The 72,089-nt window shown below is 37.8% G+C and overlaps 1 protein-coding gene across 2 annotated transcripts; it reads right to left on the bottom strand.

The window, feature by feature from the left end:
- Positions 1-22,761: 22,761 nt before the first annotated feature.
- Positions 22,762-28,528, bottom strand: LOC109056842 (protocadherin-18-like). Of its 2 annotated transcripts, none has more exons than XM_042738236.1 (4): positions 25,718-28,528; positions 25,314-25,369; positions 24,833-24,993; positions 22,762-24,106 (listed from the first exon to the last, which is right to left on the bottom strand). In XM_042738236.1, exons 1-4 carry the CDS (start codon positions 28,208-28,210, stop codon positions 23,364-23,366), a joined length of 3,453 nt encoding a protein of 1,150 aa, XP_042594170.1. In that variant the 5' UTR covers positions 28,211-28,528; the 3' UTR covers positions 22,762-23,363. The 2 variants fall into 2 exon arrangements, with proteins under 2 accessions (XP_042594170.1, XP_042594169.1); XM_042738235.1 differs by having other exon boundaries at positions 25,314-25,402.
- Between the last annotated feature and the right edge of the window lie 43,561 nt (positions 28,529-72,089).

Raw genomic sequence — 72,089 nt, forward strand, 5'->3', positions numbered from 1 at the left:
CTTGTCACTGTCACCCCATCATCATCATCCTCATCACTGTCACAAATAATCTAGTGCATTTTTCCTTTCCCTCTCTCACTTTCTCTGTCATTAGACTTCCAAAACACAAACTACAATAGAGCTCAGATGGGATAGAGGCCAGAAGGGGACGGGGTCTGGCTCTTTCATGCTGTCTGACAAAGCAAACAATCACACCTCGTCTGCGGCTGTCCGCTGTGTGTTTGAGTGAGATACGGTTCATTTTCGTGAGATGGGAAGCGAGAGAGAGAGCCGGGGAAAGAAGAAAACAGGAGCGTAGGGAGCGAGTGAGTGAGTATACTGCTTCAGGCTTCTGTTCAAATAAAAGCATAAAAGCTGCTTTGGTCAGAGTGTACACTGTCTGTCTAACGCATCATTCACTCATGTGCTTAGACCACACGCTTGTTACATTTAAAACAATGGTACACATGCACAAGACTCCTCTTTCTCTTTTTCTCTGCTTTATGCTGTTTCCTGTTTAGAGAATCAATGTAATTCACTTTCCTTTCTACTGCCATTTTAGTGCATCAAAAACAGCTCTAAAGCTAAAAGACATTTTGCCGCTGTATGCTTTTGGAAATGGGAGATCAATGTGAACAGCAGCCATTAGAGACAGTGTTTCACTGTAAACATGTATTTATACAACTCGTTGCTGGGGCTGTAATCGAATGGAGATCGGTTCGGGTATCAGGAGTATTTTTTATTTTTTTTCTTGACTCTGTCTTCAGTTAATAGGTACTATATCTGTTCTGCATTTACTATTCTAAGAGAAAAAGAAAGAAAAGGATAAACAGGTTGTAACAATTGTGCTTTGCTCCTGGATATCTTTGGTTTTTAAAGCTGAAAGTGGAGAGAGCAAAATTAAATTAACAATGTAAAGTTATAACTTTAAAATATTGTAGACTCAAATGTTTATTCAATATGTTTGTTCTGGTGTGAGTAGCCAAGCCCCTCTTTACACCTGGTATTAGATGTACTTTTATTTAAATAAACAAATATATTGCATTGTTGTATTAGATATGACATATATATATATATATATATATATATATATATATATATATATATATATATATATATATATATATACAATATTTTCATATGTATACATTATGTACAAATTACGTATTAAGAAGTATTTCAAAAATATGTATACATTATGTACAAATTACTTAATAATAAATAATTCAAAAATTTTGCATTTTAATTTTAGTTAAAGGATGTTCCACAGGTAACCGGCAAAGTTTAGAACAGCAGAGAGGGTGTCCAAATTTTTTATTTTATTTTATTTATTTGAGTTTATTTTAATTTTATATTTATTTTATTTTGTTTTATTTTATTTTAATTTATTTTATTTTATTTTATATCAGTTTTCAGTTTTGCATTTTAATTTTAGTTAAAGGTTTGGTTATTTTGTTGTTAGTTTTTGTTATTTTTGTAGATTTTCTTTATATGAATTTGTTTGTTTCTATGTGTCTATAATGTCTTTTTAAAATATTTTCCATATCAGTTTACATCAAGTTAAACTGAATTAAAATGGAAAAATGTTGCGTTGGGTTTTATATTTTAGTTCTTGCAATAAGCTTTAACTTTATTCCATGGTTTTAGTTTCGCGTTCAGTTTTAGTTAACTATAAAAACCCTGGTGGTCCTTCACTGTTGTCCTGTAAGCATCAGAACACAGCAGCGTTTACATTACAAATGCAATGTGGTCATCTTTTAAAATACCTCTGATTGTGGTTTGAGTGATTGAATCAGAAAACATTTTGGACCCTCTGTATTTAGCACTGACCACTTGCTACCAGATCACTCATAATGGATTTTAATACCAACTGAAAATACCAACTGTCTAATGCTGTTACAAATAAAGCACTGAAATCCCCTACAGGCACCTGAAGCATTGCGAGTCCTGAGACAGGAAGACAGGATGGAGAGAGTGAAAGAATGAGGAGCACTGTATGCGGCAATGGTGTTTTCCAATATTATGATGACTTGCAGATATGGAATCCATTTTCCGATGAACTGGAAAGCAATTCTTTACCGTCGCCTGATTTTTATCAGAAGTAAACGCTGCTTGAGGGTTTTCTTAAGGTTGTGTGGACATTGTGAGAGATGAGACTGCAGGGTCGATACGGCGCCACCGTCCTGTCGCCAGCATCCCACGTCCCCATGTGTGTGTTATCAGAGATGCATCAATTCTTAGTTGAAACCGAATCCGTGCAGATGGAACGTCACACATGCGCGTCCACGTGCACACACACGGCACACGCATAATAACAGATCACTCTTTCATAATGCACTCTGACTGTCAGGCTTTGCCTATAATTCCATTTTGAATCAGTAATGATGGTGCTTTCTTGTTTGCAGACTGGCTTTGGTGCTAAGATATTAAATTGCCTGCAGTCTATAAGCTCTCGCATGTAGCTTCATAATCTCTTAGAAATCTTTATTTTGAGAAGTTTATTTTTATCACCCCTGAGGTTAGACCTGAGTTAGCTTGTCCCAAACTTCAACTATGTTTCTTTGGATTTGGCTGATGAGATTCATGTGTTGGCGTAATATCCAGTATTAATTAAGACAAGCACTACTATCCCTGTTGCTCAAATTGCTTGAGATTTCAGAATGTAATGAATGGCACATAGTTTGCTGTATGTGGGCAGACTGAGCGGTAAATTAGAATATTAAACTAGTGTATAATTTAGCATATGTAATTTTGGAAATTAGTTGCTATATCACATTTTTCATATTTCATCAGTTCATTGCAATCCCTGGCAATTGAACCCATGACTAAAGTCTAACTGCATTTTTTTATATATAAAAATTGCACTTAAAAAAAACAACTAAAAAAAAAAATCAGGTTTGCTATGCTTGCTCGTAAAGCTGCACTATTTTGCCCCAAAAAAGCCCTAAAATAATTATTATTATGGTTACAAAATAAAAATATTAATAAAGATTACTGAATATTACTTATTACAAATAAAAAGAAATATGAATGTAATAATATTTTTGTTTTACTGTATAGCTGTAAAATTACAATACTAACATTTCTGGCTCTCTTAAATTCTTCATTCAAACATTAAACCAATGCATTTCACTCTGAAATATACAGTCCATATATTTATTTAACTAAATCATAGCCATATTGTATTTTTGTTTTATTTTGGTTAATTTCTTCTAACTGAAAAGAATCATATTCTACTAACAAAATAATCAGATTCTGTACAGCTTGGATTGGGTTTATAAACATCAGATTTCACATGTTTTTTTTTTTTTTTACTCTTTAGTCTTAGACTCAAGTCACTATGTAACATTTCACTTTTGTTCTTCCAAGTATGTCATTTATGTGCTGTTTTTTAACATGATTAAAGCTCTAACCATGTAGACAGAAGGTAACCTGTAAGTATTCTCTCTTCTTCTCTGTCTTGTTCTTATTGTCTCTCTTTCTCAAACCATGGTATCTCTTTCATCCCTCTGCAATCAGAAGAGAGTAAAATAGTTGTGGAATCATCCATATGTGTGTCATTACTTTGCTGTTTTGCTATCCTCAATGAAAGAGCAGCTGTAATCACACACTGGCCACATGATTGATACTTAAGCTGTGGAGAAACACTCGCCTAATGGTTGCAGCGTCACAAACAATAGAGAAAACCAAACAGAGGGAATAAGAGAAGAGTAGAGATAAGACATTCAGAGCAGGAATTGCCTGGGAGCCACACTATTCTTATTAGAATCCTGGGCTCATTACAACTGCCCGCACTTTTGTAGTCTGTGATTTGAGGAACTAGTGTCTGCATGCTGATAGAAGTGGGTTGGAATAAAGTAGAAAATAGAAGAACCCACTCTGATGTTGGAGCTCTGGGTTTGTGAAGCCCAGTGAGAGGTGAGGGTCAGTGTCTGTGAATCATTAGACTTCCTGTCAGCCGGGGGCGTGATTGATTGACAGGCTAGTTGTCCAGTCGCGCGCTGAGTGATGTGGAGGAGGAGGGGTTAGGTCAAAGAGAGGAGGGATGCAGGTAATAAGATCAAGGCCAGATCAAGACTCCACTGTGTGTCTGTGTGGAGGTGAGCTTGTCAGTCATCAGCTTCTATAGAGTGATAGGAGACTTAATATACTCACGCAGTGTTAGATAACCAGATTGCTTAACCAAATAATTAGATTCTAATTATTATTATTAAAGTTAGTTATATAGCCTGGTCAGTCTCAAGTGGTGGTTCATAAACAGTGTAGGCTATTTTTTTGTATTATTTATATTTATATTATAATATATATTATATTATATATGTATATGCTATAATATAATTTATTTATTTAAATTAGCATTTACTTTTATACCTTCAGTTTTCATATATATGTGTGTGTGTGTGTGTGTGTGTGTGTGTGTGTGTGTGTGTGTGTGTGTGTGTGTGTGTGTGTGTAAAATAATAAAATATTTATATTTTATTTTATATCAGCTGTATTTAAATAATGAAAATTATTTGTAATAGTTTTAATTCTATTCAAAATGAACCACATATATGCTATGATACGATCAGCGAGGGAAAAATAATGATAAATAATAGCTAATAAAAAATAATAAATAAAATGAAATAAAAATATTGCAACTATATGACCTGTAACAATATGGACCGGACATTAAATACAAGTTACACTGTGCTGGTCACTTGAAGTCTGATGTAATTTATTTATTAATAGCACTGGCACTGGCACTGTTTTGACAATTTTTGCTAAATCCCCTGGTTAGAGCATGAATTTCAGCTCCTTTCAAATTTGGTTTGTGCTGGTTAGTCCATATTTGACCATGCTGTTCACAAACAAGACCCAGCTGGAGAAGTTTCTTGACCAGCATGGTCTAGCTTATCAATCAAGGTATTCAAGCTTTTTAGTAAGTTTTGTAGCTTATTCTTTTCAAGCATCCTGATAGGGACACCAGCATACCAGCATCTAAATCACAACATATGCTAATGACCAGCTAGGCTTTCAGAATGTATAATTTAATATCAAACTAATTTGGTTTCATTGTTCTACTGCATCTTTAAATTGCACTGATCCCATAGCTCTCAGATGGACCACCATAATGATATCTATTATGGTATTTTCTAAGCATTCAGTTTTAGTTACTGTTTAAATAACAGCTTAATTAGCTCTGTGGTTCCTACTCAGCTCTTTGACAGTGTGTGACTTTTGCCATCTGCACCAGCTTTCAGCAGTTGTACCCGGCGCTTTGGTCCAAAGCTGCTTACTTTTGCCTGAAGCGAAAAACAACTGAACAAATGTAAGTGTATCTTACAATCGTTCTCTTTATCCCCTGTGTTCTATTTTCAGTCTCAAAATAAAATGGCTTCCATCAATGAAAGTGAGGAACCTATTATATTAGTGCCCAGACATGTTAGAACATTAAACTCTCATAATGCTTAACTATATCAGGGATTTATTTTCGTCCCCTTCAAATGACTCCCTAGGTGAGCGCTCAAATAATGTGCACGAGCGACAGAGAACTGAAAGAGAGTGAATATAGAAAAGCAATAACACTGCGTTCCTTCAGAAGCGAATTAGATTTGCTGCCTTGCTCTTTCTCATAAGTATAATGAAGTCTTCCCCTTCCTTTAAGGTGTGTGTGTGTGTGTGTGTGTGTGTGTGTGTGTGTGTGTGTGTGTGTGTGTGTGTGTGTGTGCGCACCTTGAAGTCTGATAGAGTTATAGATAAATAGGAGATGGTAGGGCAATGTGTTTTGTACAGTATGATCAGAGGCTGAGGTTATAGTCTACTTCCTGTCTCTGGGCTCCAGCTGGAAGCAGCCTTTCTGTGGGCCCTGCTCCAAGATGTTCTGTGGCGTTAGTCCAAAAGAACACAGAGTCAAACAATGCGCTTCAATACAGGAGAATCTAGAAGATATTGTTTCAGAGAACAGAACAATAGAATGCATAAACCCAGCCTTTTTTTTTTTTTTTTTTTTGTGGTTGCCAAAATCTGAAACTTATGCTAGAAACATTTTAGAGGCGTTACCAAAATAAGAACTTTATTTGAGCAAGTAAATTATGTTTGGTATTTACATTTACAATAAAACATAATTCATTTTGATATATTTAATGTTTGTTTGTTTGTTTGTTGTTAAACTTTTAATGTTACAGTAATGTATATTTAGGAAAATATTTGTATTGTGAAAAATGTCATTTATATATATATATATATATATATATATATATATCTAATCTAATCTTTTTCAAAATCACAAAATAAATGTTACTAGTATGTTATGGCCATATATCAGCAGCACAGATGTGATTCCTGAATAATTCCATGTTTCTAATCTAATCTTTTGAATTAATAATTCAATTACTTGTCATTTGAATGAATCAGTGTTGGTATGTATATTATATGAGCAGTAAACAAAAAGAGCATGACGAATCACAGTTTGGCAGCTGTATTTTTTATGTGTGCTAACATAAAGAGGAAGGAAAAGGAATTTGAGGTAAGCAGCTTTCATTTTTAGGGTCATGTTGTGTTGATCAACATGCTATTTCATGATGCATTTTTATTGGCTGGTCAGTAGACGGAAGTCGTAGCAGCAAACACACTGTGCGATGATAATGCTGAATTTCTGACACTGTCTGAAAATTATCTTGGTCATAAGACTCTGTCAACAGCTGTCTTTGAACCTCTCTCACTGAACAACATAGGACCACCGATTAGGAGCCAACATTGTTTCACAATGGTCAGGACAGCCGAAAATCATGCAGTGTGTCCCAGGCTTAAGACTTTTGTCAAGATGGGCATAATTTGTGTCTGCTGGGCTGTTCATTATTCAGAGAGCACATGACATCACTTTGTAAAGTCATAATGTGAAAGAAAATGGTGAATAATGAGATATGTACGTTATCCATATAATATAAACAAGTCTCTATCAACATCTTTGACTATCTCTCTCTCTCTCTCTCTCTCTCTCTCTCTCTCTCTCTCTCACACACACACACACAAAGTTTTTTTTTTTCTTTTTCTTTTCTTTAGATGGAATTCTCACATGATGATTGGACAAGCTTTACATGAGAACATTTTACAATGTAAAAATACAGTAAGTGCTCTGAGATGCATTTATTTGAACTCTAATGTAACATTTAGCGTTCCATTCATAGTCTTTTCTTCTGCCTGTTGCCACTGCCATCAACATTTCACTGTTTAGCAGCAGTTTGAGAAACAGCTTTTAGGTGTAACCCTCCAGGTCTGAAATAGATCTCAGTACAGATTTTACCATTGATATGTGACATATCTGCTTCCCCACTCTAGAGAAACACCAGCTGCTACTGGAAAGCATCTATGCTTGATTTCATGAAGGCAAGCTTTAAGAGCAGTCTGCTTTTGAAAAAAAAAATGGATTAAGAGCTCAGTTTTGAGCTTGGTATCAATAATGTAACCCGTCTGACAGGAGATCCAATAGTTTCTAAGTAGTTTTAATATAGACTACTCTGCCCCAAATTCCAAAATATATTTAGTGTTTAAATTGGCATTCTACATGTGTTCTATCTTTATTTACTTAAAAAAAGCATGCAAATTTACAACAGTCTCTTTTGATTCTTTTAGTTATCAGTGCTTTTGCATGTCCTGTTTTCTCAGTTGTCTAGACATCACACTTGCAGTCTAAATCACACTTTAATGACAGCATCAGTCAATCAACTAATCAATGGAGCCATAGTTTAACCAATCATTTATGTTCTCTGTAATGGGACAGACTCAAAGCAGTAGTACAGGAGATCAGTTCTTCATAACGATGCTTTAATGTTAGTCTTCTAAAGGAACCAGTTTATTAATTGCCTCACGCAGATCACACATCCACCTCAATACTCCTTGTCACACTTTCAAATGAGATGGATGCCTTTTTAGGCTGCACTGCTCTCACTTAGGGGGAATCAATGGTCTGTTTTCATTTTAATTAAAAAATTGAAACAAATGTTTGCCTCACCAGCTGTCTTTACCCCCCTGAGTCTCTGCTCTTCTTCTTCCGTCTCGCAGATTCGAGTGCATAATCAAAAGGCTCGACAGTCGAAGAAATGCTTTGTGTCCCGTTGCCAGTTTCCTAAAGTGAAACAAAGCACCCGAGAAGGGAGACGATGAAATTCTGATTTTAATATTACAGTCTGATGTGAATCAACGATGCAGCACTCGAGAATAAGAATTCTAATAATGGTATTATAATGAATCTTTTCTTTGAACCCTGGTTACAGCAACGTTTCTGATGTAAATATGGCATTAAATGTTTCTTTCATACCAGGGCTTCCCTATAACATTGGCGGCCAATGGTTTCCTCTAAAACATTAGCTTATATTATAACCAGGCAAAATTTACTGATGAATAACCAAAAATGAACTAAAACTATTTGTATAATCAGAAGTTCATTTTTGCATTTTTTTTCTCTTGATGAAAATATCATTTAAATGTAGTATTTCATATATACATATTATTCTCATTGATTAAAACTAGATGCCACTGTAGCCAAAGTAACCTTGACGGAAATGAAGAAATATGATGAAATATTGACTAAATTTTAAATTATATTTTCGTAAAAAAAATAAAATAATAATAATAATAATAATAATAATAATAATAATAATAATAATAATAATCAAACTGAGTGCTGACTATAAACAAAAAGTACAAGAGCTCCTTGTAGCTAAAAAAAAAAAGGAGCTTAATTTCTCTTCAACAGTCTGTCATTTTTGGTTATTTTGCCATCTCACCACACAGGTTGCAGATATATTTGACATTCCCAGTAAAAAATCCAAGCGATCGCAGCCGGGTGCCCCCAGATTGTAATGACTGGCCTAAACTGAGGCGGTTGCAACACAGTGAGTGTAATTAAATGATGGCTGGCTGCATCGATGGCCAGGAGAGGCTATTAGATGCACTGCTTAATGCGAGTGGGCAAATCCAATTGGCGTATTGATCCGGCACTTACAGATCTCAGCAGCTTCACATCCTGACCTTCCTTTCATTCTTAGACCATTACAGTCGCCAGGAAAAGATTTAGTACTGTTCAGAGAGCGAGAGAGAGAAAGCGAGGTAGGAGGGCAGGAGGGAAAGATGACAGGTATGGGGGACAAGTGGAGAGATTAGTAGCGCAAGATTAGAAAAAGAACCCGAGAGAGTGAGAAAGTGACAAACAAACAAGAGCAGAGAAAGCGAACGAGTGATTCACCCTCCTCTCACCCCGGCCTGAAATCAATGTGCATTTTGGATTGGAGAATCACTAAATGTAGCAGCGCCGCACTCTAGTAGGTCTTCGAGCCAAATGAGCCCCTGGCTTAGAAGACTGAGGACTGTGCCCTGAAACCAGCAGATAGGAGCCAGAGAAGTGACTTATCAATATCATGCATTTAGGGACTTTCTGGGGTGGTCGGGGTCAGGAGAGAAGAAGGGTCCAGAGCAAATGTTCCTCATCGATTTCAGACACACTCGGTGGAATAACAGCAGGGCCCCAGTCAGGCATAATTATACCAGCTCATTTTCTGCTGCTTTCATGCTGAGCATTTTGTTTGGTCCTATCTGTTGTTTTCTTTAACCTGTCATCTCTGTTGTGGAGATTGGGTTTCCTGAGGGCAGATGGGTAGACCGAGGTAATCTATATCAGAGCACAGAGTCCGCTTAGGGGCAGCTGTTATTCCTAAAAGAATGATAACAGACATGGCCACTTTGGAATTATTATTTTTTTTCTAAGATTTTTCTTTTTGTTTAAGTAAGTGGTTCATTTTAATAGAAACAGTTTGCAGACTTTTTTCTCAAATGAAATGATAAAGTGTCTTGATTTGCTTTGAGAAGAATTTGCGATCATTAACAGGAACTGTTTCTGAACAGGTTTCCCAAACACTCTTTCCATCAACCACTGGTTGGATGAACCTTTTTTTCCTATGTGGAGTTTGGCATTCATTGTATGGAAATAGAAAGTTGTACAGATTTGTAATGACAGATTTGTAACGACATAAGGGGGAGTAAATGATGACAGAATTTTAATTTCTGGGTGAACTAGCCCTTCAACTGGTTTGTTTAATAATTTCATGCATTCGCTGTTATGATAGATGATTAACAAAGAAGCCAAATTTTATTTGTCAGAGTACAATGCCCTTATATTCCTCAGCTTGCTCTGGGCAATTGAATTTTGACCTGATCTTCTGGAAGACAAAGAGCCTGACAGTTTAGAAGGAAAGATAGCAAAGAGACTTCTTTATTCTCTTCACTCTCAGTGTTCCTTCAATCGTTGTGAAATGTGTAAGAAGGGCAGCAAAAGCCGACAGAGGTCAAAACGACAAGCAAAAGGGGAAAAAATTGAAGGGAGAGAGAGGCAGAGCAGTGCATGACTAAATTAATAAGAAATAAGTGAGAGAGAGAGAGCTTCTCATCATGCCTTTCTCTTCTCTCTTTTTTTTATACCACATACAGGGTTCCTCACAGAAACTTGACGTAGTACTCCCTTTGATTCCTTTCTCACCCTTTCATGTCATAGAAAACCTTTCATGAAGTGGACAAAGATGAAAAGAGAAACAGATAAAGGAATAAAAATGGTGAATGGCATGAAGATAAGATGATCTACAGAAGAAAGAACACCAAGGAGTTCAATCCCCATCTCCTCTACTCTGAACAGGTTGACCATTAGATGGATGGTGTGTGTGTGTGTGTGTGTGTGTGCGCGTGTGTGTGTGTGTGTCTGTGTCTGTGTGTGTGTGTGTGTTTGTGTTTGTGTGTGTGTGTGTGTGTGTGTGTGTGTGAGAGAGAGAGAGAGAGAGAGAGAGAGAGAGAGAGAGAGCATATTTTGCCTTCATAACTAAATTCATCTTATGAATGTAAGTGTAAGAGAAACCTCACCATGATTAGTTTACACTTACATTTACCGGTATTCCTCAGCAGATGCTTTTATCCTGGTGAGTCACAGATGAAAAGCACAGAAAGGCCACTTAGTAAGTCAAGTATGAACACCTGTTCACACACACAGAAAAAAAAAAGAAAAGAAAAAAAAGTAGTTGTGACTTTACCTTTCACAATTCTCACTTTATAGCCTACAAGTGATTTCAGCTCTTGCCATTTTTTTTATTTTTATTTTCATATTGCAACTTTATAATTCACAATGTGGCTTTGATACATTGTAACTTTCTATCTCAAAATTTTGACTTTATGCATTGCATTTGTGACTGTTTCTCGCAATTGCAACTTTATGTCTCACAACGTGACTTTAAATCTCACAGTTGTGACTTTATTTCGCAATTTTTAGACTTAGATTTTATAGTATCAATTGTGATTTTGCTTCTCACAATATATCTCACAATTTACGCATAATACACCAATTTTTGACTCTATCTTTATATGTAACTTCATATGTCAATTGTTACTTTGTTTCTTACATTTTAGATTTAATGTCTTCCAAATGTGACTTTGTTTTTCACAACCACAACTTTGCTGACTCCCAACTATAACTTTGTATTTCACAATGTGACTTTATTTTGACTTAAGTTCACACAATGTGACTCTATTTCCTATGTTACACTTTGTTTCACTATTTTTTTAATTATTAATTTATCAATTTATTTTTTATTTTTTTACTCGAAGGTGGAATTAAGGCTGCTGGAAAAGGTGTGTCTTAGGCCATTTTTTGAAGATTGCAATGTTTGTTCGGGTGAAGGTTGGTTGGGTTTGTTTCACCACAGAGGAATAGCTAGTGTGAAGGTTCCTGAAAGTGTCCTTGTACCAGACTGCCATGATAAGCATGTGTTTTCGGGGCTTACATAAGTCGTGGTTGAACCATGGGAAAAGACAGTGACCTCAGTTTTTCCACCTTGTGTTTTTCACAGTGTGTCTTACACATTCACTCAAATGCAATGTACCACACATTATCCATTACACCCTGTGTCTACACAACCTTAGAAATCATCTCTCATATTACTGAAAGCATGCAAGATTAATGTGTCATCCCCCGGCCTTCATATAAAACCATGTGAATGAACTTTAATATTAAATAGGTTTGCCTTAGGGAGATGAACCTCTCTCTGCTTAGTTTTCCTTATACTCTCTCTCTCTCTCTCTCTCTCTCTCTCTCTCTCTCTCTCTCTCTCTCTCTCTCTCCCTTTTTTGATAACTTATAGCTGTTACATTATGAGAGCCACTTTAATTTGTCCAGTGTTCATGGTGCCATACATTCAGAAATATGGCTTCTCTGAGAGGGGAAAAGCATTGTGGGAACATCATGTACAACACAATGGTGACAGTTCATTTGTAACCCCCTTCGCCTCACGCTATTAAATGCAGACAGTGTGACTCCTTCCAATAAGGCTTCTAGTTTAATTAGTTCTTCAGGTTATCTGAAATTGTATGAATTTCAGATTAAGAGGATACTCATTTATTAGGTCACCTCACAGCACAGAGGCCTGAGGGACTTTCTGCCCTCTGAAAGCAAAGATCAGGCCCTGTATGGAGGTCACTTATTGTACCCTGTCAGATGGCTTATTATAATAGCTATTTATTTAACAGAATATGAGAAGATTTTAGATGATTTGTTCAGTTAGAGTTTTTTGTATTGCTCTATTGATGATTTGTATGATCAAAAAATAAAATTAAAAAGGTATAGTTCACCAAAACATTAACATTCTGTGATCATTTACACAAAGAGATGATGCTCCAAGAAAGAAAGTCTGCTGTTGAAAAGTCTGACACAAAGTTCTGATGGAGCCTCATGTGACGGGATTCACAAATATATCGTCCAGCTAGCTAGTTAGCTAAATTGCCATGAGCAATTAAGAAAAGAAAAAAAATAAAATAAATAAAAAACATTTCAGACGTGTGTATTCTGTTCAAACTGAATTGTACCCCGTGGTGCTGGTGTGTGGATATGTAGTATATATATTTAATGCATTATGAAACAAAGAAGGTCAGTGCTTGTGGGAATTACAGATTTAATGCCTTTGCTAGAAAAGTTTCAGTGGGTAAAATAAGTATTAAACACATCATTTTGCTCAGTAAATATATTTCTAAAGGTGTTCATTGCTGACATGAAATTTTCACCAGATGTCGGTAACAATCCAAGTAATCAATACATACAAAGAAAGGAAAACAAATAAGTTCAGAAATTAAGAATTAGAATTAGAATGACACAGGGAAAAAGTATTAAACACATGAAGAAAAGGGAGGTGCAAAAAGCCATGGAAAGCCAAGACACCAGCTGAAACCTATCAGTAATTAGAAACAATCCTGCCCCTAGTCAGTGGAAATTAATGTTAGTTGGTTCAGTCCCAAATGATGGCCTATAAAAAGGTGTTTCATGACCAACGTGTCACACAAGAAACATTTCATGATGGTTAAAAGCAAAGAGCACTCTCAAGACCTTTCCAACCTTATTGTTGCAAAACATACTGATGGCATTGGTTACAGAAGGATTTCTATACTTCTGAATGTTCCAGTGAGCACTGTTGGAGCCATAAACACGGAAGTGGAAAGAACATAATTTCACCATAAACCGGCCATGACCAGGTGCCCCTCACAAGATATCTGACAAAGGAGTAAAAATAATTATCAGAAGAGTTGTCCAAGAGCCAAGGATCACTTGTGGAGAATTTCAGAAAGACCTGGAAATAGCATGTACAATTGTTTCACAGAAAATAATAGGTACAATAAGTAATGCACTCAACTGCAGTGTGGCCTGTATGCATGCTCACCACACAAGGTTCTATTGCTGAAGAAAAAGCATGTTGCTGCACAACATTAAGCCTGTGAAATACTGGGAGAATATAGTCTGGTCAGATGAGACAAAAATTGTACTCTTTGGATTCCATAATACACACCCTGTTTGGAGGTCAAATGGCACTGCACATCAACCCAAAACATCATGGTGTGGCACTGGAAAATTCATATAATTGAAGGAAGGATGAATGGAAAAATGTACTGAGACATTCTTGATAAAAATCTGCTGCCATCTACTAGGATGATGAAGATGAAATGAGGGTGGACATTCCAGTGAGACAATGGTCCCAAATACTCACCCAAGGAAACATTTGGTTTAGATTTGGTTTCAGAGAAAGAAAGTTAAGCTGCTAGAATGGCCCAGCCAATCACCTAACTTGAATCCTATAGAAAATCTATGGAAAGAACAAAAGATCAGAGTTCATAGAAGAGGCCAATGGAAAGTTCAAGACATGACTGTTTGTGTGGAAGAATGGGCCAAAATCATACCTGAGCAATGCATATGACTAGTTTTTCCATACAGGAGGCGTCTTGAAGCTGCCATTACCAACAGAGGCTTTTGTACGAAGTATTAAATAATTTCAGTAAGCAAGTTCAATACTTTTCCCCTGGGTCATTCCATGTAGGGGTCTCTTACACTTGACTGAGAACACAACTTAGATATTATGTTATGTAGAGGTCCATGCAGTATTTTTTATCTGGCTCCGGTCGATATGGCTTGAACTCATACTGAAACTTAGCAACAAGGATGCAGCACCACACAAAAGCAAAAAGTTTTATCCGTTTTTCACAGTAACAAATTTGGGCTAGTATTTAGCTGGTCATTTGATCTTGGCAAGCCATGCCTCAATGCATGTAAAATAAGAAAGTTTGGTCTATGTAAGTGCTACTGAAGTGGAAATTTGTGATATATTATTGAAGCAAAATAACCCAAAATCAACCAGTGCCTTGAAAATAACAATGGTTTTGCCTGTACATACAGTATGAAGATACAGTATGCCATGTAGGTTATTAACATCACTTGTCAAAGACTGAAAATGAATATTAATTCTTCTCAAAACATTAATCTCAAAACGTTATTGATGATCAAAAGAATTCTTTGATTTTTACAGCAAATAACAAGTGAAACTTACTGATGGCTTAGTGAGTTATTGCAGCGAGTGAGTTTGTTTTAGAAACTTTGTTCTTTGTCATTCCTGTGTAGTTGAATATTAGGTGACAGATTAGTCATTCAGTTTGACATAACTAGACCACACGCCAGATTGACACATTCAACACTGAAGAGAGAGAGAGAGAGAACACAATTCCATAATCCATACATAATTAACATGCTGCCATGTAGAATTATATATATATATATATATATTGTACTTATATACATTTTATATGTTTGTACAGAGAAATCAAAGCAGTCTGAACAATATTATCCTAGCAAATTGCACCAAGCAATATTGGAGATTGTAATGTATCAAGGTACTATCACTAATCCAAATGTCGTTTTTATGAATACAGATGACTCTCTGACTAAAATTAAACCTTGAACTCATAGATCCCCCCAGAAGCCTTATATTTTCCTCAGGGTCTCAATCTAGCTTCCCTCAGTAACTGTTATACCAGGTACAGTATACGAGAAACTCTCTGAGCCCTTCTAGAAAATGTGATGTAGCCTCTTGAGGGGGCCGGTTTATCCTGTGTGCCAAAAACTCTGAATAAATAAATGTGAATGCGCTAAAAATATGCAGCCCATGTCCATGGAGAGAGACATGGCTGTCATATCGGGCAGCTAGCATTAACTGTCTGGTCTGAGAGAAGAGTATATATCTGAAACCAAGGTGTTTGGGTTAAACCTCATTTTAGTCCTTTCTGTCCTTTCCACTATGCTGTGATTAACGGTTACTACTGCTGGCTCAGGTTAAAAGTGTGTTAAATGTGCCGTTCGATTGGCCTGTTGTTATCCGCAGGTTAAAGCACGTCTGCGTTCCGACTATGAAAACCTTGTACTGTGCCGTAGGCTAACGGCTCCATGGAGACGCTCGCTGAGCAGAATTATCACAGTAAATACAGACGCTGAATTTTTATTGTCTCATTATGATGAGTCACCGCCTCGACTGAATAACGGACGAGCCGCGTAACGTGAATGGGCAGTTTGAGGACACGCTTTAATAATGTTAGCATCATTATGAAGCAAATCTTCTGCAGAGCATAAATTTTACTGAAAAACGGATAAAAATCAGCTAACCCGAGAAAATGAAGTATCAGTTGCGAGGAGAGTAGTGTTACACAATCTTTTTGTTTTTAGCTCTATTGATCAAACTGTATTTTTCTAGGTCGTCGGCGATGAGGGGTTCAAAAGGTCCTGGCTGGCTCCGGGATGCGTTTACCTCAAAGAAAATAAAAACAAGTGCAAATGGACACATCCGAAAACTGTACCATTCCTGTCAACAAAAATAAATGTTAGGTTTCACCTCAGAAAATGGATTCTGGGTACCCAAATAACTCATGGGGACCTTGGGAGCTTTCTCTTATTCATTTACTAAGACAAATTTGAAACAGCTGAAGCTGTTGGCTTGCTAATGCGATGTGAGGAGAAAATGTAAACACATATGAACAAAGAGCAGGGCCCTGCGAGGCCTCCGCAACCTTCATTTGCCTTCCATCTGGACTGATAAAACTTTGCTGTGGTAGTTTGCAGCAAATATTGTTTAAAATAGGAAATAGAAAGCTCGCAAATGCGCTCGTTGTTTGAGTTGTGTGTCATTTCTCAATAAATGTTTACCCACACCCACACGCAGCATAAATATTGAGTTACCGCGTGCATGTGGGTTATAAATAAACATATTTATACAAAGTTATTATAAATGGCGGCAGAAGTAGGATGAAGAATGATTATTATATTATATCTAATCACATGCAGTGGCTCTAAATTGGCCCCCATTTTGCCAGTTTTTTTTTTTATGAAATAAATATTCATCAGAAAGACATTTTAAGAGAAATAGAGAGCTCATTTATTGCAGTTAAAAAAAAAAATAAAAAAAAAATAAAGGTTTATTCCCACCTAAAAAGACTGAAATTTTAAGCTTTAGGTGTTAATTCCAAATCAGAGTACATTTACATCAAGGTGTCAAAAAAAATCTCAATTTAAATTCAATCACATGGCACCTTGCAATGCACTGCATTTTGCATTTGAAAGTGAACAGGAAGTGTTATACCACAGCATATTTGACAAAGAGAGAGAAGATAATGTGATAATGGAGATGCTAAATCTCATCCTGCATGTCATTCTAAGCATAATTTTTCAACCTGTGATCTGAACTCATATCAGCAGGTCTAATTGTTCTGCATTAAATTGCTAATGTACAAATGAACCCCCGATAACCAATCACAAGGACCGATAGGAAACATCCTTTTTTCCTGTCATTTCTCATTTGCCCTCCTCCCAGTTATTTGACTGAAGCGATGCATGAAGGTGCACAAATACATACGCGGAGGCTTACAAAGCCCACCTCAGCACATTTTAGCTCCCAGTCAGATTACCTTTGATGCGGTTACAATTCTGAGATTTATACATGCTGAATTTCACTTTAGGGATCAATGAACTATGTCTCTCTCTATTTTTCTATCTGCCTGTCTATCTATCTACATGCACTCTGCAGCCAGCCATGTGAAGAGCTTTGCTGTACAGGATAGAAGTGCTAATTCATTTCCCTCAATGCCTCTGCTTTTGCCAGGTCGCACAGGGGCCACTGCCTCGCGAATGGCTGTTGTGGGACATCGATCGCCGTTGCTGATCAGGGTCACTGCGGTCAGCAAATTTGTTAATTCTGTGCGAGACTAGAACGTGATGTGTGTTACATTACAACTGAGGAGAACTGCTGTTGTTTGGTCCTTTAACTCTTCACTTCTGAACTTTGACCTTTATGGGATGCTTTGACAAAATGACTAATCTTGATGAGTTTATTATTAATTAGCAGTGTGTTTAATGAAGAGTGACATATTTACTAAGCCATGTCTTAGTAAGCAGTATAAGTAAATCTTAATTTAAGGGAAATCAAGAGGAGATTTCACGGTCGATGGAGTTTATTCATTGCCTGAACAAGCACATGTCGTCTACCCAGTGACTTTACAAACTTACCGTGCGTGCAGTTATTGGAGAGGATGTGTGTGGGGTTTAACGCTAATTAGTGTAAGATTTGATTTGAGGTTAGATTTATATGACCTTTCCCCTTCTTTTTGGTCTTTGGTCTCCTGTTATACAACATAGCAGCGTGCATCCACAGAGATCTGACTGGGAATAGATTGCTCATTTTCTCTTGTTTATTTCTATAGGCACCATACATTACTGTTATTGAGTTCAAAAGAACAGCATTTATTTAAAAAAAAGAACAATGATAAAGTCTTTACTGCCACTTTTGATGAATTTAATGCATCCTTGCAGAATAGAAATATAAAAAAACTAATTCACGCAAAACTTATGAGCAAGAGAATATATGCACATATCTATATGATATGCACATACATTTGAGGTTTGTTTACACTGTCGTGTGGATAAGTGCCTTTTTAGACCGTGGAAGATTGAAAAGCATTAGCTTGTCTCTCATTAGGCTGAATAACTTTGTGGAATATCACCTGTCATCCTCCTTAGCATCAAAGATTAACAGCTGTCTGCCTACAGGCCATCTCTCAAATGAATATAATGTCGATCTTACTGACAGTGAGAGACAAAAACCATACCTTTTAATATCGACATAATTTCTTTTTTATTAATATAAGCATATTACATCAATAATGCCTTTCATGGAATGACCACATTAATTTTGCTCTTCAGCTTACAGGGACCCCATAGATCTCCATGCGGTTGGTCTGCGGGCCAGCTTTATATATTTTAATGAACTGATAAGTAACCCAGCTAATGGTAATGACTGACTGGATGTGCATATTAATGGAATGTCTGGCATAGGAAAGTGAGTGCATCTGTAGAAATAATGCCATCTAGTGGTGAAAATGAGACCCAGTGATATTAGACATGCACAACACACACACACACCTATGTCTGTCAAACATACTTGTGTCAGCATATATGCCAGCATTTAACGGCACATGCATTATGGAAGACGAACAATAATGTTTGTCTCATGAGGTCTCAGGTCGTACAGCTGCGTGCTCAATTAAATGTCGATACATACATACATTATGTGTGTTACTGCTTTCTAAGCACATAATTATATGGAAAAGAATTTCATCATGGAAGCAAGACTAGAAATTGCTGCAAGGTCACAGTGCTCAACATTTTGGCCTATTACATAGGTATGTATTAGACTTTCAGGAAAAAAAAGTGCAAAAAAAATGCATCTTCAAGGGGCACAACAGCTTGTCATTGGAGTAATATCCTTAAAGTAACAACTATTTAGCTAATCTACTCCTAAAAGGTGCATAATAGTACCTTAATATGTATGCTTAAGGCTGTAAACCTTTTAAAGGTTGACCTAGTTACAAGTATTTTTAAGTGTACCTGGCATAAGTGACTACTATTACTAAATATAACTAGCTGTAATTTGTCAAAAGTTAAATGAAACTCCTAATGTCCAATGATAGTGTGCAGAAACCCACAATGATAACTCTGATAGAAGTTCTCTCAATTCTCATTAAATTAATGATCATAAACATACTTTTATGTTCCAGAACAGAGGTCGGAAATGAGTATGTAACTAAACTATTTATCAATCTGTTTATCGTAAAAGATCTTTGAACACATATGACCCCAAAAGCTGGAATGGAAGACGCCGCAACCTTTCTGGCTCAAGAGCTCTACATTAATATGCACACTTATTAGACAAGAATTAATGAGCCAATTTAAAATGCCAAGTCTGCTCTTGTTCATTTGACGGAGAATAAAAAAAAAAACAATGGCTGTATTTAGAAATAAATGAGTGCTTTAATGGACATTTTTAGTTCTCAAAGCAGTTATTGGCAACCAGTTTGTTTACTGCAAACACTTAATCTGATTAATTTATTTAAATACTGATAAGTTATTTAGATACTGCATTCTGACATTTCGAAACTTTCATGTCAGTATATAAACAAGCTGAAGTGGCAGATCACCCCTAAATGAAAATGTTGTCATTTCAAACCTGTTTGAGTTTCTTTCTTCAGTGGAACATAAAAGAAGATATTTAGAAGAATGTTTTTAACTGCTTTTGTCTATATAATGAAAGTCACAAGGATCCAAAACAAAAACTGGACACCACTGCCTTTACTGTATGGATAAAAAACAAAAATATCCTCTTTTGTGTTCTACAGAAGAAAGAAAGTCTGTTGGGACTGGTTGTCATGCTAGGATGGCATGTGTACACCTTAAAAGAGACACAAATCAGTCACTGGCACTTCCAGACCATTAAACAGACCAGCTCATGCCATTCTTGTAATTTGTCATGCTTTACTGAAAAGCTGGCTGGCTACCAAATGTGTCATTTATACAGACAAACCGCACAAAAGCACACATGTACACTCACACAGACACATACGGCGGCACTCTTGCCAACAGCTGCACTGAAGAGCCACAGATGTTTTGGTGTTTTCGTAATGCATCATGGGAGAAAGCATTTGGTCATGAAATATGTTCCACCTGAGAGATACGAGGAGAGAGCAAAAATAGACAAAGATAGGAGAGAAAACTAAAGGATGTCTTTGTGTAATTTTGTACTTTTCAGGAAGCAAATAAGACGAAAACCTATTTCAGTCTCTAAAAGACTCACAATCACCCACAGTTATTGCGGCTCCTAGATCACACACATATACACAAAGTGATAATGATAAGAGACTGTTGGCAGACTTATCCTCAGGACTTGAAATGATGGAAGAAGGAGACAGGTGTATTTTTAGCGGTAGAGACGTGAGAGATACGAGACATGAATCTACACTCAACTCCACCGCAAGCTAATCAGAAACCTACCTCAGTAATTATGTCAATTTACCAACCTGCTTGGTGACAAGAGCTCTCGTGAGTGACATGACTTTGTATGCGACGTGTGTTGTAACTTGGCACGTTTACCCAGATGCAAAAATGGCTCCGCAAAAAACAGAGGCAGTTGAGAAACAGAATGAATTATTCATTTAAAGCAATAAAAGTTTACTGTAGAATAGAATTGCAATGCACAAAAAATGGTAAAATTAGGCAGATTAGGTCAGCTCAGTGTCCTAAGGGCTACAGCACACTGTTTTTTCATACAAGTAAAGAAGTTACAGGATTATGCATGTGTGTGAATAAAAAGAGTTAGAGACTCTAAGAGAGGAGATGGAAGGTACCATAGTTTTTTGTTGGTTTTTTTTGTTTTTTGTTTTTTAAAGCTGAAAGTCAAGGCCAATTTCTGTATGTCAAAATGAGCTTTCAGGGAAGTTGTTATTTTCTTCCTTCAAGTGTTCGAATCGGAGGAGCAAAAGATTCTCATTTTCTTTGAGTTTGGAAACTCTTAGCTTGCAAAATAGCACCTCACCTTCAGTCATTTCCGTCTTTTAGTTGTAGTCATTTAGTTTTGCATAATTTCAACACACTTGTTATGCTATTAGAAAAGTAAACCTGGTCATTGAGACAAATAAAATAAGGAATAAAAAAGGTCAAGGTAAATTACAACTCCAAACTGTTTATCAGCTATTTCCTGAGAAATTTTAATATAAAATGATTTCACAGCTTTAAAATGCTCTGAAATGTGTGCTGTATAAATGCATACTGAGAAAGGGAGAATGAAGAGTTCAGAAAGTAAGATACAAAATATGGCTTTTGAATATGGTGTTAGAAAGGAGCTGCTTAATCATCAGAAAACTGACATCTGCTGGAGTCAAACAGAATATTATGTAAGTTATTTTATTTGCATTCTTTCAGTTGCAAATGTTTTAATCACGTTGCTCAAATTTGAAAGATGTTTACATAAAGTTTAAAAGCATGATTTTTTTTTTTTTTTTTTTTTTTTTTTTTTTTTTTTTTTTGCAATTGTCTTTGACAGTAAGTAAATAACCAAATGAAATATACAAAAATAATAATAAAAGCTATGGTAGTATATATTAACAGAATTGCAAGTTTAGCCCAAATGAGGGTGACACTCAATCGATAGTTAGTGACCAAATGTTGCCATATAGTTAATGAAAGCAAAGTTCCTAAAAAATTCAGGGTGGAAAAAAAGCAACATTTGTTTTCCTCTCACTTTACAATATCAGGGTTGAATAGCTGAGCTTAAATGCTTAATGCTTGTAAAATTAACGAAATATAATGAGATTATTGACATGTCTTCCTGTCATGTTGTGTTATGGTGATGTTACTTTTTGGGTGTCAGTTTTAAGGACCGATGCTTTTTATTACGTATTTATTTTATAATTTTATTTTTAGATAATAGTTTAATTGAGCTTATAGCAAATAAAGCCACTTTAAAAAAATATAGGACTCCAATTGTACTGCATTCGGGGAATATGCCGAGAGAGAGAGAGATTAGGTATTAAGTGGCTGCTGTTCAGCTATATCGCCTCTAGGGGGCTGTAGTTAGAACAATGAATCTCATATATCCGACAGTGATCACATAATGTGAAATATCCTTCTTTGTGGTTTAGTGACCTATCATGCTTCGTAACTTTACATTACTTCTTACTGTCTTATATTGAGGACAAAATTATCGAGTTTCCTTTTTTGTACATGACTCATCTCTGTTTGCAATATTCTCACTGGTTGAATCCTTTCAAGCTTTAATGAAATATCCCCTTTAAGTCAGTAGGGGGCGCTCACAACGAGTGCAGCGTAGATGAGAGAGACTAAAAAGACTATTTTTCCCCGCAAGGCTGCTCTCCAGATCTGTCTGTGAAGAGGAGGAACACAACTGCACACTCCCATTTTACTGGATATTTCAGGAACATTAAAACTAAAAGAAGTAGCACATACTGTAATTTACTGGAAGAGCATTTTTATGCCCACAAACGTATAACTTTAAAACAAGAATATGGCAATAAAGTGAAATTTCAAAACAAAGAGTCAAACCAGATGTGTATGTGTGACATATCTGCATTTCTCTTTATTTTGTCATTTGTTTACCATATAACAGAAGTTGACACAAAGAATACGCCATAATAAATATCACTCCCACCCCAAAAACATGCTTTCAGTACCTGTCCCACCCCACCAAATAACACATACTCAATAATATTCATGTACTTATATTATGCTTATATATAACAATACCACTGAAAAGAGGAAAAAAAAAGAAAACCTTTTTCATAAATAAGAATATTTACACCAAGGCATGTTGATTTTGATTATTTTCCCAACATGCATATATAAAAATATAAATCTGATAGCTTTATGTACATTTTTAACTTAGGTATATACACATATATAAATATAAAGACTACAAATTGTATTTTTAAAATACAAAGATAAATACACTCACATTGTGTACACTGTGGCCAAAAACCAGAAAATACAAACATCATTTGGATAATTAGCATTCACAAAACACATTACATCCAGAAATGCAACTTTAACGACAATTGCAGGTCTCTGTGTTTTCCTGTTCCTATCTTCCTCCTCCTCCTCGATCTCATATAAAAATCTTTTACTTTATTGTAGAGAGCAATAGGAAGAGTTTAAGCTTTAGTCTTTAACTTTGCCTGACATCTTGAAGGAGTTTGTTGATTTCTGCAACCAGCTCGCTGGCGTCCATAATTTCGCTGCGACTGTCGCAGCGCTTGCCGTGCAGATGCCCAAGCACAGACTCTAACTCATCTTCCTCATGGTTCTCAGGAATCTCCTCCATCGCGGGCAGCCATTTCGAAGAGGAAGCTGATGCTGCCATGGGAGCTGGCAGAGGGGCGGGAAGCGGAGCCACCAGGGGCGTCATGTGACTAGCAGGGGCGTGGCCATGTCCGGGATTTTGGAAATGCGTATTAGCGGCCCAAACCGCCACGTTCTGCTGAAAAGTTGCAGGGCTTGGTTTACCAGGTAAGTGGCCCTTCCTTCTTTCCAACGATCCCACCCCCGCGGCGCAGGCTGTTACCTTTTCAGCTTCATTAGTCTCGCTGTAATTATCCAGCGAGGAGGGGAGGAGCCTCTGGAACACGCTGTTCATTTCAGACAGCAGGGAAGTCGTTCCGCACAGGTCTTCCCCATCACCTGCCTCCCCCTCTCCCTCCTCGCTCTCCTTGCCAAATGTGGAGAAACTCTTTTTCCTCAGAGTTGACTCGCCAGATTGTGGTGCTTCAGGGGTGGCTTTCTGTTGAGGGTCTTCTCCAGGGATGTAGAGGTTGCTGCGGTAATCAGAGGATGCTGGGGAAGGCAACGGGGGCATCCAGCACTGGTCAGAGTGACCGAGGACACGACACTCTTCGGTGCACAGCTTCATCGCTATGGTAAAAACAAAAGCATTGATGGAAGAGGTTAGTTAATGATTGGTGTTTTCTGGCAGAGCATGCAAAACTGCACACACCCTTAACTAGTCAAATACATCAATTAGAAGCCAAATGACTAAACAAAATCTTTCCAGCTTCAGCCAACCAGGCTTTGTTTTCTAGAGACTATGCAAAACAAATCAAATATGCCAACTTATAGTGCTCATTGAACATGTTCGGCATTACTCATTCATGTTCTAGGGGCTGATTATAGCGCCATTAATTTTGAAAGGCCATTTATAATACATCTTAGAGTTAATAAATGCCCAATCTGGTGCATTTGCAAAACAGGCCCTCATTTAGCCCACTCTCTCTCATGCAGAGAATGAATGATTAAACATGCTGATTTACAGAAATCAATGGCCCATCCCAGCACACAACCCAATTCTTGTCCTAGTCACAGTAATGATTGTGTTATAGATCAACTATGCATATTTTTTTCCCATCAGAAATCATAATTTTCTCCAATAAATGATATGATCAGAGTACTGGCGCTATTGAGGTGTTTCATGTTCAAGAGAGAGATTGTAAATGTGTCTAAATGTTCAAAATCAAGGAAATAGTCATTGTATTTTGTATTTTTTACATATGTGTGTGTCACATACTTCATTAAATGCATACAGTTATTCCCAAATATTATGAAATCAAGAACTCTTCTTCAACATCTCATTCTCTTGCTTACTTGGATGCAGACGGTGATGTCCATCAGGAGTGAAGAGTTCGCTGAAGCCTTCTCCAAGCAGCGGAGACTCTCTTCCCATCTCACAATCACTGTCTCCTGCCTCACTATCTCCTCTTCCACTGTCCTTTAGGCTGAACTTATCCATCTCATTCAAAGCATACCTAGAAACAAAGAACAGACAATTAGCTATAACAATAACTTTGACTTAGTTACTGTTTATGCATTATCATTCACATATTTTTACTTTTTAATTCACTGGCGATGTGAAAAGTATGAAATGAGCCTCCTAAGGAGGGAGCAATTTATGCATAAACAAAAAAAGGCTTTATTCAAAGGGTAGTTGACTTGATGAGGCTGTCATGTATCGTCAGCATCTGTTACTTAAGTACTTCAGGGTGTCCAGACTCTCACGGACTAGAACATTAAACCCCCTGTAGGATGGTCTGTAAAGGTGGCAACAGGCTGAAGTGTGATTGGTTACCTGTAGCTCCGGGTGTATTTGTTGCCACGGAAACTGGGTCTGGGTTGGTACTGGCCCTGATGAAGTATGGACAGAAGCTGTGAGACTTGCTATAGCCAAAAAGAAAAGAAACAGGGCGGGGAACAAATAAAGAAAGAAAAAAATGGAAATAAAAAAATGAATAATGGCAGACCAGACAGCAAGCCAACACAAATACAGACAAACCATGGTGGTGATGGGAGGGGCGGGTGACTGAGGGAATGATATGGATGGATACTTATGCATGATGAAACAATCTATGAATATACAAATAAGCATGCTATAAATAAAATAAACATATTGAATATTATAACAAGTTTAGGGGGAATTAAATAATCAAGATTTAACAGTTCACATTGAATTCATCTTGAAAACAGTTCTTTTACCTCGACAGGTGGTGTGGCATGAGCGAGTTCTAGAGCGAAGTTCTCTGGCACGTGATTGGAGGAGATGGTGACCAGGCTGTTGAGTGATTGGCGGCTGTGGTGGCTCTGGCGGCTCTCTGGAGCAGGTGAGGCCGAAGGGGAGCGAGGATGGGCCCTCACAGGCAGGGTCCCATTAACCGTGGGGACCAAAGTGATATCGCCCTTGTGGATCTGCCGGGCAGGTTTTTTGGGATGGTTTTGGTAGGTAGACTCAGCCACTCTGCAGTTATAGGAATGTCTTGGGTCCTTCTGCTCTCTCGAGCACCTGGTTGCGAACATTACCATAACAATGAGAAGCACGCCACAGATGGCACCAAGGGAGATGATAATGATCATAGACACATCTAGAGTCGATTGGTTGTTCATGTCTGAAGGACTCAGGGAGTAGCTTTCTGGATAGTCCCGCAAGCTAATGTGCAGAATGGCCCTTGCTGAGAGACGAATCGACGCCCCTCTGTCTTGCACCAGGATTGTGAGATCAAATCCCTCACGCCCTGAGGCCTCCACGCTTCCGTTGGTTCGTAACTCACATCTGCGGGGTTCAATGACAAAGAGTCCCTCGTCATTACCACTGATGATGGAGCATGTCAGCTCGCTGTTGGCCCCTGCATCACGATCTGTCGCCTTGATGATTGTCACCAGATGACCAGGCTCGGCGTGCCGCCATAGTGGCACCTCAGCTGTGTGGTTGATTAGTTGTGGAGCAACAATGATAGGGGGGTTGTCATTTTCATCTAGTACAGTGAGCAAAACAGTGGTGTTGCTGCTCAGAAAAGCCGGGCCTGCGCCATCCCGTGCCTGCACGGTGAATGAAAGCCGGCCAACCTCTTCCCGATCAAAGCTTCGGAGAGCATACACAGCCCCATTAGATGGGTCAATGGTGACATAGGTTGAAATAGAGCTACCTTGAACCTGGCTCTCCACAATTGAGTAGGTCACCTGACCATTAGAGCCCAAATCTGGGTCGGTGGCCACGACTGACGTCAGGTATGCCCCGGGCGAATTGTTCTCAGACTTGAAGATTTCATACCGGCTCTTTTCAAAGCGTGGAGGGTTGTCGTTTTCATCTTGCACCTGCACCGTGAAGTGTTTGATGGTGGATAGGCTTGGTGAGCCGCGGTCTTCAGCGATTACCGTCAGGCTATATTCAGAGCGTTTCTCACGGTCCAGAGACACATTAGTGAGAATCATGTAGTTGTTCTCGTAGGTCTTCTGCAAGCGAAAATGCCCGTGGCCATGGAGACGGCACACAACCTCACCGTTTAGACCTGAGTCGCTGTCATCGACGCGCACTAATGCGATGAAGGTATCGACAGGGGAGGCCTCTGAGATGTAGGCCACCTCCTCTTTGCCCTGAGTCATAAGGTTGATGTTGATTTTTGGCTTGTTGTCGTTGACGTCAACCACTTTGATGATTATTTTACAGTGGCCTGGAATGGAGTTGGGACCCATATCCTGAGCTTGCACGTCTATTTCGTACGAAGAAGTGGTTTCGTAGTCAACTTTCTTTATCAGAGTGATGTGGCCATTATCTGGGTTAATTTTAAAGGTCTCTAGGATTTTGGGTGGCACGTGGCTGCTGAAAGAGTACACTATTTTTCCATTATTGCCTTCATCCGGGTCTGTGGCGTTCAGGTCCACCAGTAGCGTCCCCAGTGGTGAATTTTCCAGGAGGTTGACCACGTAAGCCTGCTCGTCAAATGCCGGGCTATTATCGTTGGAATCAGATATGCTGATTTTAAGCAGAGTTGAGCCAGATTTCGGCGGCACGCCAGAGTCTGACGCTGTGAGTTGTAGTTGGTAGCTGGATTGTGTCTCCCTGTCAAGTTCCCTCATCACAACAAGGTCCGCGTACTTTGCGCCATCCGTACGCGTCCTGATATCGATTTTGAAAAAGTTATTCCGCGTGAGTGAGTAGGTGTGTAGCGCGTTTTCCCCGACATCCGGGTCCAACGCGCTATCCAAAGGGAAGCGTGTGCCCACAGACGCGCTCTCTGATATCTCTATGGGGATGATGGCGCGCGAGAACTGCGGAGCGTTGTCGTTGATGTCCAACACTTCCACTTGAATGTGAACCAACTGGAGGTATTCCGTGGGTAGCGTGATCACATCGAACTCGATAGTGCAGTTTAAGTTTTTCTCGCGCAGAGCTTCTCGGTCGATTTTGGTGGCGATGCTGATCTCTCCGTCCTCCTCGCGCACGGAGAGTAGAGGGGTGCTGCCTCTCTGCATCGCGCGAAAGCGCGGGGACACTGAGCTCGGGAGTTTGGATAGGATAGCGGCTACATCCTCTTTCAGTCTGGCGATCAACGTGCCTACTCTCTGCTCCTCCAAAACTTTGTATTTTAATGTCTTCCCCGAAACGTTGTGCGCAACGGCCGCCAGAAGTATAAGTTTTAGAAGCGTCTTGCAAAACAGTACATTCCTGTCGCTGGAGTGTTTAGTTGTTCCCATCTTTGAAGCCGTGCACAAATTACTTATTCCACGCAGAGAGAAAACTGGCTGGTGGATTGTTCGATGTAAATTAAAGCATGATAAATCTTAAGATGTTGTGCATAGATTTCAAGCAAAATTAATATGAAGTAGAGGAACCCGCACTTTCCCTCTATGTGCGTTTTCAGCGCCTCTGAGAAAGCATCAGGACGCGGTAATGCTGCTGCACACATCCACTTTCCTGATCGTCTGGCTGTATGTGAGTTGGTGCGCGGGTGTGTGGGAGGCGCAGCTCCTTGTGTGTGTGTGCTCTGTCTGTGACTCTGAGAACACTGACTGGCCCCTTGCAGCCCACCTCAGACTGTGGCCCCCACCCTCTCCAAACTCCAGCCACCCCTCCTCGCCCCACGGCTGTACATCCCTGAAAAGAAAAGAAAAGAAAAGAAAAGAAAAGAAAAGAAAAGAAAAGAAAAGAAAAGGCAGAATGAAGGAAATAAAGAGCAGCGATTGAGGTGGAGCTGGCAAGCAGATCTCGCCATGAGGAGGACAGGGTTTCAGAAGTGTGCCATAACAATAGAAAAAAAAGACACATTTATTCAAGATCAACGTTTCTCGTGTCACCCCCGCAAACTTTAGGTTACTTGCCACTGTAGAAATGTTTTCATCGTTATAACATATTTGTTAGCTATCAGTTTAACATAGCTACAGTGTCTGTGGATTCTACTTTACTTGATTCGTTTTTAGAGTTTCAGTGTAGTTGTCTTTGACATTTAACTTTAATTAAATTAAGTGGTCGATTACTTCATGCACGCTATCACTTTGGCACCACTTTCACATTTACTTAAAAAGGCAGAAAATTAACTTTTTATAATGCCCTTACCGTATTACACTAATTAAAATCGTTATGATATTATAATATTAAGTAAAAATAGCTATCAGTTACAATATAGTGCACTACTATACAGCCTATAGCTAAAACTATATATTTTTATTTACAGCGAACTTTATTATTGAAAGTCTAAACCACAGCTAGAGTTTTGAGGATGAAGAGTAACTGGAGGATATCAGAGAGCACATCAGCGCGCTATTGTGTCTCACTGGAGGAGTCTGCGCGCGTGGCGAATCGCGCGCGGTGAAAAGGATTCCCCCAACCTCCCTTAACCCGCAGTCAATGTGATTTCTCACAGAGGTCACACTCACCCCCACGGTGCACAATGCAACTTTACGACTCACCATCTCTGATTCTGCCGCATTAGCATCATTATGCGCGTTCACCCACAAACAAAAAGCAAACAGAGCTTCTGGAAGTTTCACGGCCATCTGGTTTGAATGTCCAAAAAAAAAAAAAAAAAAAAAAAAAAAAAACCCAAACCAGTAATTACATCAGTGAGTCCTGCGAGAAACACATTTTCGCGATACACAGCAGGAATTGCTGCTGTCTGGAATCACTGTCTTTTTATTATTAAATAAAGACATTGGAACGTTTATCCATAAGGCATCTGATCCTTTGCGCATCCTGTATTTTAGTTTAGGCATGGAATTGCAGCGCACATGAATGTAGTTTTTTACGTGTTTAAACAGTAAAATTTCCAGTGGAATACTATTTTATATATATATATATATATATACTAGAGGTGTTCTGATAAACAAAAAGTGTGCTGTATGGAGATGCACCGTGAGACTGCATTGAAATTCGGTCCTGTGACCTGTGGCTGTCCATCTGTCGTAGGCCAGCTGAAGTCTGAAGCTGCGCTCTTCGAACCTGCTCAACACAGCAGTGACCCTGATTACATCCCATCAATCACTGATTGTTGTAAGCAAAAGTAACATTTTTGTTAGTGTTTTCATTATGTCGTCAAGAATATGTCATCATATAGCATTTGTCATTTAATGGTTGCTCCCAGAGAGCCAAAGCGCAGATGACAGCTTTCTTCTAATCTAAACCGCAAGCGTTTGCCACACTCATAAAGTTACGTGTTTTACCCATGCAAGTTACTGTTTCTCATCCGGCAAGCAAACTTTTAGTGTGAAAGCCTTCCTCGAAATGTAATGTAATTATTGCTTGCTAATCACATTTCATGCTCAAAGAAGTTCAAGTCAGTGCGTTTTAAACAAGTGGGTGGTTTTATTCACACGCCATATAAGGGGGAGACGCAGCATGTGCCCAAGCAGATGCGCATGAGAAACTTGTGATGGTAATCACTTATTCCATTTACATACTAGAATTAAATACATGGGATATTCTAGCTAGATCTGAAAAAGCGAATAGCCTATATGTTTTCTGTGCACTTCTGTGCTGTCTCATATAGCCTATATGGGAGCCAAATTACGCAGTCATAATTTAAACTATTGATTAAGTCTTTGTTTACACGCGTTTTTATTTTAAAACGTCGTCATGTGTTACTTTGTTCGTAAAGTGACCAAACAGTCGACTGTAGTTAAGCTATAATCAAGTTAATAGTTTTACAGCAGCAGCCCAATTAAGCATACATGGCCTACAATATGAGCGGGTGTTGAAATCTGGCGACGTCATATGTTCTCATCAGATGGCTTTTTTTGTGGACAGGAGGATTTGAGATGCATTTTCAGGCTATGGTCGTAAAGTCACCCCGGGCTGGAGGATAGGGAGGGGGCGTGGGGGAATTAACTTTGTCATTGAAATGAAAAAGGATCACGCACACAATGGAGCATGGCAGGTGGGACGTCGCAATTCGCAGAAGGGCCGTGGAAACCGGCGGGGAAGCGGAGCGCAGAGGGAGGAGGGGAATCACGCCGGAATGCTCCGGCGCCGCGGGTCGAGAGGGCACCGTGGATGTTTGTAAAGGCACGCGAGCATCTGCCGCCTGTGTGGCAGCTCCTCTCCCCTCCTCCTCCTTATTTCTCATACATTTCTTACTTTGCTCTGCAAATCGTCCCTGCCGTATTTTACTTCCTCTGTCCGCTGCCTTTCTTTCGGCTCGTGGCAGGTCACAAGCATTCGGCATGCGCCCGTCATGAAACCTTTATTAAAGCATGTCTTACATGTTGGGGGTTGAGTCCAAAGAAGAGTTGGAGATTTACGCAATAGGACACACATACTCGGGATATTAGCTACGCACACGTGCGTTTGTTTAGAAATAGTTTATTGATCTAAATCATGCACTTTCTGTTTACTTGAGCAAGATTTATTTCTTCCACATGAGTCATGGAGAGAAATCTGCCCTCCCACAATCTCCATGTTCACTCTAAAAAAGATTCCAATTCGAACAAACCAAGAAGAATAGTCATCCTGCCTGGCTGAAAAAAAAAGAAAAAAAAAAAACATTTTAAAGAATGTTTCAACTGCTTCTCTCCATATAGTGAAAGTCAGGGGGGTTCAAAACAACACTGAACCACACTGATTTTCATTCAACGGACATAAAACACCAAAGCATTTGTCACGAGGTCTTCATGTCCCACAGAAGAAATGAGAGTAATTTTTGCATTGTTTGGGTAAACTATCCCTTTATGAAATGCTTCTTGATAAGTTCTTTGCTGAAGTTCTTCTTGCTTTTCTTTCTGCACTATGATATGCCATTTCTGGGCATCGCTGTAGAAAAGTGTGCTGTCAGCATCTCGTAGTCAGGGAATCCTGATTGGATGGGTTTATCAGCCCATCAGAGACATGTCAGCAATAATCTGCCCTTATCATTGATGAGCTTGACACCAAACATCAGATAATGCTCTATATATCTATATAGTACGATGTTTTAAATAATGGAGTATGTAAGTTCACTTGAGTTTCATCTCTCTCATTGTGCAGTGTGTACTAAACATACCAAGTGCACGTGCCAAAAATAATGCAAAATGTCTTCTTTTGTGTTCCACAGAAGGAGGAAAGTCACATAGGTTTGGAACATCATGAGGATAAATTATGAGAGAATTCTCTTTAATATCTCAGAATTAAAGTAATCAAGGAAAAAACTGGTCCCGCATTGGCAATTGACCAAAAAACACATCCAACATTTAGAGGAGCAGGGGCAGCTGTTTGATATTCAGTCTAACTCAGCTCACTTTCGCAAGCCACAAAAACATGAATGTTCTGTTCTCTGATTTTTGTCCTAAAAAGACAGAGCAAGAGTGTGTCTGCACAACAGAGTGTGTGGAAGAGGCCGATTCCCGTCCGTATTGCAGCTGTTACTTTGTCACCTGATCGCTTGTTTTCGTAGCCGAACGATACCTTGCTTTCTGTCTACATGCCGCTAACCTGCACCTATCTGATGTCACGTTTGGAAAATGCTCTTCTGTTTTTATTTAAGAGTTCACAACACACCAACACTGCTCTTCTGTTTTTGATCATCATAGCTCGGTTAGCTTGAACTGCTTATCTGATTTCAAGAAGAAACAATTCACTCTTTTTCTCCTTCAGTTGATCAGAGAGCTGCGTATTGACAAATGGAACCTCCTCGCTCTGTGTTTGTGTTCAACGTGGAGGAATAACTTGTCTTTTTAGTTCAAAGGCTTTTTCTGAGAACGACATGACAGTGCCAGAGATGGGGGGAGAAACAACCTATTGTTCGTTTTCTCGACACACTTCTTTTCTCGGAGCGCACAAAGGCACGCACACTTCTGGGGGCATCGGTGACTTCGGCGCATGTGGGGGCTCAAAGGTGACATATTTCAGAAGGGGGTTCATTCAGTATGCAATAGATTTAAATCCTCCCTCTTTCCCTCTGTTGCAGCTTCGCTCAGTCTGCTTGGCTTGGCAGATGTGTGGGGGTCTTTTTTGGTGAGCCTGGGACGGCAGCGCGCCACGTGTTCACAATGTCAGCCTGATTTCCGTGGAAACTCTTATGAGCGAAGGATCGCCTTACACAAAGAAACAGAGCCACTTTCTCTCCCCGCTACTTTCCAACTCTCTTTTTCGTACTCTCCGATTTCTTCCTCACACTCCCTTTATGTTATTATTATTTTTTTTTATAGCAGTTTAAGACTCTCGCCTTCAGATTTGCACCCCCAGACACTTTGTATTAAATGAATTTCTTCAGCGCTGCGGGTTTAAATGTGATTTACAAGAGAAAGAAAATATTGTTCCACATGTACTAAAAGGGTTGGATGTGTCTTTAGAAAACTGTGTTTATCAGCAATGAATGAGAAACATATACATTAACGAACTAAGAAATAAACAGACATATTCTTAAATAACACCTTGCTAATTATAAAAACAGAAATTCCCACTTTATAGCCTGTGATGGTTTCCTGCATAAAAGTTTTTTATGGTAAAAGCCAGAGAGTGATAGAACCCCCTCTGAGTTAAGCCAAGTAATTCTATCTCTCCTCCTAATGGGTCCAATTAAAACTCCAGGCACACACACACACCTATAAAAACAGGGAGTATGTTTATCTTTCTGGTTCCAATGGAGGTTAAAGAGGATAACTTTATAGCTAGAGGAAGTGATCGTCTCCCCATTCCGTCTAATCCAAACACTTTTTGGCTGCGGGTCAGCTTAAGAGCGCATATGTGCGGACCTCAGCACTCTTTCGTTGTCTGTCTGTCCATTCATAGCATTCACGCATTATTCCATCTGTCTGTCCATGCATTCAGTGGATTTAGAAGGAAATCAGTGTCTGTTGCTTTAAGGCTTGAAAATCCAGGAAAGTATGTGTCATTGAATACCATATAGATCCTGCTGTTGCTAGACTATTTTTTTTTAAGGCTGCTCTAAAGCTGTATAAAACCAAAACATATTTCGAGATGCTTTTTGTTTGATTCACGTTGTGTTTATGCAAATCTGTTCACATTTGTTTAAATAGCTTTATTTTTAGAATAACAACATTGAATATTTCGTTTTTTTTTCTTCTTCTAAATGTCCACAGTACAAGAGATAAAGCAAACAAGAGGTTTTGGCCATGCAATCACTTTTGATACAATAAAATACATTTCAGTGCTCATTACAGTCTTAAAACCTTAAGAGCCACATCTCATTCATAACTGCAGTATGACTTATTGCAGCCAAAATATTTTCTGAAAAAGAAAAAGAAACTTTAATAAAAGAAAACATTACTTTTTTTTTACCTGTCAGAAGAACTGAATATCACACTATATCCTACTGGAATTTGGTATCTTCTCAATCCATTTAGCACTAGTCAGTGTTAGCAAGTTAGCTAATTGTTTGGCTAATGGGCAATTAGCTTGGATCAGAGTGTGGGTTTGATAATTAAGAACAGCTCCAGAAAGGCGGCTAATGATCTCCAGTTTCTGTAGTTTCAAGGCTTTGTTGACAGTCGACTCAAACCCAAACAACCCCTGAGACTCATCACTGTAACTAAAGAAGCGGGGGGAAACACAGGAGAATAGAGAAAGAAGCCAAATCTCTTTATTTGAATAGCTTAAGAAGTGAACAGTGGCACTAATAAGTGGGCCGTGTGGGTTCTGGCTATCAGTCATTAAGCGAGGTCGTTAATTCTGCATGCTAGGTTTAAGATGGATGACGAGATGGATGGGGCTGGGATGGCATTGTTTAAGCGCTAAATTTGTTAAGAGGCTAAATGGCTTTGAGGCATTCATTCATTCTGTCCTTGGTCAGCACAGAGCTGCTCTCAATACAGTGTGACTCAAGGCCACCAGTGACCAGCCTAGGGAATGTAGTCACATAGTTTTCATAGTCTGAGACTTTTTTTTTTCTTTGAAGCGAGACGCACAACTAAGTAGCCTTATTTGTAACTTCGCTGGAAACATTCCATCAGCTTCACATCTTAGGGCCAAATTAACCGACTCACATTCTTTGTGCTCTTGTACAGTTCATGTTGTGTTCCCCATCCCTCCCCGGATCTTTTTTAAAAGAAAACAAGAGGCACACTTTGGTTTGTTCTTTGTTGCAGAGCGACCATTGCTTTTAGCAAATCCCCTACCCCAAATCACACACGGTCCCTTATGCCAGCCAGTGATTTAACGCCTATCCAGCGAGCTCCCCCCGCAGAGACAGAGGGCATGCCATGAGAGAGGCCCTCTGTGGGGGGATGGAGCAGTGGACTGGAGTGCTGACACTCGTGGCTGTTCACATGCTGATGGTTCTTTGTTAGGGGACCAAGCAGGAGGTCTCCTTCAGGACCCCCTCCCAATTTGACACACTTAGAAACTTTTGTATTGGCCTGGGCCCTTTGTCAGACTTCACATGACCTTTGACTTCCCATGCAGCCGCCAATCAGACACCCTGAAAGTAAAGGGACAGCAGGCTGAAAGAGTGTGGAACAAAAGCTGCTGAATCACTTTCATGCAAACACACACAGCTCTGACATGAGATTTTTCATCATCATGGTTGCTATTTCTTTTGTCAAGCTAGAGCAAACTTCTAGTCATTAACATGAAGGATTTAGAAAGATCTTGTTATCCTTTGTTGTTCTCCTCAGTGTGTGTAAGAGAGGAAACGAGTACAGTTTAATTTGAATGACACCAACTACTAGATCTTGTTTCTTTGCTGCTTTTGGGGTTGAATGTTCATCACTAATGAGCTTGTGTGTTTTTGAAATAGCGAGTTAGAGAGTTGCATGTCTTTTGTTTGTCAAATGGGTGATTGTAATTAGCAGTCTCATTGCTGAAACATCATCTTTGAAAATCAATATTTTCTTCCTCATCATTAGTCATGTTACTCAAAGAGTTTTTATAGTTTTCAATAATTAATGAGTGTATCATTTTAGCAGTATGAATTCTTAGAGGTTGAATTGTTGTAGTGGAATTGCAAGGACAAAAGCTCCTCTTCATAAATATGTGAAGATGACATTTTGTTGGGAAAAATGTGTAATCTTTCTATGCCTATCTGTTTCAGTTTTAATGTATCTTATTGGCATGACTAACAGTTGTGCATTTGTATTGCTGGAGTTGAGCGACAGACAAAGAAAATAGTCCAAAACCAAAAATAGAGTAGCATGATGTACTTTGTCTCTTGCTCTCTATTTCAGAGGCAAGCTTTATTGGAAAAGCTGTGAAACTGCACAAAATTGCAATAGCATTCAAAGTACTTAGATCTATTGCACATGAAGCATGATAAATGACAAATAACAGAAAATAGAATATGAATATTTCCAGTTATTGCTCAGCAAAATCAGAGAGTGTTGATTAAAGAAGATGAAAGGAATTCTGAAAGAGGAAAGAGAAAGGAAAAAAAAGAGTGGCTCAGTTTTCACATGTCCTTCGCTGCCTTGAAAACAAGCCGATCAATGGAGCCCTTGTGGCCTACAGAAGTGCAGCGATGTATCAGTTTGTCTGGAATTAAACGCTTTTTCTAGATTCTCTATTTTCAAAGCGCATGTAATGATGTGAGAGGGAGCAGTGGGAAGCTCTTTGTAACCTCCCTTGAGGATGAAGAGATGGAAGTTTACGGTAGTGTGCGCTGAGATAGAATCCACTTTCATGAACCTATAGTGCAAACTCGGACACAGGGCATGCAGAGAAGAGTTTAGCAATTAATAGTGGTACTATTATTATGATCATTGAACTTGTGGAATGAAACTTGTCCCACAATGTTTATGCTATGGACATGAATGATATTTAAAATTTTACAGCACTTTTTTTTCACTCAAGTCTATGAATCATTCATTCAAACGATTTTTCAAAAAACGCTATTTGACTCAGGACCGATACAATTGGCTGCCTTTATTAAGTAAGTCACTGAATCATTCAATAAAGCGATTCATTTTAAAATGCTAATTAATTCAGGAACAAAATAATGACTGTCTTTATGTGTGAGTCACTGAATCATTCATTCAACCAATCTCATTAAAAAAATGCTGATTTATTTTGAAGCAAAACACGTGAATGTCTTTGAGTTAGTCAGTGAATCCTTTATCCAGCTGATTTGTTTAAATACAATGAATCATTCAGGAATTAATCACCACTAGTGCGTTGATTCATGTTGCAGTGGTAACTATAAATTGCCAATATTGTGTTTATTATGTAAGTTACTCAACAGACAGTTCCTCTAAAAAGAAACATTCTGTCATAATTTACTCACTTTCATGTCATTCCAAACCTGTATGACATTCGTTCTACTATGGAACACAAAAGAAAATTTGAAAAATGTTTGAAAAAGTTTAGTTTTTTTATGCAATGAAAGGAAATAGGCCCAATGTTGTTTGGACCCCTTCTAGATTAAAAAAAAAAAAAAAAAAAAAAAACTCTTCTTTTGTGTTCCACAGAATAAAGTCATACAGGTTTGAAATCTAGGTTAGTAAGATTTAGTATAGCAGTGATGTATTATGCAGGAATAATGATCTGAATGGAGTTGCATCATTTCAATTGTGTGAATATCTAAAAGCTTGTTTTTCATTTTATCGCTTTCTGCCTCTCTCTCTTTCTCTAGGGTACAGCATAGTAAGTATCCTGTCAGTCTGGCACGCCGCAAGTTCAAAAAAGCCCAATCCCTTCACACATTCACGCACACACACCCCTCCTGTTCCAAACGGTGATAAATCAATTCCAGAACGCCCTCCTTGTCTCCAGCTCACTCAATCACTCACTCAGACACACAATCACACACAGACACACACTGTACAAAGTAAACTCTACCAATCTCTCTCTGTCTCCCTCTTCTTGTCTCATGTGGCCCTTGCAATGCACCAAATCCCATACTTGCCATATGGTGGAGAACTGAGAGAGGGTTGCACAGTTCCAGATTTCTGTGCCTAACAAAGTAGGTCTATGAATATATATGTATATACACACCCACAGGCTCACACAAACTGGCCAACAAGTGCACAACAAACTGGATCAATGCGGTCTCAGAGGTGTTCTTTTAAAGTTCATCACTTGTTTGTGTTGCATCTAGTATCAGATCATTTGTGGTTTTGTGTGCATTGTATTCTATAAAGGTATAGAAGTCAATGGAAACCAAAATTTCTTGGTTACCAACATTCATCAGAATATTTTCTTTTGTGTTCTACTAAAGAACCAAAGTCATATATATTTGGAATGACATGAGGGTGAGTAAATGATGACAGAATTTAAATTTTTGGCCGAACTGTCACTTCAAGGAATATTCTGATTAATAATGTTGATTACCACAAAAATCATTTTGACTTGTCCCTCGCGGAACCAGTTTTGGGAATAGCACTCAATTTATCATCAAAAAAGTGAGAGTTTTATTTATTAATTAATTTATTTTATTTTTGGTAGCAGGACTTGCATCGGTTGCAGTTATCGGAGTACACACACATATGTCTGTGTCTGAATGTGAGCACACATGCTTATGTGTTAACAGGGTCTCCACAGGATATTAAAGGCCCTTGAATCATCTGTCCAGCTGGCGGACCCACTGGTATACACACTTTCTCACACACACACACAATTGCAGTTCACAGAAGGCACTCTGGCTCGCAGCCTACAAGCTGTTTAGGGGGAGGCATAATTACAACTCTCCACTCTCCTCCATTCCAGTCTCAGGGCATCCATAGCGAGTTCTCTCTGAACACATATAAAGAACACCCAGAGAATCTGCTGTCTGAACTCTCAGCTGGAAACTGCAAACCCAAATGTCTTCAGACGGCATCTTTTCAGCATTTTTTCTGTCCCTCTCACTCTCTCCAGTGTTTTACATTGCTCAGCTGTTCGTCAATTTTCTTTCTCGCTCACATCTGGATGCGTAGTGGGATACAGATGCATTAGAGGGGGATATTTTTATAGGAAGTGTTTGAAGCTGAACATTGTCTGAATCATTCCCCACCCCCTTTTCCTTAAATCATGAGTGGACCATTCCACTCTACTCTAAACAAACCAAAGCTCTCCTCCATCTGATGGAGAACAATGAACTCTTTCACTCTTTTTTCCCCTGTGCTTCCCTCTCATCACTTGATTCGTTCCTATAAACATTCATTTCTACCAGGTGTGTTTTATCTGAAGAGCAAATGAGAAAATAATTGACGTTGCTGAAGTAATACAGAGCTCTATTTTTTCCTAAGTAACACTGTCTGACAGCCATGGGAGGGAGGCTGCATTTCTTTTATCTCTTTTCAGCTCATTGTGTTCTCTTTGAGATACCAAAGTGTGGCATGCATGTGAAGGGGGATAATGGCAATATATATGCAAAATATCATGTGAGAGGAGGCAGTACATCAGTGTCGCTGTGATTGGCTGATTACCCTGCCAATGCAATAGTGCCTGGCTACAAGTAATCCGAAAAACACATGGAGGATCATTACTTTTGGTCACATCTGAAACATAATTAACTGAAATTATAAGCTTTGATGAGAATGGTTTACTGTGGGTTCTTAACTAAGGATTTAAATAGACATTCACTTTGGGTTTTAATTATCAATTACAAAAAATCTACAGGAAGCCATTTAAAAAAAAAAAAACTCTCCATCTTTGTAACATTTTTTTTCTTTTCTGTTTTTAATTGCATTTTTCTTTTTTAAATATTATAGTCTTGGATTTTTTGATAATATCAACAACACAAAAAAAAAATTTCATAAAAAACAATCCAAGTGTTTTTTTTTTTTTTTTTTTTTTTAACTTCAGAAGGAACTGGAGCATGAATTCAGTATTATAAAACCCAAATCCAGAGAGGCACCACTGATTACTGCTGTGTTTATTGTGGAATAATAGAAGTCACTCTTTCAGTTCCAATACTCACTTTTTGTTCTACATTCTTTTCTGTATGTGTTTCTCTGCTCTTTGCTTTTGCTGATGTGGCTGCTTTGACTGCTGTAATGAAACAAAGCTGTGCATTTGTGTTTTGTCACAATAAAAGAAAGAATAGCTGGTAAATGTTTTCAAAGAGCTCTGTTAGTAATTAAGAGGGTGATGACACCACGCTCAAGGCTGAGTTATTGGTGATAACTAAACAGGGTGAAAAAGCTCAAACTTTATGATGTCTATAAACCAAAACAGACTCATCCATTTACAGGGGTGTCAGGCGCACTTTTATTTTGATGGGGCACCAGTGGCTGTTCTGGCTCACTTGGTGACCCAGGACAGATAATAAAAAATGAAATATACTCTTTAGTAGTTCTTTATATAATATATTTACCCACTAATGTGTACAACTCAGATGCATAAACTATTTTTTTTTTTTTTTTCTCTGCACGAACTTTAGATGACGTGAACAACATAAAAGTCGTAACTAAAATTGTCCAATCAAAATGAACATTCAAATAACACAACATTGTTTTCTTCCATCCAAATGCAGCCCAGCAAGCCCTAAATTAAATTTGCTTCCTTCTGCATATGCAACCAACCAGAGATGTGGATGAGAATACTCTACCTAATCTGGAGCATGAAGAGCTAATTGTGTAATTGTGAATGTTAGAGAAGCTGAACACACAGCACTAGCTAGACTAAAGTTTTAAAAATCCACAGAATCTATGTGTGAAACTGACAGTGCAACCAGTGAAGTCTGATTAAAGAACAAATACTTAAAGACATAATAGTGACCAGACTGATTTTCGAACGAATGATTCTTATGAGCTGGTTCTTTTTAGTGAATCCAGAACTTACAGTGCAACTAATGTAGTCCATTGAGTCAGTTGTTTCAATGAATCAAGCTCATATAGCTCACTGTAACTCAGTAGAGTCTTACAAAATAAACAGAGGTGGAAAGAGTACAAAAATATTCTACTCAAGTAAAAGTACCATTACATTAATGAAATTTTACTTAAGTACAAAGTAAAAGTACCAGTCTAAAAATCTACTCAAGTAAAAGTAAAAAGTAACTCATTTAAAATTTACTCAGAGTAAAAATTACTTAGTTACATTTTAACAGTGGGAGGGAGGCAAAAATGGGACAGGCCAAGGGTGTCGAACTCAGTTTCCTGGAGTGCCACATCCTGCATAATTTAGATATAACCCTAATTAAACACCTGATCCAGCTAATCTAATCATTTAGTCTTATTTGAAAACTACATGATATGTGTGCTGGAGCAGGGTTAGAACTAAACTCTGCAGGGCTATGGCCCTCCAGGAGCTGAGTTTTGACACCCCTGGAATAGGCCTATTAATCTCAAACTAGTTTTTTTTTTTTTTAAGGAATCAGTTATTTTAGAATAATAAGACATTTGGGCTGTTACCCAGCAAATCAGTATCAACAAACTCATCTTTTCAATGCAGAGGAAACGCAGAAGCTTCATTGGAAGTGGCATTTAGATGTATTTACACACTGTTTAATGCAGGACAAGAATGCATTTAACCTGCAGTTACAAATGCATGAATAATGTTTTGATATACAAGACATAAAATGTTGAATACTCATTTGAAATGATAGGAAATTAACTATTTAAAAAAATCAAAAGATACTTTAAATGTGAAATTAAAACCCCCAGTATGTGGCAGCAAGTCACTGTTAAATAAGTGAGTTTGTGATCGAACCGAATCATTAAACGGTTGATTCATTCAGGAATGAAACACTGTCATGTTTTTCACAGATGCAAAACTGTGCTTTGGTGGCTGTGTTCTGGAATTGTTTTTTTTTGTTGTAGAAATAGAGCAAAAACAGGCAATATGGTGTCTAAAACGCAAGTCTCTTAATTAACTTGTTTACTGACCTGTTGTAAAATATATATATATATATATATATATATATATATATATATATATATATATTTTGTGATCATTCTAAATATATATATATCATGTTGATTTTTTGGAGGAAAAGACGGCATTCTTTGTGTGATTTTGATTTACTATATGAAATGATATAAATATGTAAATTTTTTGCCCGTATATCTTCAATTTTGTGATCATTCTAAATGCATTTTACAAGACTGAATCAAAAAGAAGGGGGGGGTAAAGAACGCACTATAAATGCGCGCGCACATCATTAAAACAATTATGATATTATCGCAAACGATATATATCGCACACTCCGCACCAGTCTTTTTGGCTAATTTGTGCAAAACCTCTTGCTAAAATGTCAAAGCTTCATTTTAACCACCAATGCAATGATGCAATTATTTAGCTTACCTCTATATACTTGCGAAGTGTTGATGTCTTGTCGAGATTTTATTAACTGCTAGTTTGGTCTCTCTAGGCAAGCAAAGCTTGCACTGCTTAATAAAGCATAAATATGCCCAGGGGTTCACTTCATTTCCTTCGAGTTCAACTTCAGAATATGACGGGGTTTCGTTTTTTTAGCGGTGTCTGCACCACTAACGCCTGTCTGTCCGTCTGCATCTTGTGATTTTAGCGCCAGTTTGCCCTCCTGCCCGTTATTTACTGACGTAGTTTCCAGGGAGCGATTTTTTATTTTTTTTACTCAGTAATTAATGTGTTTTAAAATGTAGCGAAGTACAATACTTCAAACAAAATATACTTAAGTAAAAGTAAAATTACAGATTTTAAAAACTACTTTAAAAAGTAAAAATACACAAAAAGCTACTCAGTCACAGCAACTAAACTAAATATAATTATCTACTCACCACCTCTGAAAAGTACTAAATTTACTGAAGTATTAAAATGTACTGAAGTCACTAAAAGCAAAATTTTAATAGAATTGCATTTCTCTTTTTTTGCCATAATTACAATAGGACATTGTAGAGGAGACAAGGAGTGAAGTGGGGGATCGGGAAAGGTCCTCGAGCTGGGATTCGATCTCGGGACGCCCGTAATATGCTGACGCACTGCCCACTAGGCTATCAGCACTGAATAAAAAAAGACTGTTAATGGAATCAGAATGGTTAAACGAAACATAATTTTAGGATATCCATATAAGACTTTATTTTATTATTATAAGACATATTTTTTTTTTTGTTTGTTTGTTTGTTTTAAGTTGCAATTTAAAAAATCAATTGACTCAAAAATCTTAATGCATGTGCAACCTAAATAAGTGTGAAGCTTATTATGGCCTCATTTTTCTCTCTCTTTCTGTTTCTGATTTTCAATGGCTTGTGTCAGGGGCCCACAAGGATATTGTGGTTTTTCTGCTGAACTCAACAAAAAAAAGGTCTACCTTCTGCAGGCCAGTGTGTACGTGAGGTCAGGGGCTTGTGTGTCTGCTATGAAAGATAGAGAGAAAGAAATAGCAAACAAAAGTAATTGATGGCACATCTGTGGATTCTGAATGGTGATACCGTTCGTCTACCCTTCTGGGAGATGTAACTCTGACAACCAGCTACCAACCATTACATTCCTATTTTTCCAGAGAGGCCATCGCTTGCTCTTAGAGCACCCATGAGCATATGTCCAAACAAAGCCAGCTGTTGTGCTTTAGTGCAGTTATATTTTTGTACTGACATGGTACCACTGCTTATCTTCTTTAATTAACGTTTGCAAGGCTTTTAGGATCATTTTTGTGGTCTCATTGCGGCACTTGGTTTCTGTTTTGGTTGAGAAACGGAATGCATTCCCCAGGCCTCGATAAAATTTGATTAGTTCCACTTGAGGACAAGTAGTTAATGAAGTTTGGGTTGAATCTAATATAAGCATGACTATTTAGCGGTGTAAAGTCATAACATAAGACGTGAATTTGCATCAAAAATAGCTCAGTGGAAAATTCCTTGTCTTCTCTGTTGCTTGAAACTTTACTGAATGGTATGAATCAAGGAATACAAACAGTTTTCTTATCTTTACACATCTAGTAAAACTGCACTAGGAGGGCACAGTAAAAATTAACTGGCAATGAGAAAAATGCAAAGCATGTGAGAGGTGGACCATTGACTATATGGTACAAGGCATGCATGCACTCCCTTCATTTTTATTTTATTTTTTTATTTTTTCTGGCCTCCTTTCTGTCAGGGACAAGATGGGTCAGGCATCCCAAGCACATGATGTTTGAAGAGAGGAGGAGGGACTGGCCAAGTGGAGGCTGAGGGGGAAGGCATCACGCTTTGGGAGATCACAGGATCTGTGGGGTGACTGAAGGATAGCAAATCACTGATCTAATAGTGGAGGGGAGTTGAGGGAGCATTTATCATCAATCTGAATCTTACTGATTTGTGTTTTGAGTCCACTGGAGGCCATTGGCTGCATTTAGTGATTAATGTGGTTGTCTCATGACTAAAATAAAAAAGTTGGAATTTTAAAGGCCAAGTGTACATATGAGAGAAAGAGTGAAGAATAAAGGCCCATTCATACCCAGCATGTGTATTTATTAGAAATGTTCATTGTGAATAGAAAAATGGATTTCCATAGAAAAAGAAAGAGTATTTGTTTTATTTCATTTAAATTTAATGTATACACACAAACCTGATAACTAATGCACATTTACAATATGAACGCATATTAAGTCATCAGATGGAGTTGTAGTTCATAATAATGCTCTTATATTCCTCTCATGCACAAAAATAAAAATAAAATAAAATACTCATACTTCATCCTGCATATGGGAAATTAACTTGATACAAACATGCTTTAATTGAAAAATACAGCAACTTTCCCCAGCACTTAATGGAGTTAATCTTAGATAATTACCAAATATATTTTTGCTGTTAGCATGCAATGATTAAATTGGGTTAAATTGGTTTCATTTTATTGTCTTTGGAGTTATTGCTGTAATTTTGTTATTATAGGACTTTCTAAAACTTTCAAATGAAATTTTTAGAATAGATTGTTTTTAACTCTGACATTAGAGACCTGTTAATTCTATTCTGTGGTTATTTGTGTGTGGTTCAGGTATACCCTACATTAAAGGGATACTCCATCCCAAAATGAAAATTTTGTCATTATTCACTTACCCCCATGTCGTTCCAAACCCGTAAAAGCTTCATTTGTTTTCAGAACACAATTGAAGATATTTTAGATTAAAACAGGGAGGCTTGAGACTGTCCCATAGACTGCCAAATAAATAACAGTGTCAAGGTCCAGGAAAGTATGAAAAGCTTCGTCAGAATAGTCCATCTGCCATCAGTGATTCATCCGTAACATTATGAAGCGAAGAGAATACTTTTTGTACATGAAGAAAACAAAAATAATGACTTTATTCAACAATTCCTCTCCTCTGTATCTCTCCAAATCATCGTAGCGCCATTTTGGCAATTCTGAGCAGTGCGCAGATGGCGTAGGCTCTTCTGTATCAGCCGTGCCACAAGGATACGTATTTTACGTGTATTTACGTTTTGGTTTAAAAGCAAACAACGCATCAGCGCAGCGCAGCAAATGTTTTTTTGAAAATCTAAAGTAGCTGAAAGTATGAGGTTGGTTTAGTGGTAGGGTTAGGGTAAGGGGATAGAAAATACAGTTTGTACAGTTTATCCTGCTATGGATAAACCAGTATTACATTCTGCCTTAGTTGGTGAATAGTCCTTTAATTAGTGTAACAGCATGCTCATACCAAACTGTGTTAAAAATCAATTTTGTTTGTGCACTTCAGATGAGGAGTAGTAGTTGCTTTCTAGCATTCCACATCAATCAGTTATGATGCTCCATTTCAGTTTATTTGTTTTCTTCAGTTAGATACTCATCAAGACATCTACAGCAAGGCAGTTTTTTTTTCTTTTCTTTTCCTTTCATTTTTTTTTTTTTTTTTTTTTTTTTTTGGTACAGACACAGAATAAGGGACATGTTGAGGGGAGGCAAAAGATCAGTTGCAAGTAACATCAGTTTCTGTACTACTGATGGCAAAGTGTGTGTGTATGTGTGTGTGTGTGTGTGTGTGTGTGTGTGTGTGTGTGTGTGTGTGCGTGCGTGCGTGCGTGCGTGTGTGTGTGTGTGTGTGTGTGTGTGTGTGTGTGTGTGTGTGGAACACTCTGTACCATGGCAGTCGAGTGGTCAGGAAATGTCATTTTTACCAGTAGTGGCTATTATAACATGCCATCTAAAAATACACCCTCTCCACCATTGCCTTTGCCTGTCTGAGCAGAAACACATCTGCTGCTCCTCTGCAACAGCAATAATGTGTGAATCAGTGATACTGTATGTTTCCTCATCACACAGATATTAAATTGCATGCAAAAGACATGGTAAGAGGAATTTCATGCTGTTAGATCTGTTACAGTGGAAGTGTTTTGACTGAAAGAGCTCTCTCTTTATGTGTGTTGTTCAGATGTTGTGTGCTGGAGCATTAGACTCTTTTTAACATAACTTGACTCATAACCACAGCGCTAACCTTCTAACCACAATCTAAGCATACAGTAAGTTCTTGCTTGAAGTCAGCTACTTTTGTGGGTGTTTCTTAAACGTGTCAGAGGTTGCTTTTTGTGAAACCAGTAAAACTGTCCTGGAAACTTTTTAAACACTTCATCTTTTAGTATTATTTTTCAAAAGTGCTTTTATTATTTACACTTGTTCTGGACAATCTTTCAATCTATGAAATTCCATCTTTTAAAAATATAAATATTACATTTTTAGAACTATGATCGTTTAAAGAAAGAATGCATTAATCATAAATCATTTCAACATTTATTATGTGAAATTTGAATGTTTTTTACTCAAATTTAATAAAGTTTTATCCAAAGTGGTTACCAAGGAGACATATTTTTTTTATACTGTCTTTTCTGATAGTGCAGGTATGTCTTTAAGTTACATAAAATTCTAGCTATTAAAATAAATACTTTAAATGGCATCCCCACCACAAAGTGAATGATGATTTGATACGTGGTGGAACTGACAGTCATGACAAAAAGAACGAAAATGAATTATTTTTCGCCATATGGTGTATGAGATGTCAACTACATTTAAAAGTCATTGCTTTATTCTCATATCCATTATAGTATGCCATACAACAATACAGCATTTGAGATGGTGGAAATGACACTGAGCTGAAAATGTTCATAACTTACGTAACTCACAGAAAAAAAAAAAAAATCTCTTTCGTAAAGGTCCACAGGGCCAAAAGTAGCCAGAAGAAGCACCCGCATATGTGTGTGTGTGTGTGTGCACGTGTTTGTGGAGTCTGTGCTTAAAAGTTCCAGTTCTGTCAATGAGTCATTTCTGTCTGTTTTCGCCTCTCTCCCTGTCTCTCTTTTGCTGTGCAGAACGAAATGAGAGAAAAAGACTGAGAAAACCTGCTGCTGTCAAATGTACCTGTGCTCTCCCGTGAGTGGAGTCTTGCAGTGTGTCACTGTGTGTCTCTCACTTTATGAAGCTATGTTCAAAGATTGTCACACTGCAGGACATCTGCAAGACACGTGAAATGGAGAAACAGAGCAAGAGAAAGAATGAGGCCCAAGACAACAAAAATGAGAGAAATGGGAATGAACGTCCAACTGATCCAGAAAAGGATATACTTAAACTATGCATGTTGCCATTTACTGTATATTGTGAAGTGCTTGTTTTAAAAGAAATAATATGCGAAATAGTATGAATTTTACAGTGATAAACATTTCAAATTTGACAGTCAAATGGTCAAATTTCAAAGGTCTAGTATAGTGCATTGTGGGATACGGTATTATTTTGTATATTGTGCATTCTAGTAAATATAGTAAATCATTAAGGTTTTTTACGAATGCTTGAAAAAACATAAAATATCCTTTATTTTTTTAAATAGTTTTACTGCATTTTTCTGAAGAGACACTGCAAAATGAAGACAGTTACTTCAGTTCAATTAAGACCACATTAAACTATTTTGGGTGCACTGCTATCATCTGTTCTTGCATTTCTGCATGACCTGCCTTTTTGTTTGTGTGTGATGATATACAGAGCTCAAATGTCACAGATGGCAATTAAACTTTTGTACAACATTGTTCCACAGCAACACAACTTGCTAATTAATAATTAAGGATTTTTGCACATAGCTTGTTTGTTCACACTTTAGATGTCTCAAGTACAATGAGCTATAGCGTGGAGAAAAATTATTTAATGATCTTGGAATAGATGTGCACAATTTTTTGTTATTTTTTTTTTTTTTTTTTGTTATTTTGCTTCCTTAAAAAGAAGCTAGCTATTTTGTTAACTTCAACAACTCAGCCTTTCTTAAAAACTCTGCTGGTAGATGCTGCAACCATCTGGGTCCAAAAAGCAGAATAGCTTGTATTCTGGAGACTTTTTTTTTTTTCCAAGCAAAACTAAACTAAAAACAGACCATAGACTATTATGTCATTTAAGTTCATATACTTCCCAGATGCAGTTGGTAAATAAATGGTTGCACGCTTGCATCACTCTTAACGCCACCGTGCTCGCAGGGACACCAGCTCACCAATTTAATTAGTCCGCCTGGCTAACATCATGTTCAAGTAACACAGCCCAAGCATAATTGGCTTGAAGGTAGCAAACAAACAAGCAATACACAGCTCAGCATTAGCCATCTGATTCAATTGTTTAATTAGGACATGCGTTCCAGCAAACACAAATTTCTCAGAGGAATGGCCTTAACTCATAGCTCATGCTAATCTACCAGCGTAGTCTAACTACTGCATTCTACTCATCTACTGATCATTTCCTATAAGGTTTTAAGATACTTTAAATCTAATAGAACAAGCAGTAGAATTTTGTTGTAGAAATGTCTTCAAATTGCTGGCAAATTTAATAAACAATTACAAAAAAAGCAAGTAGCACATTGAGTTAAACGTGTAAGTTTGAAGCAGAAAACTGTAAATACTATATTGATAACACTTTACTCAAAACCTTGTATAACGCTTTGTATAAAACTTTTAATGCATTAATTATGCCTTGTAATGCATTGTACAATTTCATAAATAATAGTAATCAAAGTTAATGCATAACATTTATCAATTCATTCTTACACTATGCATTTTAAATGTTATATTTATTTACAACAAGATATAATGTTATTCAATGCACATTATGAATAGTTATAATGCATTATACCCTTTAATAGCCCTTTATAATGCATTATACTTAAAGTCTTACCCTATTTTCTTGTAAACACACTTTTTACAGTTCTCCAACCAACAACTTTAAGCAAGCATAAATGATTTTAGGACTATTGTTGTGGCGTGTTATGGTACAGGTTATGTTTTGCAAAAGTAATTTGTGTGTGGATGGTTCTTTTTAAATACAATTAAGTGCATTTCCCTCCAAATTCTCATGACTGTTATACATTTGGGTTTTTGAGTTTTTCTTCTCAGTGATGATTCTGAATCAGTAGATTCTTCAAAACAATAACATAAGTAAAATTCTTATAAATGAAGAATCAATTTCAGTTTCAGCAAGATTTTTTGTAACATTATTGTATATATATATATATATATATATGTATATACAGAGGTCCTTCTCAAAAAATTTGCATATTGTGAAAAAGTTCATTTTTTTCCTAAATGTAATGATAAAAATTTAACTTTCATATATTTTAGATTCATTGCACACCAACTGAAATATTTCAGGGTTTTTATTGTTTTAATACTGATGATTTTGGCATACAGCTCATGAAAACCCAAAATTCCTATCTCAAAAAATTAGCATATTTCATCCGACCAATAAAAGAAAAGTGTTTTTAATACAAAAAAAAAGTCAACCTTCAAATAATTATGTTCAGTTATGCACTCAATACTTGGTCGGGAATCCTTTTGCAGAAATGACTGCTTCAATGCGGCGTGGCATGGAGGCAATCAGCCTGTGGCACTGCTGAGGTGTTATGGAGGCCCAGGATGCTTCGATAGCGGCCTTAAGCTCATCCAGAGTGTTGGGTCTTGCGTCTCTCAACTTTCTCTTCACAATATCCCACAGATTCTCTATGGGGTTTAGGTCAGGAGAGTTGGCAGGCCAATTGAGCACAGTAATACCATGGTCAGTAAACCATTTACCAGTGGTTTTGGCACTGTGAGCAGGTGCCAGGTCGTGCTGAAAAACAAATCTTCATCTCCATAAAGCTTTTCAGCAGATGGAAGCATGAAGTGCTCCAAAATCTCCTGATAGCTAGCTGCATTGACCCTGCCCTTGATAAAACACAGTGGACCAACACCAGCAGCTGACATGGCACCCCAGACCATTACTAACTGTGGGTACTTGACACTGGACTTCAGGCATTTTGGCATTTCCTTCTCCCCAGTCTTCCTCCAGACTCTGGCACCTTGATTTCCGAATGACATGCAAAATTTGCTTTCATCCGAAAAAAGTACTTTGGACCACTGAGCAACAGTCCAGTGCTGCTTCTCTGTAGCCCATGTCAGGCGCTTTTGCCGCTGTTTCTGGTTCAAAAGCACACGCCTGTGCACGGTGTCTCTGGATGTTTCTACTCCAGACTCAGTCCACTGCTTCCGCAGGTCCCCCAAGGTCTGGAATCGGTCCTTCTCCACAATCTTCCTCAGGGTCCGGTCACCTCTTCTCGTTGTGCAGTGTTTTTTGCCACACTTTTTCCTTCCCACAGACTTCCCACTGAGGTGCCTTGATACAGCACTCTGGGAACAGCCTATTCGTTCAGAAATTTCTTTCTGTGTCTTACCCTCTCGCTTGAGGGTGTCAATGATGGCCTTCTGGACAGCAGTCAGGTCGGCAGTCTTACCCATGATTGCGGTTTTTGAGTAATGAACCAGGCTGGGAGTTTTTAAAAGCCTCAGGAATCTTTTGCAGGTGTTTAGAGTTAATTAGTTGATTCAGATGATTAGGTTAATAGCTCGTTTAGAGAACCTTTTCATGACATGCTAATTTTTTGAGATAGGAATTTTGGGTTTTCATGAGCTGTATGCCAAAATCATCAGTATTAAAACAATAAAAGACCTGAAATATTTCAGTTGGTGTGCAATGAATCTAAAATATATGAAAGTTTAATTTTTATCATTACATTATGGAAAATAATGAACTTTTTCACAATATGCTAAATTTTGAGAAGGACCTGTATATATAGAATGTACATAAATACAATGAAGGAAGGAATAAATAATTGCTGTTGATTCTTTACATACAATCGAGGTTGCCAGGATAAAGTATCAAATCATTCACTTATACACAGGGCAGTTCAGTGATTTACATGCCTGTTTCTCATTCAACCACCACAGGAAACCAAGCAATGAACATGTGTTATTGCTTTCCTTTTGTCTCTCTTACAACAACACATGCACATTGATTGCCTCTCCATACCTTTGTCTCCTCTCCTTTCTCAAGAGATCAACACACAAGTAGCTTAACATACAAGTATTTATAACCAATTGATATAAGATAGCGATAAACTTTGCTGCTGATATTACAAGATTTAGTCTTTCTCTTTTAATTTAACTCAAAGTTTTGTTGGACAAAACCAATTGTTAGATTAAAAGCAAAGTTAAACAATGAATTGCTTTGTGCTGTGTTTTTCTCTTTTGATTAATGAATTCAACCATATGAAACACAGCTTTTGCTCAAATGGTCTTGGAAAGATGAGAAAAACTGCTTCCAGCATGAATGAGAGAGCCAGAGAGAGAGAGAAAGATAGATGGAAAGATGGAATATTAATACCACTAGCATAGATAATGTGGCTAATTACCGTGGCAGAGACTGCAGCCAAGTATTATATTAGAAACGGCACTAAATTCAGAGACTGTACACGTACACACACACATACGATTGTGCACATTCATGCTCAGAAAGCACTGCCAAGGGGCCGATCACATCTAACTAAGGGCATGTGATGCTTCCAAGCACATCTGTACACAGTTACAGCACATTTCCACACTAGTGCGATTAAGAACTGTCAGTCAATTATATGTGTGCACAGTTTTACAGTAAAAAAAAATAAATCTTGTGCAAACTCAGCTTAAATTCTCTCCAAGTTTGGCTCCAAAACATTCTCTTTTTTTAACAAGGAAACTAGATTTAGTTTCACCTCAAAGTTATGTTTTTGTCTAGAAGTACTGAGCAGTGAGTGTGTGGATTATTCCCCTTCAACAACCCATTCTACATTTACTGTCATCATGTTGACTCACTATACACCATCTTCACAAAATAAGAGAAATAATGAGGTATGTTTGTGAGAGGAAAAACAGATTCACACTTGGAGAGTTTAAACCCCTATTTTGCCTCCAGAAAACTTAGAAGTTATGTAGCGTTTCTTCACGCTTACAAGAGAAAAGCTCGCATGAGCTCCCACAAAGTTTCCTCGCAGAGGTAGCTTTTTGAGCTCAAGCTAAAATATAGATATTAAAACTCCTCTGCACTGAAATATTCAAATGCCTTTAGCTAGCCAAAAGAACATCCTGCTAATATGTTTGATATTTTTTCATGTTTAAGAGGCAGGATCTGAATAATTGATAGCTGCTTTTTAATGACCTGAAGATAATGTGGGACTGGAGTGAAAAGAGGCCGAATGTAGGCGGTAGAGAAATGTGGAGAGGAAAGGTGGTCAGAAAAACCGAGGGGGATTGTGGGAGGGGGATTTAGGCCCATGCATCAAAATCTCTTTGTAGATGGAAGACGACCCCCAGAGCACCATGTATCATCTCTACATCTCAGAACTCGATGAAACCCAAAAGTAGAACTGTGTGGATTGCACAAAGTTACACAGATGCTTTCATGTAGACCGCTGTATCAAAGTGCTACAAAAAGACTTTGTTAGATTGTTTGATCTGTTTGATGGAAAGGAACAACACTGCATAGAGTTGTCAAACCATGTGCACCTTGCATTTTATGAGGGTTGTAAGCATTCTCTGATTAACTAGCATTGGTACCATTTCTATATTGTGACCTATCATAGTAAAATTATGGATTTAAATTATATGCATAGGTCCGAAGTTGCTGTAAGCCTTTTGTCTAAGTACAAGCCAAAATGTATCAACCAAAATGTGTGCCAGGGGAAAAAAAACTGCTCCATGCAGGCCCCTAAATACCTATTGTTGTCAAACCAGAAACATCAGAGGCTGAGATCGGATGTAAGTACTGACAGTGTTAGGGAAGCTACTCTGAAACTGTAGCTTGATAAGCTACAAGCTACTCATACCTTAAGTTAAAGTAGTTAAGCTACAGTCAAGCTACCCTTCTGAAAAAGTAGCCACTGTAGCTATACAAGTTACTACCAAAAAGTAGCTAGCTACATTGAAACTACTTTTTTCCACAACAACGTATATATTAAAAATAACTGAATAAGCTCTCATGTTTTAAGTAAAATATTTGATATATAAAACAACAATGCTATACATTTATGATATCAAAGACTATTGTTTTAGTGACTTAAATTAAGCACACAGAAGTATTTTCTCAAAATATTGTGTGACAGATGTGTGGATTATGGCAAGAAATTATATTGAATTCTGGACAACTGCTTACATGTGGCTCTGACAGGGAAAGCACTAACAGGTGTGATTTGGGCAAAAAAAATCTAATTGCATTTTTTTCTTCTGGTTAAAATTGTGATTTAAAATGCAAAAACAAATTAATAAAAAGCTATAAAATAATTAGATAAATTATTATAATTAGCCCTCGCGCAGAAACTCCAAATATACAACAGAGAAGTACTAAAACTCATGACCAGAGGTAGGCTGCATCCAAAAGCCCTAAAATGCTGCCTTTGGAGGCAGCATTCCAAGGTAGGAAGGCATCAAGGCACATCTGAATCTAAATTCTGCTTCACTTCCTGTCTACAGAGGTACCTTTTTAGGTGTGCCTTAATAACCAATCACATTACAGCCTTAACGTCACTGAATTTCAGTCAGAGTTGTGTGACACTCAATCACCATTAACAGATACCATAGGAATGAATGGGAAGTGCCGTAAGCTGAATCCCTCCTGTCGCAAAATGACAGTGACTTCTCTTATAAAACAGCATTTTTTTTATGTTAACTCTAAAAATAGTTAAATACAATAGTATTGTTAAGTGTAAAACCTGTAGCTAGCTACTTCCTAACACTGAGTACTGATTACAATTAATATTATTTGTTGAATCAAAGCAGCTTGTGATTTGACTTGAAAAATGACTTTGAAAGTTAAAATATGTGTTTGTTCGTGGGCAAGTTATATAAAGTAGGTGTATAAGGTAGGATTTTGGAGATAAATATACATAAATATAGAATAGGTCTTGATTTATCCTTGGACTGTTGTGCATTTTCTCCTCACAGGTGACCTCCACAATGTTGAATTATTGAGAGATTCCTTTTTCTCAGTTCATCTGCCAAACCACTGTGGTTTACAGTGTTTTCCAGGCCATTGAGAAAGCCTTCCATTGTGTAAATCATGCTATTGGAGCAACCAAGCTTTATTTTTCTGCAAGTTAATAATTAAACACTACAAGACACAGCTGTATGACCTAGAGATTAGTATTTGTGGGAGGAGAGATGTTTATCGAAATCTCAAAAATGACATGCATGGGTAATGACCAGGCCCAAAGAGAATCTCTGCTAATTTTGAATGGAAATCTGTAGAAATATAGAAATGTGATGTTCAGTGTGAATTAGCCAAAATATCCATTAAACAAACATGCATGTGAAGGATGAGTTTTTGTTACAAATCTGTGGAGCTTTCACAGTTGTTTCTGTGTGAGGCTAATAATAACCAGTTTAACTTGTGTAGACTGACAGAATATGAGAATTACAACATTAACAGCAAAGACATGCTGACACCATGAGATGGAGATAAAATAGGAAATACATGCTTCAGTGCTTTAATGGTCTAAATCAGGAAAGTGAGGAGAAGGTCATCGGGCTAATTCGCTTTGTTTCCACATCCCAGCTGGTGATCTCCACAAACGACTGGAGTACAAGAGCTTCCAGAAAAACAGAGGAAGAGAGGGTTTAGATGAACGACAGGACATTTTGTCGGTCACTTGCTTTCTATTTGTTTGGTGTCAGACTGAAAGGTTATTCATAACCGGTTCCATTAAAAAAATAAATAAAAATGAATCGACTGAGGGTCAGTTTCGTTAACGGTTCTCTCACATGCATTCTTCCACGAATGGTGATGTAATTGCAAAAGTTTTCTGCACTACTTAATCAGTGGCACTGCAATGCTACTGCTGAATTTAGAGCGTGAAACAGACTAGTGTGGGCTGATTAAAGGATGTTTCTGAATCTGTACTTTTTAGTGAATGAAAACCACACAGCTCAACCAGGCAAGCCGACTCCTGAAAAAATCACTCTTATGATCTGGTTCTTTATAGTTAGTCAAAAACGTACAGCGCAACCAGGCTATATAGCCGACTACTGAGCGAATGGTTCCCATGATCTAGTTCTTTGTAGTGAATCAAAAATTTACAGCGCAACCAGGCTGGTTGACTCCTGAAAGAATAACACTTATGATCCTTTTTTTGTTTTTGTTTTTTAAAGTGAGTCAGAAACATACAGTGCAACCAGGCTATCTTGACTCCCAAACAAATGACTCTTATGATCTTATTATTATTATTATTACACATACTAAAAGATTTGTTATTAGAAGCGTTAAGGCACCAAAATCATTAAGAGGATCTGTTAAATTAAGAGAACAGTTAAATTACGATACCCTTCTTAGTACTGAGTCGGATTTTGTGGAGAGAGAATATGTGGTAGTTGAGGTGGAGGATGCAGAAGATGAGCGGTATTGTCCAACAGTGATTAGATTAGCTGTGAGTGTGAGAGTGAGGGCTGAACGTGAAGGAGAGGAGAGCTGGTCAGCGCTGGCGGATCAGGGGAAAGAAAAATAATTGAAAGCAGCTGTTAGACTGTGTTTCTTATGCCTAGACTGGACAGAGTCAGCATGGCCAGCCACCCGAGAGAGAGAGAGAGACAGACAAAGAGACAGGTAGAGAGATAAACAAGACAGTCAGTCATACAGATCCAGGGGCAAGATTGTTAACAGACTCTGACATGGGCTGTACAGAGACTTGCATGCCAAGAGGAATTTTCTGTTCATCTTCAAATATGTCAAAAGAATACATTTGGAGGGGAAATATAGAATTGCAGAAGGAATGCAGACAAGGGACATAAAGAGGAAAAGCATGGAAAGGAGGGGAGAGAGAAATGAAGAAAATGGAAGAGATAAAGCACAGAAGCCAGTTCATGAATGTACATCTGCTCTTGTCATGTTTATCCCTAGAAGCAATGTCAGAGACTGACAAGCTTTTGAGAATCCTGTGTCTGTAAAAGCTTCAGTCTGTCAGCTGTGTACACGCAGAAAAGCAAATATATGGGCGAATTCATTAAACAGTTGTGCCACTTTTGAATGTGGTATTTCAAGCACAAAAAACAGCATCTTGTTTTCTGACCTTAACAGCAGTCCAGGTGCTAAATGCTCAGCGAACGTTTAAATTTTGTAATATTTAAAATTCTAAAATAATTTTGAAGTTATTATCATGCTAGTTGCTTGTAGTGTTGCTTTAGTCAACAAAAATTATGACTAAATATCATTGTCAACGAACCTTTATCATGTGACGAAAACGAGACGAGACGCAACGTAAATGCTGGTCATGTGACGATGACTATAATTAAATGTATAATGCAATACTGTTGATGAATAAAAATAAGACTAAATGTGGTTTACAAAATAAAAACTATACTAAAATGTCTCTTCATTTTCATTGACCAAAACGAGATGAAACAAAATGTTATATTGTTATTTTGTCTCGTTTAGTCGCGTTATTATTATTATTTGCAGTATTTCTGTTTACTATGTCCCACTGCACAGACGCAACAGACGTCACTTCCTCAAGCCTCACTTGCGGCATTATGTAGATTAAAACAGGGTGCCAAAAACAACACTATGCAACGTGTAATTAACGTTTTAACTGAGTTTGTGCATTGGTGGTGGGGATTTTTTAAGGATTCATTCTGTTAGAGCAGGATCATAATATTCTATTATTCGAATTCGATTATTCAAATATTTGTTCGGCGGGTTGGCATTCAATTTTCAATTCTGAAAATCGAATGTAATTATTTATTTATTTTTGAACACCTGGCAACCCCCGCGAAACGTTACACATTCGTGCTTGAATATGAATCGCCAATGAGTGAACGTCATGATTCAGTTCATCTGGAAAAGACAAAAATGCAGAAGACCTCAGCTGCATGGGAGCACTTGAAATTGAGTGAGGATAATGTGCGATTTGAAGCTGGCCTACCACAGCAGCACATCAAGTTTGAAAAATCAGTTCTGTAAGTAGAATGCCTATAGTATATTGTTGGTTTAAAAAAAAAAAACTGAGCTGCTTTTATCCGCAATGTTAACCAGTAATTTTACACATGATAAAATGTGCACTTAATTTGATTGGAAAATACTTGCGAATACGGCAGTCATAAAAAAAAATGTACAGTAACCCAGCCTGATAATAATTTGTCTATATTAAAAGTATTGATCTTAACAGACCTGTGTGTTTTGTATCACTAGCGCAGTGTCAGTTCTCGGAGCATATAAGCCCTGCCCACGTGAGGTACACCACTTCCGGCTCACGCTGTTCTGTAGTTTATTAAAAGTTAATAATTGAAAGTCGTGACATTTGCCAAGTATGGTAACCCATACTCGGAATTGGTGCTCTACATTTAACCCATCCAAGTGAACACACACAGCAGTGAGAAGTGAACACACCATGAACTCACACCCGGGGCAGTGGGCAGCTATATCCAGCGCCCAGGGAGCAACTGGGGGTTGAGTGCCTTGCTCAAGGGCACTTCAGCCATGGGTATTGAGGGTGGAAGAGAGCGCTGTTCATTCACTCCCTCCCACCTACAACTCCTGCCAGCACCAAGACTCGAACCTACGAACCTCCAACCTGCGACCTTCTGGTTAATCCAATTCTCCAACCAATAGGCCACAGCTTCCCCCGTACTGCTGAACGTGTTGCGTATCCATATTGCACCAAAATGCAACACTGCACTCCCTTGGGTCCGTAGCAACACACCCGCCAAGCGTGAAGTCGATTGGATGAACGGTTCCCGACTTAATAAAAATGCCGACACACAGAGATTCCTGCCTTTATTAGAGAGAAGAATATGTTCAGCCCCCTCTCTCCGAAGCTTCGAATATTCGGTGTTGATTACTACTGATGGTTTGAAGCTCAAAAAATTGATTCGGACCAGTCCTACATTCTGTATGTCACTGTTATGCCAGTAAGTAGCGACAAGATGAGTGAGTCTTATAAAAGCACTGATTCATTTAGGAATGAATCAAGTGACTGTCTTAATTGTCTAGGCACTTGTTTTAAATAAGTAGCCTAATTACTTAACAACTGTTAAAAAAAAGTGTGGTTTATATAGTATGAACGTGTGTAGTGAATGACATGAAATCACTGTTTATGGTAGGGAAGTATGCAAATTTAATGAGTCATCATTCATTAAAAAAAAAAAGTGAATTCCCAACAGAATTTTTTGCAAAAGAAAAATGCCAATTTCAATATTTTGCATACATACATAAAGACACAAAGATCAAACCAAGGCCAAAGACACTAGAGCCAAAGCTAGCCTCTAAGCCAGAGCAGGTGGTTTGGTAAAAGGAAAAAGGAAAAGAAAAACAGAAGGGGAAAAAAAAGCCTATCCGATTTTTCTGAAAAGTATGCCTTAAAAGAAAAACACATTCTCTTTTAACCTCTGGCTTTCTTCTATTGCCCCACCTCTTGCTTTCCATGTTTGCATCTTTCTTTGGAGGCACATGAAGGCTGTACATTTGTGTGTGTATATGTGGTTAGCCGAGAGTGTGTGTGGTTTCAAAGCAACAGAATGTGATGAGGCAGCTCTTTGTTTGAAGTGGGGATGGAGATGAAGGAGTGTGTGTGCGCACGTGCTTGGGGGTGCGGGGAGCTCTGTGTTGAATAAGAACGACTTGAAGATCCTTCAACTGGCCTCTGGACAAAATTCAAACCGGCCGTCCAAAGAGCTGAGAGACATAACACAGCCAAAGAAACGTGCGTCCAAGAAAGTTTGAGGCAGTATAGTCATTTGCACATTTCTGCAAAAAGGGTTTAAAAAAGACTCCAACAAAACAAGGCTAAAAGTATGAGTGCTTAACAAACACCAGCTATGCATGAGTGTAGTATATGCTTGCGCTCGGAGCTATGAGTGCTGGCAGCTGTCTGATCAGAGAGGAGGGGGGAACTTTGGTGAGTCGGTCTGAAGGTCAGTAAAACACAAGGGAGAGAAGAAATAATGGCTTGGCATGAGGAAACTGTAGAACGACTTGCTGCAACAGCAGAAGAGAGAGGACCATTTGAAAACAAAGCACGATCATGTTGCTGCATCTTTAACAAACACCCTCACTAGTAGTTTGTGTGCTTGTATGCACTGCACGGTGTGAGTGCTTTAGGGTGAGAGAGAAAAGGGAGGGCTTTTAAAGCAATGTATCATCCAAAAATGAGAATTCTGTCATCATTTGCTCCCCTTCATGTTGTTTCAAACCCATAAGACTTTCTTTCTTCCATGGAACACAAAAAGAAAAAAGAAAAAAGTGAAGAACTGTACTAGTTGCTATTTTTCTATGCAGGTACAATGAATTAGGGCTGAGGCTTTTAAACCTCAAAAAGTATGCATAAGCTTCATGAAAGTATGTTTAAATTTTACAGAATATGTCACATTTAATATACTTTTTAAAATATATTTGGAAATATATACTGGTTGACATTGTATATTTAATTGTGAATACTCATTTACAACATTATTCAATAAAATTAAAGCATTTATCATTGCAAAATAAAAAGAAATCAATTAACATTATCAAGTCAATAAGTATCAAATTAATACAATAATATAAATAATAAAAACTTAACAAATAGAAATAATAATCACTTAATGAATACGAAGTGTTACAGAGGAGGCTCCCGTACCGCCTCCTCCGCACCACCAGAGGGAACCGTCTCCTGAATATTAACCATTCAACCTGATTACTCATCCGCACCTGCACCTCATTTACACACACACATATAAGTCACTCACACACACAGACTCTCTGCGAAGTCTTAATTTGCCTAGCTGTCATTTCTAAGCGTTTTACCTGCGTTTGCTTTCTGTGTACTTGATCTTGGACCTTTCCTGTTTCTCTGGTTGTTCTATGCCTGCCCCGACCTTGGATTGTTTCACCTGGACTGTGTTTGCTAGCCACCTGCCTTGATCTCTCGCCTGGTATTTGACTCTGTCTCTGTCCTAGCCCCTGCTCTTCTGTCTTGCCGGAATTTGATCCATATTCTCTGACTATTCTAAATAAAAGCTGCAAATGGATTCAAACGCTTCTTACTCATCACAACAGAAGACTTTGCCACACAGCAATCCAGCATTGTTCGTGCAACTATCCGAGGAGCTGGTCAAAGCATTGCAAGGACTCAGCCTATCATCACCCGAAGCCACCTCTCAGCAGCTGCCTATTCGCAGTAGCCTCCCACCTGCTCAGACACCCCCAATCAGTCCACGACTTGCTTTCTTCGAAAAATTTGATTGTGAGCCCGCCAGATGCAAAGGCTTCCTACTTCAGTGCTCACTGTTTGTTAGCCAACAGCCCTCGCTGTACCCCACAGACTCTAGCCGCATTGGTTTTGTTTGCTCATTACCCACTGGGAAGGCGCTGGAATGGGTTACCACCATCTCCCACCTTTGATGCATTCCTTCAACATTTCCAGAATGTTTTCAAACATCCAGCCGAGGGGAGGAATGCGGGTGATCAACTTTTAACTCTCTCTCAAGGGAGAAGACAGGCCGCTGAGTACGCCCTGTCCTTCCGAACCCTCGCACCTCAGACTACATAGGTAGAGATCACGCTAAAGCTCTTTTTTCGGAGGGGATTGAATTTAAAGCTTCAGTTAGAGCTGGCCTGCCGGGATGAGGGAAAGAGTTTGAATGAGTTCATTGAACTCGCTATCCAAATTGACAATCTGATCCGCTCTCGACGCTATACTCGAGCCACACCCCGTTTCATTCCTGAAACCACCGCAGCCGACCCATGCAACTAGGATTCACTCACCTCACTTCCGAGGAACGAGAACCCCGCATGCAGAACCAACTCTGCCTCATTGCGGTCAAGCTGGTCACATGAAAATCTCCTGCCCGGTCCGTCCGTCTTCCAGTTCTCAACCGGTGAGTGTCAATACTCATATTACAACTTCTGCATAAAGGATTAAATTACCAGTCAAATTGTTCTTTCAAGACAAAATAATTACCACTACTGCTCTATAAGATTCTTGAGCAGCGGGTAACTTTGTATCATATGATTTCGCTTTGCAACATAAACTGAAACTAACCCCCTGTAACTCCCCCATGGCAGTGGAGGCGCTAGATGGCTGCACTCTAGGAAAAGCAAAGGTTCTACGCATCACAGAAGAAGTCAAGTTACAAACAGGAATCCTGCACTCGGAATTCATCGATTCTACATCATCCACTTGCCCAACCACTCTATTATTCTCATATTACCCTGGCTGCACACACATAATCCATGCATCTCTTGGAGAGAAGGACAAATTCTTCAGTGGGATGCTACATGCCAAGATTATTGTCTCTCAAAGATTCCCCAAGCTTCCAGTCATGCAACTTCCCCACCTGTTCAGAGCACAGACAACCTGAACCTGCCCCCAGAGTACTCTGATCTCACCAAAGCATTCAGTAAGAAGAAAGCATCTCAGCTCCCCACTCACCGTTTCATCAACTGTGCCATAGACTTAATGCCCGACGCCACTGGTAGAATTTTCCCATTATCACAACCAGAATCCGAAGCCATGGAACTCTACATCGAGGAGGAATTGGCTAAAGGTTTCATCCGACCCTCGACCTATCCCGCTTCAGCCGGGTTCTTCTTTGTGAAGAAGAAGGATGGAGGCTTGCAGCTGTGTATCGATTACCGTGGTCTCAATGATATTACCATTAAGTGTCATTATCCATTGCCCCTAGAACCAGCCGCGCTGGAACAGCTTCACCGGGCCAAGTATTACACCAAGCTAGATCTACGCAATGCCTAAAACCAAGAGGGAGATGAATGGAAAATGGCATTTACAACCACTAGTGGGCACTATGAATACTTGGTCAACAGTCCGTCAGTCTTTCAGTCGTTCATGAATGATATCTTCCGTAACATGCTCGACAGATGGGCAATCATATACATTGACAACATAGTGATTTATTCAAACACTCTGGAGGAACACATTCGTCACGTCAAATCAGTACTGAAATGTTTCATGCAATACCAACTCTACGCCAAAGCTATTTAGCTCAATTTTACTGATGTTTTATTAAGTTTATTGCATCCTTTTTCACTCCATAAAAGCTAAACAAAACACAGCATGAGAAGTGCACATTAAACTCAGAGTTGCATTAACATCAACATACAGCAAATTACATGAAACACCTACAACTGATTACAATTACAACTAACAGTAATCAAATATATACAGATCTCATGCCTTTTCAGGGGGTGCTTAATAAACTGATAAACTTTAAAGTCTGGGTGAACCGGAAGTTGCTGCTGACTTTATTTCAGTGTAGTGAGGTATTTCCAGCTGAAATGGAATATTGAATAGAGTGGGGGAACTATGACGTCACTTTGTAGGCGGATCAGCTGTTAGCATGACACTGACAAAAAGCCTATAGGATTTTTCCATAGGCTTTTGGATTATCTCAAAAAAATAAGCTCTGTGTTCAAGCATACATATTTTGTCCATCAAGATAATCTTCACAAAATAACATAACTTTGTTGAATTTTGAAGCCTAAATAAAAGCGCCAGAACTTAAAACTTAGGCTATAAACGAGCTACAGCACCACAGCCCTTGCTTTCAACGTCACAAACTTATTTTTACCGTGTTCAGGGAAAAGGATTTACTCTGTATATGAATTTTAATCCACACTACATGAACCTTTTCATATAAACTGGGATAAATACAAAACTAGAGCCAAACTTAAACTGAAATTTGACATTAATAATAAATAGTATAGTGAATTGATGAAATAATCATAACTAAAGTACATATGAAAGCACACATTTCTGTACATTTCGAAATAAGGTGCATTAAAAGTCAATAAATCCTTGATTAATATGAATATTTTAATAAAAAATGTGTCTCCATGAACTATTCAATAAAATTCTAGTGCATTTAATCTATTAAATAACAGTCACCTTTATTTTTTTATATAGTGCTTTAAACAAAAAAGATTGCGTCAAAGCAACTGAACAACATTAATTAGGAAAACAGTGTGTCAATAATGCAAAATGACAGTTAAAGGCAGTTCATCATTGAATTCAGTGATGTCATCATGAAGCTCAGTTCAGTTTAAATAGTATCTGTGCAATAATTTGCAGAGTGAGCAAGTTTTTGGATATGGTAAGATTAAACTTATTTTAATGAATAAAGTGCCACATTTCAGCTTTGTTAGGGTGGGTAAGTTTCACAAAATGTTATCTTATCCTTGCTTCTAGAAAATCCTCAATCTATATGCTCCATAACAGCTTCATGTGGCCGTAAACATTTAAACTGAACATGGCTTTAAGCACTATGCATCATTAAAGTTCCACTATCACCGTGACTAAGCCATTAAATGTGGTGTTTACATGGAATAATCGTAATTTTTTTTGTGATCAACATTTTTAGTCATTTTTATTTAACAAAACATCCTTTCAAACAAACAAAACAGGGAGCAATAGACAGGGTTATAGACATGTCAACAGAAAACAGACCTTTATATAATCCAAAATCCTGGAAGAAAAACATTGCCATGCATCGATTGTACTAGGTTTAGGCTTGTTCATTTGTGCTGTTGCACCTTCACAACTCACTATTTTAAGGAGGCTATGAATGCAAAATATTTTTGCACACATGTGAGGAGTAAACCAGTTTTGTATTATTGTCTTCTTTGCAGCTGTAAAACCAGCAAACAACATTCTCTTCTTTGATGAACTTATAGCGGAGTTAGAATTGTCATTGAGAAGACATAAACATGGATTAGACGTGTAATTGATTTGTAGTAAAAAGGATAAAACAGAATTCACATGTGTCCATAGGTTGACAACAATTGGACATTCCCAAAACATGTGGAGAAAAGTACCTGATGATACCTTGTTACAGATATGACAGTTATAGGTCGATTGCAGTGTCATTTTAAACCTTTTGTAAGGAGTTATGTATGCTCTATGGATGACTTTGATAAGACGATGAGCCAAGTTTTTAGAAGTTAAGATTAGATCACACCCTCTCCCAGTCGACCGATAAGTCAAAATCTTTTAATTCACAATTCTATATATGTTTAATAAAAAAGAGGCTTTGCAGTGTGATCATTAAGTTTACTAAAGAAACAGATGGCCGCCCAGAGGATGATGCGATCCAATCCCACATAGGATGAGAGCAAATGGGGGATGCCCAGGGAACTCCATAGGCCTTGAGAGCAGATCGTAACTGAAAAAAGACAAAATATGATGATGCTGGTAAACAAAACTTAGTTCTTGAAATGAGCAGAGTCCTTGGTTATCATATGTCACTGCATGTGTTTATGCCCAATGTAGACTAAGGATTTAAAGTAGTGCCATAAGGGTGTGTTGTTACAAAATGTGAACGGTCCTCCCATCAGAGGTTCCACCCTTCTCCAGATCCTAATAGAATTGGCCAAATCCTGGCCAAATTTATATTTATCATTTTTATTTCCTGTGCCAGCAAATAAAATATCTTGGAACCTATGTGGTTTAACCTTGTCAGCTTCGATTACTCTCTATGAAGCTTTAGATTGAGGATCGACCGGAATAATCGTAATATGAGTTTACCTTACGAACTCAGAGTCTCCGCATCAGTATGAAAGCAATAAAACGAGCATCTTCCATCTAAAGACTTGTGTTGCATTTCAGGACAAAATATAAAAACATTGCCGACCAACAATATAAAATGCGGGAATCTATTAATTGGTTATTCTACAATTAAATGTATTACAAATTATACAACGACTGGAAAATACTGTAAATTCCTAAACTGTTCGACGTGATGACGTTTAGTGTCCCCGACAGTGCATGTAGCCACATTTAGCAACTTGTTAGCAACCGTCTTTTTTAAGAAATGTAACAGTTTAAAAAAATCACGAGTGGGGTGTAATTGGAATAAAACATGGAAGTATCTTGATCCTGTGTGAACCACAGACCTTATTTTAGGCATTTAATCACAATCCCATTCGAAAAACCCACTGACTCTGGGACGATGGAACCGGAAGTGCTAAAATGCTAACTCGCTTCTGTGTTTTTGCCTACAAATTGACATCATAGTTCCACCACTCTATAGAGGGCATAGTTTTATTTTTGCGCTCCTTCTCTCTGTCTCTTACAGAAGGATTAATATGTATTTAATTTATACAGTGAAGTGTTATTTTACATTTGTTTACTTTATTTCTGTTCCTGTAAACTGTTAAACCTCCCTAAAAAGCACTGTTTATTTAATATGTATCTTTGTTCTGTTGTATTTATGTAGGCCTGCTGAATCTTACATGGATCCACATCATGGATCCAATTAAAGTTCATTAAAAATTATTTGATGATGCAGCAATAAAACTGCTAGTATAATTTAATGCAGGTGTTTTTGAACTTTGCTGATTTAAAACATGATCAAAATACGAATCTATTTTGATGCCCAAATTTCAAATAAGAGAAGAAGTGACATATATCGGTATTGGAATTGGCCAATAAGTGTTTGTTAAAATTGGTATCGGTATCAGCCCCAAAAAAATCCTATCGGTGCATCACTACTTACGAAGACTTTAAATATAATCCTTTCGCCATATGGGACTTTTGTGGTGTGTTTTCATTCTTTTTAAGCTTGAAGACCCAGCCCCTATGAATTGTACCTGCATGGATTTATTTTATTTTATTTTTTAAGAGGAAGAAGAAGAAGAGAAAAGAAAAGAAGAAAAACTTGTGAAGGAATGAAAATTAAACATTCATTTTTGGGTAAAAAATTAATGAACTAATCCTATTCAAATGCCCTAACTAGTAGTTTGTGTACTAGGCTGCACGGTGTGCACACTTATGAGTGTTTGAGAGAGAGAAAGAGAGCTGTTAACAGCCAGAGATCTGCAGGCTATCAACAACTCTGCATAGCCTCTGGGGAGTCCCTTTGAAAATGTAGTGCTTTGGGAAATGCACTCACACAATTTATTTGGGCTCAATAAAGCCGGTGAGGAATTTGCCCAGTGTAAATCACACACTCACTTCCATCTCTTCCACGGCAAAGCTGAGGAAATGAAAGCGTCAAATAAATATCCATAAAATTCGAACGCAAGCCCTTTTGGTGATTTGTGAATCTGGTGAATCTGCGATACCCAAAAGACCTAGAGGGAAAGACAGAAACATTAGGAGAGAGAGAGAGAGAGAAAGGGGTCCTTCCTGGATATTTATACACCACTGACTCACACTAGAGGAATCACATTAGCTATGGCTGCCATGTTTTTATTGGATCTCCAGCCGGGCCATTCTAACCATCGAGGGCCCCCTCTCCCCATCTTGGTCCCTCTCTTTCTATCTCTCCCTCTCTGCTTCTCTATTTCTTACAACCCTAAGCTCAGGCATTCGGTTAATGATGTGTCATTTCCTGTCATTGCTTGTGCTGTGTGTTAGAGTCTTGTTAAAGTCAGATATATGTGCAATTCAGCTGAACATATGTGCCTCTGAAAAAAAAACTGTGAAGGTTAACATGAAGTTTTATAACATTGTGGAAAGTTTCTAATTTAATCCAAATTGTTTTCATTCAAATTTTTGCATCTTTACCAGAAGAAAAAAAAAAACCTTTGTTTGTATAACTACTGTATACTGTATACTCTGTGTTTGAGCATTGTAGATACGTTGTCAGTTTGCATATTAGTGGTGAGTCTTTCTGAAGGTTACATTGTTATGCCAGTAGGTGGTGACAAGTGATTTTATGAGTAAGTCATTAAATTATTCATTTGTTCAACCAGTTCACACTGATTAATTCAGGAACAAATGTTGGCTGTCTTCATGAAAGAACCACTTAATTATTTACGCAACCAATTTGTAAAAAAAAAAAAAGAAGAAGAAGAAGAAAAGAAACCGGAAAAAAATCGTGAACAAAATACAACGGTACTGCTTTGGCGTCGTTTGGAACTATTTGCATTGCAGAGCACGAACAGACAATATAACTGGCAATACTCTGTCTAAAACGTAAATAAGTCAATTTCTTGTTTATAAAACTGTTGCATAAAAGTGACATCATACAATAGTGCTGTTTGTTGCTTATTCTAATGTCACCATTTCGAATTAATGTTTGGACACATACAGTTTAGCAATACTGTAGCACATGCTGAATCCTTGGTGTTTAAGGCTGGAATACTCTACACAATGTTTAAAAGAGAATTTAAAACACAAGGTATCATACAATTGCTGACTTTGTAAATGGTTGCAGAGAAACACATTATAAGCTAAATAAATGAGGATCGCAGACTTCTGGACTTTTAATTCATTCTGAACACAACTGACTTGAATACTGGTTCATTATCTAACATGTTTGAAATCCTCAGACTTGATGGAATCATAGTCTAGACTCTAGGGCTAAAAAAAAATATGTCATACATTATGCAATTTTCTGTGAAATCTTTCTCTGCAACTAGCCAAAATCTGCAGACTGACAAAAAAAAACCTGGACAACAGTTGTGTAGTGTTTCCCAGCATTAAGTATTTCCACACAGAGGATGGTATGTGGTGTTTCATTCATTATGTACGTACTTTTCAGTTAAATTGTTGACTAGAAGCAGTTTTCACACAGCAGTTTTGCTGGTGTGATATTGCTTTAATAAACACGGATGTCTCTTTTTGTCCCATATGGCTTGCCCTCCAGTATTGGAAGACACAGAAACAGACAGCTGGTTGGGCTGGTTGAGGATGAACAAGTGTGTGTCCGTATGTGTGTGTTCCCTCAGCCCTTTTAACAAGTTTTTCTCTCTAATTATCCACCTGTTGGATTACTGTAAAAGAAGCAATGCCTTGGGCAGGGGTCACACTTCTCTCTATATAACTCCCCTTCTTCATCAGATTCTTTATTGCCTACTTATTTTGCTCACTTTCTCTCTCCCCATTGTTAATGAACCACAATGACATTATAGACACCATGCATCTAGACCCCCAGTTTGAATGCAACAGCACTGCCTCATGCATATGTATGATCTGAATAATTATGTATATCTTAATCCAAGAAGTGTGTGGGCTGATTAAACATGCCTAGAGTCTTTGAACATAGGCAATTCCTCAACAGAGCAAAATAAACAAACAGAATTTTATCATGCACTCTAAAAAAAAGGGGAGAAGGCGAGAGAAGCTAAATAAGCGAGTGAGAATTTGAATGTCACTTATTTAAATGCGTTATTTGGGGCTTTGAGAACAATAAACTATAATAAAAAAGTCACCAGCTCTTTGAAATCTTTCAATCCATGAATCCTAGTGTTAAGTTTTAAACTGTTTCAAGGGGAATTCTGCCTAACAACCACAGGCTGATGTCCCATCATCCTTTTTACCCATGTCTTGCTTGCTGATTGGTCAGACATTGCACACTAAGGGACAAGGGAAAAAAAAAAGTCGCTTTCTTGTAATTGCATCAGCGTTCCTTACATTAAGGAAATTAAGAAATCGAACAAAAGCTTCAGGCAAGCAGAGAATGCTGGAATCACCAGCGCCCAGTAGATAAACTTCAGGAGTTTTTTGGCCTTGTTTCTTAGGACTACAGCACAAAACTAGCTAGCTTATAGGCTGCCCTATCATGGCTCAGGAGACATAATGGAGTTCTCAGTTAAGATTGACTCAAGTATCAACTTTGTCTCATATGTTTCTCCTACAGTTTCTTGGGAGAAATAAAATTGAGACATGCAGTCAGAATACAGAGAAAGAAATGTGTATGTTGGAACTCAGATGATCTGGTCTTGGGAGAATTTAAACAGAAATATGTTGAATCCCTTTTGAAATCTTTAATGGCTTTGGAATCTTAGCTAAACTAGGTTCAATCTGTGATATCTCTTTTAAAACAGAGATAGAAGAAACATGAGATTCCTGTATTTTCTTTTCTTTTCTCTCTCTCTCTCTTTCTTTTTTTTATTTTCTATTCCCAGGAGAAATATCTAGAAAGCATTGCTGTCTAGGAGAAACATTTGAGATCTCATTTGAGTTTTTCTCTTGCTATGTTATTAAGGTTTGTCTTTAATTGTCTGATGTCTGTCAATAACATTAAAACATGTGCTATGTCATTTTGATTGTTTAAGGATATATTACACCAATTATATTATTTGTAATCTTTATTTTTGCCTTTTCAAGTTAAACCCAAGTCGATTTTGTTTACCTGTATCTCAAAGCTGACTAAAATATTGAGACTTGTTTTGGAGAATGCAGATACACATAATTGTGAAATATCTTGTTCGGTTACTAAGTTGCAAAGTGCAAACTTATGACAACAAACTTATAAGCAATACATTCATAAAAGTTTAGACTGTAAACAAGCCTCTGGTCAATTTATCTTGTTTTAAGTATGCTTACATACATTAAGTGGAAAACAAGATGGTGTTGATTAAGAGAAGTGATAATAAAGTACATTTTTAGCTCATTAACTGTGTGCTGTGGCTTTTTTGTGAACTTTGCTTTGCATCTCACACAAAATATCACAGTAAAAATGAACTTGTGAAGGATTCTAAGTGATCAGAAAATGACATGACGTATTTAATGTGCAAGTGTTCTTATTTTACTGCAGAACTGTGAAGAGCTCATGATATGGCTGTTATGTTGACCCACACTTTACCTGTTTAGGTACCTTTCTTAGCCAGACGTGCCATTGCATGGCAAATATAATATATGCTCAGATGCCAAGCTCACATTTAACTCTCTAGTTATTCATTACGAACTGACAACTGCAAAATGTGATTTAAATTTATTGCTTTTGCATTTAAGGCTTTTAGCAGATGCTCTTATCCAGACTTATCCAAAAAGTGTTTTAATACAAGATGGATTTGTCAAGAGTTTCCAGAGTATAACTTAAGTTTATTCCATATCTCCAGCAAATGTTTGTTCATATGAAGTTATATATAAAATAAATGGCTTTTTTATTTGGTTTCCAGACTGAGATTGAGGAAAACTTGTGTTACCCCCGCAGTGTGTGTAAGATTAAATTGTGTTATGCTTGGCTTTCGGAGCAGGTAGATGTGTTTTCTGAGGTGAGCTCACAGTGCACGTGTGGGTTTGGGGTTTTAGGGTCAGTACGGAGCAGAATTTGTTGTACTTGGCTGGCCGAGTTCTCAGATCCAGCTTAGGTATGAGTGTTTGTGACCCAGTGTACAGAGCATGTGAGGTAAGCATGGTATGAAGCGATCAGTGTGTGTGGGTCAGTCGTGGTCTCTGTTGACTTTGGCTGGATCAGTGAAGTTGGAAACCTGCCTAGCACGACATACTAATCAATCTCTCTGAGTTATGGACCTCAAGAATTTTATATTTACTTTCCTTTTATTTTCTACTGCGCTGTTATTAGGTTTATTTACACTATGTCACTCCCCGTACAGCTCTGAGTATTGATGCCATTAGCATTGCTGTTGTTTTAGTGTGTGTTGATAATGCATATAGTCAGGCAAATTTGTAAATCACTCTTGTGAGTGTTATTATGCTTTAGGGAAGGCTCTCACTGATTTACAGCGTTCATCCTCTGTGCGGACATGGCGAATATATTAAGAATTGACAATGACTGGCCGCTGTCCTTGTGGAATGTCGTGTGAAATTACAAGCAACTGCTGAAAGACTTTCCCTGAAGGGTTTATAAAGTTTTGGACGTCTAATAAATCTGCCATATGCAGCGTATAAAACATTTAGACATACCATCAAGTTGTTTAGCGGGCGTGTGTATATGTGTGCATTTATATATGCATACTACCATTCAAAAGGTGGTCCCACTAATATATTTTTTAAAGAAATTAATACTTTTATTCAGCAACAATGCTTTACAAAGGTCAAATGTGACCGTAAAAACTTTTTAAATTGAAAGTTTTCTACAAAAATAATGTTTTTAGCATTGATAATAATAAATGTTTTGAGCACCAAATCAGCATATTGAAATGATTTCTCAAACATCATGTGATACTGCATTAATGCCTGTGGAAAATGAAACTTTGACATTACATAAATAAATTACATTTTAAAATATGTTATGTTTAAATTGTCATAATATTTTACATTATTACTGTTTTATGTATATTTTTATCTAATAAATGCAGCCTTGGGGAGCATAAGAGATAAAGAAAAAAAAAAAAAACTAACCCTAAAGAACCTAAGCAATCAGATATAAATGAGCCAGATTATTATATTATATTATATTATAATATAATATAATATAATATAATATAATATAATATAATATATTAAAATATATTATATTATAATAAAATTAATACTATAAAATAATACGGTTAATGCTATATCTATATATATATATACTTTTTCTATGGATTACATATACAGCTTTCTGGAATACTTGAATTTGTTTATCTTTGTTTATCTATATGTGTATTAAAAATACTGTTTAATATGTTTTTTTTTTTAAGTCATATGGTTTATGAGCACACAGAAAGTCCTTGTAATGCTTTAACACATTATACACAACTGTGTCCTCGTGAACCATGCATACAAATGCGCATTCAAGAGTTTACATAAAATATTGTGATAATGTTACATGAAAAAAGACTCTTTAGAAATATATGCTTAAATTTTACATATATTTGCATTGCAAAGGCATTGAGTATTGTCTCCTAAAAAAAAGTAAAAAGAAAAAAAATCAAAACTACATAATGAACGCACAGAAAGTCGAGCACAGAGTTTCATCTTAATGAAAGCATGTAGGGGTTAGTCATATCCTTGAAGGAGAGAAGGACAGACAGGCCTCATTGAAATGCTAATTTATGCATAGGACTAAAGGGTTGATTGGACTGTGTAACATTTGCTTGCGGTAAGGAGCCTCTCAGTCCAGGGTCAGACACGGCGTGGTGTGACCCGACTGAGGCCTGCCCTACATTTCCGTTCCCGCTTTTGTTTTGTCCCTTGTAGCACAAGCTTCGGTTTGAACTTGGCGTCTTCGTCGCCCCATATCTGCATTATTAAGATACAGTAGCTCATTAGAATACAAACACAAAAAACAAGACAATGAACTGAACAGAGATGCTACATTTCCCTCCTGGCCACACAATGCTTATTTTGACTGGATGAAGGAGGGGTTATCACATGTTGGATGTATTAGCATGCAGAAGGGTGAAAAAGGACAGAAAACCAAAAAACACCAGAGGCCAGATATT

The sequence above is a fragment of the Cyprinus carpio genome, chromosome B14 (genome assembly GCF_018340385.1).
Source record: "Cyprinus carpio isolate SPL01 chromosome B14, ASM1834038v1, whole genome shotgun sequence".
NCBI lineage: Eukaryota > Metazoa > Chordata > Actinopteri > Cypriniformes > Cyprinidae > Cyprinus > Cyprinus carpio.

Coding starts and splice junctions, on each gene's coding strand:
- LOC109056842 (XM_042738235.1), bottom strand. CDS start 28,210: ATGGGAACAACTAAACACTCCAGCGACAGGAATGTACTGTTTTGCAAG. Junction 24,994..25,313: donor AAATACACCCGGAGCTACAG/GTAACCAATCAC, acceptor CTTTGTTTCTAG/GTATGCTTTGAATGAGATGG. Junction 24,107..24,832: donor ACATCACCGTCTGCATCCAA/GTAAGCAAGAGA, acceptor TTTTTACCATAG/CGATGAAGCTGTGCACCGAA.